General features: G+C 42.5%; 1 protein-coding gene across 2 annotated transcripts; it reads right to left on the reverse strand.

Annotated features, from left to right (window-relative positions):
- Positions 1 to 1928: 1928 nt before the first annotated feature.
- On the reverse strand, positions 1929 to 25912 carry lin7c (lin-7 homolog C (C. elegans)). Of its 2 annotated transcripts, none has more exons than XM_068046477.1 (5): positions 25835 to 25912; positions 19039 to 19157; positions 18416 to 18487; positions 12801 to 13010; positions 1929 to 5456 (listed from the first exon to the last, which is right to left on the reverse strand). In XM_068046477.1, the coding sequence occupies exons 1-5, from the start codon at positions 25869 to 25871 to the stop codon at positions 5295 to 5297; spliced, it is 600 nt and encodes a 199-aa protein (XP_067902578.1). In that variant the 5' UTR covers positions 25872 to 25912; the 3' UTR covers positions 1929 to 5294. The 2 variants fall into 2 exon arrangements, with proteins under 2 accessions (XP_067902578.1, XP_067902579.1); XM_068046478.1 differs by lacking the exon at positions 25835 to 25912 and adding an exon at positions 25713 to 25828.
- Between the last annotated feature and the right edge of the window lie 46177 nt (positions 25913 to 72089).

Consider the following 72089-nt stretch of genomic DNA (forward strand, 5'->3'; position numbering starts at 1 on the left):
ACAGGAAGGGAGTTAATGAACTGGCTAAATGGAAATAGGGAAGTCAAGAGTCTGTTAAACTAGGAAGGAGAACAGGAAAAAAGCTAATCAGCAAAAGATAGAAATATACAAATAAGGAACCTAAGGAGGGAAAAAAGGAATAAAGGGCATCGAGAAGGAAAATCAAAAGGGAAGGCTTGATGCATACGTGAGGGAGAAGGGAATAGAGGAATATGGGGGACAGGTTGGGAAGATATTACAGCAGGAGGCGGCTAATTTGGAGTATGAACACTGGCCGTCTCTATGCAATACAAGACCAGTTATTAGCAAGAAAAAGACAGAGATAAAATGAAGTGCGAGCTTGGACCAAAAAAAAGGTAAAAGTAGATTTGAATACAAACAGAAAAAGACAGTGCATGTATTGAAATGCGGTGTGTGAGAAATAAACTGGGGGAATTAGAAGCAGTTATTTCACAGAATGATATAGATTCAATAGTATTAACAGAAACCTGGCTACAAATTGGGTAAGAGTGCAGATTACTTGGAAGAACCTCCTGACATCAATCCTAAACTGGCCTTTTACTAGTGCTTCCTTGTCCTGGTCTCAATTTAGTTTGAAGTAAATTCCAGATTCATCTTTTTCATACTGTTGCTACAACTAGGTGAGAAGGGGTCTAGGGGTTTCCTCTCAGCCTTTACCTGGTTTAACCGTAACAGGGTTTAATTTGAAAACACTGTTTTAGCTCCCCCTTGGTGAATCCTTGTTTACTGTTCCAGTTGTAAGGCAAAGAAATCAAACAGATTTCCTTAGATTTAAACAAGAAAGGTAGAAGTTTATTAATCTTAAACTCTAATCCGGTTAAGGACTACGAATATGCGATGTAACCACGCTAGCATGCATACGCGATAAACACACATGCAGATAGAGACAGAAAAAATCGAAAATAAAGGGGAAAAGTTTGAGGCAATATCTGGTAGTTACAGTCCTTTACGTTCAATGTGGAGTCTTTGGTTGCTGGTAAGTCTTGCAATTTGTTGGGGCCCAGTTCACGCTTCAACTTGTTCCGATGCAGGAGTCTTTCTCTCTTGAGGTTTACGAGTCTTCCGTGGGTCTGGTGGCTTGGGAGAAAGCGAGAGAGAGCGAGAGAGAGAGAGAGAGAGAGAGAGAGATAGGGAGACTTCTTTGTTCCAGCTTCAGTTGCACACTGCCTTCTGAATTCAAACTGTCCTGTGGCTAGTCCAAAAAACTTGGACAAGCCAGTTAGTCATGTGACCAGCTCATTTAACCAGTCTTGGCTCTGTGGATTGTATCATCTTAGCAGGGCCTGGAATGCGCTTCCTTACACCTTCAATGTCTGGTGATCAAAATCCATTTGGGCTAATTGGAGCAGGGAATAGTTCTTTGTCTCCATAAGCAGCGTCTCTTAGTAAGCAAATGTCTTTCTAGCCCAGTGTCTGGTGATCTTCAAACAAGTCATTTCTTCACTCCAGCAACAGTTTAAAATGAATGTTCATATGACAAAATTAATATGCCTCATTCTTGGCAGGTTTGGGGGGGTGGGGGGGGGGGGGGGGGTTCTGCACGACACTGTTTATATATCTCGATTCTTAAATTCCTCCTTTCACAGCTGAAAAGTCAAAGTTTCTCCAATTTTTCATAACCAAATTCTGACACTAGCGATCAATTCATTATCTTTGCCCACCTTCTTTATGGTTTGGCAGCCAGAACTGAACACAGTACTCAAGCTGTGGTCTTACTCGTAATCCCATCTTTAGCTTGGCTAAAGGTAAATTGTTTTCACTACAAAATATTCCCTGCTCCACATTAAAGAACTCATGCTTTAAGCTAAAATTGGTCCATAAATTGTGCAATGAAAAGTGAGCAAGAGCAAATGATTCAATGGAAAAATGCATTATAAATATTTAAATGAAATTTAGAACAAAGTACATCATTTTATATAATTTTATTTTAAGTACAAATTTCAACATTCAAAAATCAAAGTAGACAAAGATCAGATTAAAATGCAAAATGTATATACTGATTTCTAACTAGTTACAAACTAGACCCCCCAAGTGCATGGTGGATCTACCTTTCAGAAAGTTTATATTATACACATACACACAAACAAAATTAGACATGGTTCACGAATTTGCTTGGGCTCCAACCACTATAAGCTGCTCTTTGCGTATTACAGTATTATTTTATCCACTCAAACATAGGGCATTTTTTTTTCTTCAGTGCTAACAACCAGTTGATTCTAAAAGCAAACAATTTAGAAACTGACATTGCTATTCATGCAATTATCAAAATGCCAAGGTTTGAGACAACATTTTAATAATCATTGCAATAACTTTTCACTACTAGCAGACATCTAATAGCAGATAGGCATTGTTGCAATACAATTCAGGTTCCACAGATTTCATCAGACTCAGGTGACTTGACCAAGTGGTAACAAAGGTTCTTTTGTTTCATATCTGGTTCCTAACATTTGGTGTTACACATTTTGAAAAAGTCCTCAAATGGTCAATAAAATGCAATTAAAATACAGCATCAGTACAAGAAGTCCTTACACTAATTTGGAACCAAGAAACAGACAATTTTGAAGATGGAAAATGCAATGTTCTGTAACAAACAAGTTAACATTTCACCAATATGATTATAATCTAACACAAGTATTGTACCATAAATAGACTGAAGACTTACCAAAAAAACAATTTTTTTTTGGCTTTGAACAAATCTGTGGCTTTTCCTTTGAATGGAGGCAAGAAAAAATGGTTTAAAAGGAATTTCAAATCATTAAAATTCAGTAAAGTTGTCAATGTTGAGATATTTGACATGTTTATTCCCCATCTAACCACATTGACATACAGGTTCCTGAATTTAAAGGATTGTACTGCTCAGCTACAAATGTACTATTTAGTCAAACTAGATGAACATTTGAGCAAAACGAACAATTGTCAACACCAGCGTCCAGTCTGATTTCTATTTAAGCAAGTACAACAATGGCATATTACACAGCACAGCATAAATAGACAAAGCAGCAGGACAAAAATGCATACATTTCTAACAAGCAGAATTTTAAAAAAAATTACAAGGCTCTCTTACAATCAGTTGTATAACTGGCGCACAGTGGCGCAGTGGTTAGCACCGCAGCCTCACAGCTCCAGGGACCCGGGTTCGATTCTGGGTACTGCCTGTGCGGAGTTTGCAAGTTCTCCCTGTGTCTGCGTGGGTTTCCTCCGGGTGCTCCGGTTTCCTCCCACATGCCAAAGACTTGCAGGTTGATAGGTTAATTGGCCATTATAAATTTCCCCTAGTATAGGTAGGTGGTAGGGAAATATATAGGGACAGGTGGGGATGTGACAGGAATATGGGATTAGTGTAGGATTAGTATAAATGGGTGGTTGATGGTCGGCACAGACTCGGTGGGCCGAAGGGCCTGTTTCAGTGCTGTATCTCTAAACTAAACAATACTCTAATTGAAGTAGTCCAGTTATGCAGATAAAATGGAAACTGTACAAAATTTTAATAAGTGAACAAACAAAAGTTTTGGTATTTGTGTAGCACTAGGCAAGTCAAAACAAACCAATAAGTAGTAATGCTATAAAAAGGCTTCTTTTAAATATCTACTTATTTAAACACTCTACAAGCGAAATAAATTGGAGATTTGCTTCAGTTCCTATCACCATGAGCCATTTATGACCAATAGATCATAATATGTTCAAAGATTTTCAAAGGATCAAGTGGTTGCTTTTTTATTCTTAAGTGCATGACTAAAGATTGAAGAAACTAACACACGATTTTTCTGCATTCAATTACAGGGCTACTAAATTGCCTATTTTTAAAATATAAAAGCTGGTACAAAAATTAAGTTGCCCGAATACAAAATCTGTTCTGTAAAAATGATCAGTTTTATAAGTGGTAAAAAAGCTGAAGCAAGAAGTCAATTAACAGAAGCCTCATATAAAACAGTATTCAATTTGAGTCAAACAACATTTATAATCACTCGTTGAGGATCCATCATGGAGAAAAAATGTTGTTGTGGAGGCAGAAACTTAAAGTGAACCCCCAATTAATTTTACACAAATGTGAGCCAAGAGTGAATTTAGAATTCCTCCTTAGATTTGTCCATATAGTCCATGCACTGGACAGCAGTGCAGATAGGTCAAAGTGGCTTGGCTGGGCACACCAGTACTTTTGCGCTCAGAACAGTATAAAGAAAATATAAAAAGGGATGTAAATAAGGCCTGAAGTCAAGTAGATTTGTCTCCCTTTCACTCTTTGTAAGTAGAGCCGAAGTGATAAAATACTGAGCAATTAGTAACAAGCAACATTTAAGATGCTGTCACGTGACAAGTTATTTGGTTCAGAGTAACTCATTTATTTCTGTTGTCAAAATTACAGGAATGGAAACTTGAACAGCAGCAGTTCAGTTACTGAAAGGAATGTGACCTCTTCCGGATAGATAGCACAACAGATCATTCATTTGACAAAGTTCTGTATAAAATGGACAACTCTTGGCTATTTTGAAGGGGAAGTCTCATCATTAGTGTTCCTTTTAAGCAAATATCAAACAATTTGAAAAAATTAGGAACTCTACATCCTTTTATTTTTCTCCTGTTTTGTTGATGGCTTAATTGGCATGCGCTGAACATATTTCGGGGAACCACGAGGACTACTACAGCAAAGTAATACTGGAACAGTTCCAAAAACCCTATTTCTGAATTTCCAAGTTACTGTCTTGCTCTGGTGATAGTAGGCATTTATTGTCTAGACATGGACAAGCTCAGCAATTCCCATTTTCTATGGGTCAGGCTCCAGTAAGTAGCAATTAAGTGGAGGACAATAACTTGGGTGCTGCACTTCCTTTTACTACACCTCTACCATCTATCCACTTTGGAAGATCATTAGAAAGAGTGCTCATTTTACAAGCCTCTAACTTTTGCTGTTGCAGTTGGGCCACAGGCATAGAGTTTGCCTCAATTACACTACAATGCACTATGGATAGAGGGAATGCTCTATTCTTGCCACTAGCAACAACTCAGAAGTGCCTCATGATGTTTTTAGCATTTGCAAGTTAGGAAAAGAAATAATTCTTTGATTTACAAATATGAATACTTGAACATATTTAAACTGACTTCATTGTAAAGTTAACACTGGATTAACAGTAAGCAAAAATGCACTGTGATGTACTGTCAGTGTGACTAACTAATTTGAGTACCACACTACCCGATTGTGTCACCTCAACAGCAAGTACAACACAATAAGAAATCCCAGCTGTCATGTAAAATAACAGTAATGAACATTAAAACAATTAATAGCTGATTTGCTGCCTGCGTTTCGCTGACCTCATTTTCTCAAACCGTGATTCCATTTCTTCCAGCACTTTTGGTGTGTATCTAACGACTAATTTAACAGTTCCATGGGCAGCTTTCAAGAGTTCAACTGCTTTTTCATGGTGTTCTCCTTCAACGCTCTATATATTAAAATAAAACCTTGATTATTACATTGCTTACTCTTTGTAGTATAACAACAACATCTTTCCACAAACACAACTGCCAGGTTGGTTCAGCTGGTAGCATTTGCATCTGAGTCAGAAGAACCTGGGTTCAAGTTTCACTAAAGAACATCTAAACCGAAACTTCAGCACAGTATGGAGGAAGTTCTGCAGGATGGAAGCGTCGTCTTTTGGATGATACATCAAAACAGGGTGCCATTCACCTTTTCAAATAGGCTTGAAGAATCCCATGGTGATATTCGAAGAGGAGCCAACAGGTCGCTCATTGTCCTGGTCCAACTGTGATACCCTACCTACCACCACCAAAAACTTAGCTCATTGCAATTTGAGACACCTTACTGAATACAATTTGGCTGCCACATCAGCCTACATATTACCATTCATATTCAAAATTAATTCATTGGCCATGAAATGCTTTGGGGCATCCTGAGGACATGAAAAGCATAGGAAGAATGCATATTAAAAAAAAAAAAATCAGTAAAGCAGTAATTTTGTCAGGAAGAAGCATTGCTCCGGGACTGTGCTAGAGTAATGCACAGATTCATTCTCTTTATGTTGACTTGCTGTTCCAGCATAAGTTCTCTTCTGCAGTAATCTTGACAATGGATACAAAAAAATGCTGGAAAGAGAGATCAGATCAAAATTTCAGGCAGGACCATTCTTCATATCTGAAAATTAAAGCAAGCATTTTAACAGAATTAGGAAAAGGGTAAGGAGGGAAAATAAGTTCAGTTCGCATTTTCTATTTCAATTTCAGAGTGGTAGCATCTTTTTGCCCTCCTTCCCCTTTTGTAAGGCTATTAAAGTTCTTGCTTATCTTCATTTTTGGTTCTGAAGAATAGCCTTGCCTTACCTTCTACCTTGTCTTTTCTCTCCAAAGATGCAAACTGACTTGTGTATTTACAATTTTTTCTGTTTTTGTTTCCAGCATTTGCAGTTTTGTGCTTTTATGTGGCAGTCAATGGAGATAAAATTCATTGTACTCCGAGCTAATGGCCAAGTCACTATGAATATGATTCATTTCTTAAAGCATTAGAGTTGCTTAGTTTTTCAAATGTATACAATCTATAGTTCAGCTGCAAAAAGCAATATCAATTTCTAGGAACTGTTCTTCCCATAACTCAGTCAATGTATCTAATGAGTAGTTGAACCATAGTAAGGACCATAAACATCCCAGAATCAAGCTTGATGTTGAGTTAGCTAATCTCAGTCTGGATGATTGTACAGAAGCTATTTGTCTCATCAATCTGCATTATGTAGAAATAAAAATAAATATTCAAGGTTTCTGCTTTCAATGGCTATTCCCCAATCCATGCTGTAAGTATGTGTGGGGATGCCAGATATGTGATGCCCACAATCATGTCTGAATAATGAAAACTCAATCAAGATAATCTAGGACAACTGGCACCTATGAAACTATATTCCAGAGGAATTAATGTCTTCAGGAAGAGGGGAGAAAATTGAAGAGAAAAGAATTCTAGTTTAGAATGAGGACAGTGTTAATGCTTTAAGCATCGACTTATATGGCAGGTTGTTCTGTTTTAATTGCTTGGATTTCACAGAGCCACAGAATGAAATTAATTCTTTTTCTCCTCTTCCCCTCTTAGACTACTGGGTTCCAGACATCCATCATTTGCAAAGACTCATAAAAGCAGCAAAAAGCAGGATTTTCAGTTTAATAAAGCTACAAACACACATGTAGATACCAGAGCATATTTAACAACTGGTCAAAATGATACAAGTCAGCAACTATACCACTTCACTGCTCTCTCAATTTGCAGAGATATACCTGGGTTTTGCCTTACCCAACTTCTCCCTCTAGTTCCCCAAGGATGGGAGAAGCCAATGTTTAGCCCTCAGGGCCATTGCCATTATGCTATTCTATAATCTCCCAAACCCATGACCCCTACTGCCTAACTGGACTAGGGCAGTAGGCGCATGGGAGCGCCATCACCTGCAAGTTCTCCTCCAACTCACACATCATCCTGACTTGGAAATATATCACCGTTCCTTCATTATTACTGGGCTAAAATCTTGAAATTACCTACTTAACAGCATTGTGGAGTACATTCACCACACAGACTGCAGAGGTAAAATAAGGCAGATTTACCAGAATAGGTCCAGGGATGGAGAATTTTAGGTACAAAGTTAGGCTGGAAAAACTGGGTTTGTTCTCCTTAGAACAAAGGAGAATGAGGGGCGATTTAATAGGAATGTCCAAGAGTATGACTAACTTAGATAAGTTAGACAAGGAAAACAAGGAAGACAAATGGTACACAGATGGAAAGTTTTGGGCAAAAGATGCAGTGGAATATGAGGAAGCACTTTTTTATGCAGCAGGTGGTAAGGACCTAGAACTCGCTGCCCACAAGGGTGGTGGAAGTGATGATCACTGACTTCAAGAAGAAGTTGGATGGCCACCTGACAGAATTAGACTTGTAGGACTATGGGGATAGAGCTGGGGAGTGGGACTGACGATATGGCTCCACGGAGAGCCGGCATGGACTTAATGGGCCGAATGGCCTCCTTCTGTGATGTAAATAACTCTATGGCAGCTCACCACCTTCTCAAGGGTAATTAAGGAATGACAAAAAATACAGGCCTTGCCAACGATGCACACATCTTATAAACAGATTTAAATAAAAGGTTTTGTGGAGATGCATTCAAGCAGCTCAAGTCACTCCCGATCAAACCTTCCCTGACTCTAAATGAGCACTGCCTTAGAGAGATAGAGTTATACAGCACAGAAACAGGCCCTTAGGCCCATTGTGTCTGCCAGCTGTCATGGTCTTGTACTTTTTTTTCAGAATATGCGGTTTGCCTTTAAGGCTTGCAAGGGATCAGTATTGCTTTAAGAGCAGGCAAGCCTTAGGAGTTATAGGAAGGTGCATTTTCGTTGCCTTACAGCCATTTGGAGACTGCGATTCAAGGGGTGCATTCTCGATACCATGGAAACAGCCACTGGAAGTGAGCCTGGTGCGATACATTTGTTACAATTCAGTTTGAACTGGCAGTTAGTAAGACAGTTTGAACACACAGACAGCTGTGGCGTCAGCAATGAAAAAGAATTCTCAACCATTTAAACTGAAGGAAATGGGATTTTTGTCTGTTTAATTATCTCTTGAAATTCTCAAAAGTCAAGCCAAGACAGAGATCTCTGGTAATTTAAACTGAAGAAAGGGAAGTTCGACTGTGACAGTCTTTTATCCCTCAAAAACTCTAAAGTCAGATTAATTCTGTTGAAAGTGTTTGCAAGTCGTTAACTGTCGTTCGGCGGGGGATGCCGGACAACGTTCGGCGGGGGAATTGTTGGTCCCACCACAATCAGAATCATATATTTTGATTGGGGGCTTTGACAGGAGCGGTCGGTCGTAACACATCAAGCACCTATCTATTCTAATCCCATTTTCCAGCACTTGGCCCATAGCCTTGTATGCTATGGTGTTTCAGATGCTCATCTAAATACTTAAATATTGAGGGTTCCTGCCTCTACCACCCCTACAGGCAGTGTGTTCCAGATTCCAACCACCCCCTCGGTGAAAATTTTTTTCCTCAAATCCCCTCTAAACCTCCTGTCGCTTACCTTAAATCTAAGCCCCCTGGTTATTGATCCATCTGCTAAGGGAAAAAGTTTCTTCCTATCTATGTCCCTCATAATTTTGTATACCTCAATCAGGTCCCCCCCCCACCCCTCAGCCCTCTCTGTTCTAAGGAAAACAACCCTAGCCAGTCTCTCTTCATAGCTGAAATGCTCCAGCCCAGGCAACATCCTGGTGAATCTCCTCTGCACCCTCTCCAGTGCAATCACATCCTTCCTATAGTGTGGTGACCAGAACTCTACACAGTACTCCAACGGTGGCCTAACTAGCATTTTATACAGCTCCATCATAACCTCCCTGCTCTTAAATTCTATGCCTCAGCTAATAAAGGCAAGTATCCCATATGCCTTCCTAACTACCTTATCTACCTGTGCTGTTGCCTTCAGTGATCTCTGGACAAGTACAGCAAGGTCCCTCTGTACTTCCTAGGGTCCTACCATCCATTGTATATTCCCTTGCCTTGTTAGTCCTCCCAAAATGCATCACTTCACACTTAGGATTAAATTCCATTTACCACTGCTCCACCCATCTTACCAGCCCATCTATATTGTCCTGTAATCTAAGGCTTTCCTCTTCACTATTTACTACACCACCAATTTTCATGTCATCTGCGAACTTATTGATCATATCTCCTGTATTCACATCTAAATCATTAATGTACACTACAAACAGCAAGGGTTCCAGCACCGATCCCTGCGGTACACCACTGGTCACAGACTTCCACTCGCAAAAACAACCCTCGACCATCACCCGCTGCCTCCTGCCACTAAGCCAAATTTGGATCCAATTTGCCAAATTGCCCTGGATCCCATGGGCTCTTACCTTCTTTACCAATCTCCCATGCGGGACCATATCAAAAGCCTTATCCTCATCTACACATCTAGTCACCTCCTTGAAAAATTCAATCAAGTTTGATAGACAAAGCTATGCTGACTATCCCTGATTAATCCCTGCCTCTCCAAGTGGAGATTAATCCTGTCCCTCAGAATTTTTTCCAATAGTTTCCCTACCGCTAATGTTAGACTCACTGGCCTGTAATTACCTGGTTTAACCCTGCTACCCTTCTTGAATAATGGTACCACATTCGCTGTCCTCCAGTCTTCCGGTACCTCTCCTGTGGCCAAACAGGATTTCAAAAAATTATGTCACAGCCCCTGCTATCTCTTCCCTTGCCTCACATAAAAGCCTGGGATACAGTGCATCTGGGCCTGGGGATTTATCCACTTTTAAGCCCACTAAAACATCTAATACTTCCTCCTTTCAATGCTAATTTGTTCAAGCATATCACAATCCCCCTCCCTGATCTCTACACCTGCATCGTCCTTCTCCATAGTGAAGGCAGATGAAAAGTAATCATTTAAAACCTCACCTATGTCCTCCGGCTCCACACACAGATTGCCACTTTGGTCCCTAATGGGCCCTATTCTTTCCCTGGTTATCCTCTTGCCCTTAATATATTTATAAAACGCCTTGGGATTTTTCTTTATCTTGCCTGCCAGTGTTTTTTCATGTCCCCTCTTCGCTCACCTAATTACTTTTTTTTAAAAAAAGTACCCCCCTACACTTTCTATACTCCTCTAGGGCCTCCGCTGTTTTCAGCGCTTTGAATCTGCCATAAGCCTCCTTTTCTCTTCCCCCCCTTATCCAATCCTCTATATCCCTTGACATCCAGGGTTCCCTGGACTTGTTGGTCCTACCCTTCACCTTTATGGGTACACGTTGGCCCTGAACTCTCACTATTATTTGTCACTCAGTTGAGATTAACAACTCACCCTGGGGGTACTGCATGCTAAATTGTCTTCCCTTACATGATACATTGTATGGGAACTCATTGCAAGGCATAAACTTCATTAATAAATGGCACTTAATGATTAAAACTCATTAGGTGCTGCTTTGTGACAGGAGTCAGCATATCTGAAATCTTGATTTGTACATGTTCTACCCAAGTCCTATACCTATCTTCCAGGGCAGAGTTATAACTGAGGGGTTAAATCTGAAACATTAACAATTTCTTTTTATAGATGCTAGTTGACTCACTGTGTACTTCTAGGATTTGTATTTTGGTTGAAAGATACAGCAAACTGCAGAATCTTGAACAGTTTTTGACTTGAAGCTAACTAACAATTACCTCTGCGAAAGAAAGGGATGGTTCTGCAACAGTGTGAAACTGCCATTGAAGTTATATATTTTTTCAAAATCACCTTCAAAGATTATGCATTTTTTTTTTGCAAACAGGGTCATCATGCAGAATGTTCATATCAATGTATTTCAAAATATACCCAATGAAATGGCTCTAACTAAGGTCCCCAAGAATACATGCTTACCTATTATTGTACTGTGCAGATTCTAGAGAGGTTCAGTTATAAAAGCGATAACCAAATTATGTGGAATAAATCATTTTAGTTTTTAGAAATTTTACTCTACCATATTTAAAAAATTGTGGGAATGAAGTTCATAAATATCTCTATTTAACAAACTAAAGACATAGAAATCTGACTGGACGGCAGGAAATAGAAAAATGTTCTGATCATTCTTTCAATTACCACCTGTTATTTACTGTTATATTTTTCTAAAAGGCTTTAGCCCTGGACCATACGGAATGCATTAGTCCCACCATCTACAATTTCTCCCATTATTTCTCTCTTTCACTTAAAAATTAGTCTTCCGAGAATTAATAAACTGGAATTATTTGAATTTCCTTGTTAACTGGAAGTCCGAATTCCAGGTGACTCCTCCTCCCCCAGCTGCAGTTCAACTTCAGTATATCTTAATGAGTGAAAGGGCTCTTCCAATTAGTTCAACCTGTCTTGTCCACAGGGTGTCAGTCTGATTGTATAGTGTTACCTTTTCATAGCTGAACAAAGAACAGGATTATGATCACAAGTTACAAGCTGACATTTCACAATGTTAAAGCTGAAAATCCTAAATGGAACTTGGGAGAAAAAGTAAAAGGTGAAGGAGTCAAATGAAGATAATCACCAGTCAAAAATATGTAATATATAAACACTGCACCATAGTTGTGCTGAATACCTTTTCCTAAATAAGTAGCAGGTAAGTAAACCATTGTTGTTTTGAAGGAGTCCTTTGGTACCTCGTGGACAGCTTAAAATGTTGAAGCATAAGCCCCAATAACCCACAAACCTTCTGGTTATTTTGAACAACACTTTTCTTGAGAAATACTGTCACTGCTGCGCGGGCTTAATTTATGAAGTCCATAAAATACAGTTCTTCAGGACTTAGCCGTTTCCTTCAAAAAACTTTCCAAGTTGTTACTTTTCACATGAGAATGGATAGTGAGCGTCAACTAGTTATTCAGTTAACAGACACTCAAATACACATTTTCCTGCAAGAATCACAGGATAGTGATCAGGTCCACCAATTGTGAAAGATTTTTCACTCCCTTTCTCAGAAATGTAAAGGTCAATGGTAGAAGTCTAAATGGTTGCTCAGGTGTGTTCAGCTAATGCTACATTGACTGGGAATCTAACATGGGACCTTCTGTACGGCATAAGTGCAATACCAACAACTCCCTTTACACACTTAAAACATTGGCGTAGCTCTCTATGTGCAGATTTAAATGTATTTTTGTCTGCAGAAGTAACTGCGCTTCAAAGTTTAATTAGCTAGCTGCAAAATATCTTAGTACGCACTGAGGATGTTATATAAATGCAAGTTCCTCCAAGAGAATGCCCAAGGTACCTACCACTCCATTTACAGATAGGAGTTGGTCCCCACGTTTCAGACCTCCATGACGATCAGCAATGCCAGCAGGGATTATGCGGGATATGTATATGGGAGAGTTTTGCTCCTTTCCACCCATGATATTGAATCCTAGTCCTTCATCTGTTTTGGGTAGTTCCACAACTCGTGGATGCGAGTGACCTTCGCTGGCAGCAAATGCTGCCACTGTTGCCTGATGAGACAAATTACTAATTTACAACCACATCAAATTCTGCAAAACGCAAAGTGATACAATACAAATGATATATAATACACTTACTCCAAACATTACAAAGACGACAGACACATAGGGGAGAAATATCCCAATGAGACCCCTCCCAACTAAAAAGGGGGGGGGGGGGGAAAAAGAGAGAGAGAAGGAAGAGAGAAAGTGAGAGAAAAAGAGATACTAAGATCGCAATCTTCCTTTAGCTCTAACCCCTTTCCCCAATCTCTGCACCTTCTTCCCTCCCATCAGCCTCCTTCCTCCTGCCCCTTCTTATTCCAATTCAATTATCCCCACACTAATTTTCCTTCACCTGAAAACTGCATTTGGTCTCTATTCTTGATGTGTAATGCCATGGGACAAGTTTGAAAAAAAGAATCTATGCTGTTGCATTCCTCTCTAAAAGCAACCATTCCAAATATCAAACTTGGTATTCCACCCGGATTTTTTTTTTTGCATTTTTATAAATACTTAAGACTTCTGCACTCAAACAGTGACTGACAGGCAGAGCTTAATGCTGGGTTTTCAGAAAATGTCAGCAGACATCTCATCACCATGCTTGCAGGTTCAAAGATAACCCCACAACAGGTACTTGGTCTGGAACACATAAGACTCCAGTTCCACACTTGCATGGTTGGCTCTTAATGACATCAAGTCATCTAGGGATTGGCAATAAATAATACCATGCCAATGTCCAGATCTGAAGAACAAATGAAAACTAACTCTTGCAGTTCTCTATGCTTTCCAACCTGTCTTCCACTCTTTTTAATGCTCTTTTTCTCTGTATGCCAGTCAGTCCATTCTTTCATTGAAGCGCCCATTTGTTTCAATCTTCTTCTATCATGGAACATTCTCCTTTACTCTGCCACCTCCTAACTGTCTGTATGACTCTTTACCTATTTACTCAATTTCTATGACCATTTTCTTTGAAGTACAGGATAGGTAGTAAGATTGTAGGTAATGCACAGGTTTGGAAGTGAACAATGGGGTCAGGCACAGAAAAACTGCTCAGGAGGTGGTAGAGGACATGCAAGTGAGAGAATGTGGGGTTTTGGAAATTCAGGCATGGAGCAGGGGTTCTAGGGTTAGCAAGCACGGTTCAAAGGAGTCAGAGGGGCAGGGCGGATTATTTGTGGAGGAGAGAAGATGGAGTTTGGCATATTAAGAAAGGTTCAGGAGAAATTATGAACTATTGCCTGAAGCACTGGTGGTGGATCTAAGTCTGGCAGCATCGGAGGCAGGGTGGGTGAGGGAGTGGGATCCTGAGCTCGTTAGTAGTAGAAACTAGAGGAGGTCTGCACTTGACAGCAGTTCAAGATAACATAGAAATGGCAGCAGCACAGATAACAGTTGCAATTGCACTAAGAAATGTACAGGAGTAGTGAAGTCTTGCTTCAATTGTATAGAACCTTGGTTAGACCACACCTGGAGTACTGTGTGAACTTTTGGTCCCCTTACCTTAGGAAGGATATTATTACCATATAGGGAGTGCAACAAAGGTTCACCTGACTTGTTGCCAGGATGGCGGGACTGTCCCATGAAGAGAGATTGGGGAAATTGGGTCTGTATTCTCTAAAGTTTCAGAGAATGAGAGGTGATCTCATTGAAACCTACAAAATACTGAAAGGGATAGACAGGGTAGAAGCAGGTAAGATGTTCCCCCTGGTTGGGGGGGGGGGGGGGGGGTCTAGAACCAGGGGATACGATTTCAAAAAAAGGGGGAAGCCACTTAGGACAGAGATGAGGACAAATTCCTTTACTCAGAGGGTTGTCAATCTTTGTAATTCTCCATCCCAGAGGGCTGTGGAAGCTCAGTCATTGAGTATGTTTAAAGCAGAGATTGACAGATTTCTAAATACCAATGACATAAGGGGATATGGAGATAGTGTGGGGAAAAAGGCATTGAAGTGGATGATCAGTCATGATCATACTGAATGGTGGAGCAAGCTCAATGGGCTGAATGGCCTACTCCTGCTCATATGTTCCTAACAGATCAGCTATGACTGCACCAGGATCAAAATCAGCAGCAACAGCCCGTTTAAATAAGATGCATCAACTGCAAGTCTGAGCACAGACAGTAGGGTTACACATGCAGGAAAAACCAAATGCAAGGCCCAGCTGAACAATGCAAAGTCCATGCCCAATAAAAGTTAGACTCTAGAAGCAAAAATTTATCGGATGGATTCTGAACAGGACCCAAGTAATTTTATGTACACTTTGTTTTTTTTTTTGCAAATTATTTGTTTGCTATATAAACATGGCAACAAAAAGAAATCAGAAAAAAAATGTTGTTCAATGATTTAATAGTTTTTCACACTTCCCAACTGGTGATTGATGTTTTCTTACTTGACCATATTCGAACATATCAGCATAATTAAGTCATTTGACCCAATCAAGTGCAAATGTGATGTACATATCCCTTGCATTACAGACACATGATAGATACAACACATTTAACTATATAGAGCCCATAAAAGTCACATTTGTCTACCTTCCATACAAATATTTATATGCAAAGGAACAGAAAAATTGAAACATACCAAACTATGTGTAATTTAAACTAGCATTCTGAGCAATTGAATCTAAAATGGTTAGAAAACACTCCTAGTCTATTTTACTCTGGGAAATGTTAAGAGTACCCCCAATTAATTACAGAGCAAGAAAAAAAAACTTTGCTTTAACTCAAATTTCCTTTTCAATATTCACTGGTGAATTCACATTTTCAAATCTTCATAAGGTCTCTCCATTCAGTTTCTGTCAAGGAAAAGGTAAACAAAAACTGCAAAGAGCAGCATAAAGTGCATTTTACAAGCATGTTTAAAAGATGTGCATGGCTCATCATAAAACTGATTCCTATTGTCCAAGAGAAGAATTGTTTAATTTTCTGTCAGCACCAAATATTCAACTGATTGGAACTTCAGCTATACTGAAATCTACAGCTGGAACCTTTATATTCAAGAGAAGTATTATGTAGAAAATGGCATAGCCAGCATGGCTATATTTCCCTTTGAATCATGATATCCAGTTGTATCATATGCCAACCCTTCTTAAAAGACAAGGGTGCTATTTTGTTATAACAAGAAATCAACAACAAAGAGCTCCTTGGGTAGTGGGACTGAACAGCAGCACCATAGAGCAGGTACAAATAAAGGCACAAGAACCACTCTATTTAGTTCCTAATAGTGAAATGCCAAGTGGATGATGTAGCAGAGGACACAGAAAATTGGAGAGATTCATACCTAGGTGGTCCCTGTAGGCGAGAGGTAGCTCCAGAACAGCTATTATCTTAGTTGCAAGGTATTTTGCCAGGAACAAAAATTGAGAATAGAAGGTACAATAACTTCCCAGAAAATTATTTTAAGAAAAGAAATCCACCTTGGGGTGTCCTTATCAAACTTTGAATCACATGTATATGTGATGTGATACTGCCAAGAGATAAACAGATTTTTGTCATGTTTCTTGAGGAAAATACTGAAGGCACTGACTCTCCTTTACTGCATTTTCCCACATCATACAACATTGCCAACTTAGAAATCAGGTAAAATAAAAGCAAAATACTGCGGATGCTGGAAATCTGAAACAAAAACAAGAAATGCTGGAGTCACTCAGCAGGTCTGGCAGCATCTGTGGAAAGAGAAGCAGAGTTAACGTTTCGGGTCAGTGACCCTTCTTCGGAACTGACAAATATTAGAAAAGTCACAGATTATAAACAAGTGAGGTGGGGGTGGGGCAAGAGATAACAAAGGAGAAGGTGCAGATTGGACCAGGCCACATAGCTGACCAAAAGGTCACGGAGCAAAGGCAAACAATATGTTAATGGTGTGTTGAAAGACAAAGCATTAGTACAGATTAGGTGTGAATCCACTGAATATTGAACAGCCAAATATTAGAAAAGTCACAGATTATAAACAAGTGAGGTGGGGGTGGGGCTGTTCAATATTCAGTGTATTCACACCTAATCTGTACTAATGCTTTGTCTTTCAACACACCATTAACATTGTTTGCCTTTGCTCCGTGACCTTTTGGTCAGCTATGTGGCCTGGTCCAATCTGCACCTTCTCCTTTGTTATCTCTTGCCCCACCCCCACCTCACTTGTTTATAATCTGTGACTTTTCTAATATTTGTCAGTTCCGAAGAAGGGTCACTGACCCGAAACGTTAACTCTGCTTCTCTTTCCACAGATGCTGCCAGACCTGCTGAGTGACTCCAGCATTTCTTGTTTTTGTTTTAGAAATCAGGTAATTGGGCTTCTCGGTTCTTCCAAACCAGCTATCAGTAGGTGAATGAATGGAACCCCTATTTTTTCCTTGTAGAAAGTGCATGGTTTCCACCTGGCACAGTTGAGATAGAGAAATCAACAAGTGATGGATTGCAAACATGAACCTACATCCAATCTTTCTACCATGCAGCATGTTGGGGCAACAATGTGCCAAGCTTATTTCCTGCAAGGATTTTTATTTTGAAGCAGGGATTTAAAAAAAAAAACAATTCAAACTATTTTTATTGAGCTTGCTCCCTACAAAGACAGAGACAAACAATTAATAAATAAAAACAGAAATGCTAGAAATACTCAACAGTCTGAGAGCATCTGTGAAGAGAGACAGAGAGTTAATGTTTCTGGTCGATGACTCTTCCTCAGAACAGTTTTTATTTCAGATTTCCAGCATCTGCAATATTTTGCTTTTGGACAAACAATTAAGAGTTTGGAATGAGACAAAACAGATCAAGTACAATTTGGACACCAACCTGTCAAATAACATGCTTAATTAATCACCTTCCATATCACAACAGGGTGCAGGCCTAACTCAAGAGGTAGCAAATTATAAACTGCCTAGTTTAAACAAATCATAGTGTCAGCTTTGATCATGAGGAAGACGACAACTCTGAATTATCACTTCAGTAAAAAATTATTTCTGGTAATGATAACAAGGCATAATGAAAGGAAGTATTTGCATACTGAACTTGTCAATCTGGCTACTCACTGGACACCCTCTTAAAAGCAAATGGAAAAGACAACTTAGGTTAAAAAGTAGGAACCCAGTGTAGAACAATACTGCAAGTCTAAGCAGAGTTCTATAGAAGAAAATAATCAGAACATAAGTTTATCTGCTTTAAATATATACAAAATAAAAGTAAGATTTATTGTAGTAGGGGAGTGGAAGGACACAGTGAAGTTCAGACAATAAAATTTAATTCATTGTAAAAGCTGTTGTGCTTTTGCAGCATGAACTTCCCATTTCAGGAAATATTCTTGTTTCAAGTCTCCTTACCATGAAGCAATGTCCAATTAAGTAATTATTCTGAAGAATTTAGGTTACTACACATAGCATGTCTACCCATAGTATAATCTATTCACAATACAGTTTCTTACCTTAGCAGTAGCATTGGCTCTCACCTCTGGACTACTATTAATATCCACAGTCTCATACACATGCTCATAAACCTGTAGGCAACATGGTGGATGTTACTGCTGCGAATTGACTAATTCCCAGGCTTACAGCACTCATTCATAAATAAGTGTTTGATTAACTGAGCAGAACAAAATTGGGTAAAACCAGCTGCAAGTAAACACAAATTTTAAAGCCAAAAATAAAACAAAATATTTGTAATTAAAATATTAGATTTAACTGGGAAATTGAGCAAGTCATTTAACTGGTTTATGGTGGTGAGAATAAACATTTTCATTCATGATATTTTTCCACATGAAGATATTTGCATTTAGGGTATTATTGAATAAACCTCAGAGTAATAACCAGGTTAAAATTAGAAAATACCAAATGTTCTATGATTCTTTTCTATGATTAAGCTTGGAGTGGGATATAGTGTATTAGTTGGACATAACCATTTCACAATTCTGCTTTTGCATTGCACATGATTTTTCTAAAATGCTTGCCTATAATAATGCAAATAGGTGTAATTGAATGCAATAGTAAATAAACAGCTTTCTTACTTTAATATACATGATACAGAGGGGAAAAATGTACCAGCACATACTTCTCGCACAGCAATGCAGAATTCACTCTGAAGTACTCTTTGCAAAGCCTGTAGCTTCTGCGGTGGCACCTCCCCACTCCTTTGCAACTTCTCCAGTAGTTCAATAGCCCGGGAAACATCTGGGAAAGTTAAGTACAGATTCAAGTACAGGTTAAGTACAGAGCCAAAACCAATTCTTTAAAATTAGTTCAGGTAAAGAATAAAAAGTCCTGCTGATTAAGTTGCAGAGTATGCCAGAGTTTACCCCATGTATGACACTGCAAACCAAAAAATATTTTACTTGCTGTCCTCTCTTGACCATTTTTCCTCACCAGTTTCTCAATCTCTGTCATGTTATTATCAGACATGTGCCCCTAGCAAAGATGTTCCAGTACAGCTACAACACTGGCATCTACCCGACAATGTGGAAAATTGCCCAGGTATGTCCTGTCCACAAAAACCTATGACAAATCCAAGCCAGCCAATTACTGCCCCAGCAGTCTACTCTCAATCTTCAGCAAAGTGATGGAAGGTGTCGCTGATAGTGCTATCAAGCAGCAGTTACACAGCAATAACCTGCTCATCGATGCTTAGTTTGGGTTCCGCCAGGACCACCCGACTCCTGATCTCATTACAGCCTTGGTCCAAACGTTAGCAAAAGAACTGAATTCAAGAGGTGAGGTAAAAGTGACTGCCTTTGACCGAGTGTGGCATCAAAGAGCCCGAGCAAAACTGAAGTCAATGGGAATCAGGGGGAAAACTCTCCACTGGTTGGAGTCGTACCTAGCACGAAGGAAGATGGTTGTGGTTGTTGGAGGCCAATCATTTCAGCCCAGGACATTGCTGCAGAGTTCCTCAGGGTAGTGTTCTAGGCCCAACCATCTTCAACTGCTTCATCAATGACCTTCCCTCCATCCTAAGGTCAGAAGTAGGGATATTTGCTGATGATTGCACAATGTTCAGTACCATTCGCAACTCCTCAAATACTAAAGCAGTCCGTGTCCACCTGCAGCATGACTAGACACCATTCAGGCTTGGGCTTATGAGTGGTAAGTAACGTTCGTGCCACACAAGTGTCAGGCAATGACCATCTCCAACAAGAGAGAAGCTAACCTTCTCCCCTTGACGTTCAACGGCATTACCGTCGCTGAATCTCCCATCAATATCCTGGGGGTTCCCATTGATCAGAAACTTAACTGGACCAGCCATATAAACATGGTGGCTACAAAAGCAGGTCAGAGACTGGGAATTCTGTGACAAGTAACTCACCTGCTAACTCCCCAAAGCCTGTCCACTATCTACAAGACACAAGTCAGGAGCGTGATAGAATACTTGACACTTGCCTGGATGAGTGCAGCCTCAACAATAGTCAAGACGCTCAACACCATCCAGCACAAAGCAGCCTGCTTGATCAGCACCCCATCCACCACCTTAAACATTCACTCCCTCCACCACCGATGCACACTGGCAGCTACATGCACCATCTACAAGATGCACTGCAGCAAGCTGCCAAGCCTCCTTTGACAGCACCTTCCAAACCCACGACCTCTACCACCTAGAAAGACAAAGACAGCAGATGCATGCAAACACCACTACCTGCAAGTTCCCTTCCAAGCCACACACCATCCTGACTTGGAACTATATAATCATTCCTTCACTGCTGCTGGGTCAAAAACCTGGAACTCCCTCACTAACTGTGGGTGTACTTACACCAGATGGACTGCAGCGGTTCAAGGCAGCGGCTCACCAACCATGAAAGAATAAAAAAACTATTTCATTTTACAACAGCCTGATTCTTTCCCCATACAGCCTTGAGAAACCACCATGAACCAAAGCTTTGGGCATCTCAACAGAAGATGGTGTTAGAGGCATTTCAAAAATGGAAGTGCTATCATATATTTAAGTTAAACTATTTTCTTGTACACTTTGCAATTGTTTTATATGCTATAAAACCTTAGTCAATATTAAGTTTCCGTTTAGCGAGAGTCCAAGTGACAAAAGGACCTTAAAAAAAATTAATTCCATTAGCTCTTTTTCCCTAATTTGGCACTTTTGCTTGCCGCTCACTGTTGATAGGATGTTTCATACAGCTGTAGTAATTTTTCAAAGGAATTTTTAAACTTATAATTGGTACATGCCCTACCCTGTTAAGTGGCTTGACACTGTTATGAATGTGAAATCTGAGTGAACCAGGTGCAAGTGTAACACAAATTTTGTATATAATTAGATTATTTTTGACAATAAACAAAAATCTCAATTCTATTACTAGAGGTTACTGTAAATTGCTGCATGAACCTTTCTTCTGTTAGCTTCTGCAAATTCTAGCAAATAAAATCTCACTTATTTGGTCATAGCTCAGTTGTTGCAATATCTAAACTCTGCAAAAGCAAAGACTTGAAATATTGATGTAGCTAGCCGTAGCAAAGTAATAAGATTTAATTTTAATCCAATAAAAGGATTAAACAAACTACTGCACCCTAATTTAGACATTTTCAAACTGTAGTGCTGCAGTGAAGATTGATTGAAGATGGCCTAAGTGTGATATTTAAACATTTTTTCAAATCACTGTTTTACATTTAAGCAAGCCATTTTAAAAAAAAGTAAACACTAGAAATAGAAATCACTTTTGCACATTGTTTGTTTCTACTTAATACAAACATCTTATATATTCACTGTATGAATATCTAATATCAATGAAATATATTGTTGCCTGTACATGTTTAAGTAGCAGACACAGAAAAGTAGAAAGCTTATCCCATTATATATTTGGACTGCATAGTGCTGATTAAGTGAAATGTAAGATATTGGCCCTGAAATTGTCATGGGATAGTAGCGCAAACATTTGCCTGAAATTCCTCTCCTTGCTACTTTCAGAGGTGCCATACCCCATTTATTCTTAATGTATTAAACACTTTTGTTAAAACAGAGGAAGTTCAAACAAAAGTGTTTGGTAGCGGTCCACCATATAATTTCAGGCAAGTGATTCCTCAAATCTCTAGATACAGAACAAGTGTGAAAAATATCTACAAAATATTTTCCCTGTCATTATGCAATTTAAAGTGCCATGCTATATCAAACAATTGGTTTAAAAATTCCCATTGTTAGTTCTCTGTCCCAGTTACAAAGTAGCAAAATAAAAGTTACCCAGTCATGAATTGAAAAAGTTTCTTTTGACTTCAAGTTTGACATAAATGTCCATCCTAATGTTATTACCACTGTAACTTCATGTCCAACAACGACAGAACTAGCTTCAAGCAACTGAATTTTGGTTACTGTAGGAAGTTTTTCTTCTGCTGGTATAAGTCCAATTTTTGGGAAAATTACAATGGCAGCGCAGCACTATATCGCTGGGTGACAATTCTAGAAACAGTCCTTTCTACGCAATGTTTTAGATTATATGGTGATGTCTAAACTTCCAGAATGATACAACAATGTTACTGTTGTCAACTCAGTGGGCAGCTGTATTTTTATGGATGCTAGTACAGTATTCCCCCTTTACTGCAGTATCAGTGCTTGGTTCTTATGTCATTATTGTCACACACACCTTCCAAGTTATATTTAGAAAGCCTCTGAAAAATAGTCTGTCTGCTGTATACTATTTTGGAAACTGAAGCATTACACATTTGAAATTGTAGGATTATGCTTTTTGTTTTCTCGGTTATGGCAATCTTTTATTATATAATTTGGAACAAGCTGGCGATCATTCTCTGTTGGGTTTATTTTCAGTTCTTTTGCTAATCCCAACTGAGTTACTGCCTTGACTAAGTCAGTAGTCCACACATTTACCTCATTTTATTGAGTTAGCATAGACAAAACACCAGCAACACTTCTTCACTTGCAGCTGCCAATTGGTTCTAAATAATGAAATGGTATTTTCTGCTTCACAGAAAGAAAGACTTGAATTTATATAGCAGCTTTAACATCCGCCTGCTGTCCCAAAGCATCTCACAGCGAATTAAGTACTTTTTGAAGTATAGTCAAAAAAAACACATCGGACAATTTGTGCACAGCAATGTTCCACAAACAGCAATGACACACAAATGACCAGATATTTGACTTAAGTAATGTTTATTGACAGATAAGTGTTACCCAGGACACACAACTCCCCTGCTCTTCTCTGAATAATATCAAGGGATCTTTTATGTCTACTTGAGGGGCTAGACTCAGCTGGAAGACAGGATAGATGATAGATTTTTGCTGCCCTCTCTTCTCTTGCATGATATAAGGAGCTCATCGACTATTTGATACAAGGCGCTCATGCAGACTATTTCTCTAATCAAAGGGTATATGCTTTGGTTGTTCTTCCTCCCTAGTCTCACTGCCCTTGTCCCTAAACATCCATTGTCAATTCCTCACATTCCAGATTTCAGACTGATTTCATTCCAGACATCAGATTTCATCCACAAAGATCCACCACCTGTTCCTTTGAGGCCTCCTTGCTGACGTCCTTACCACTCAACAGCTCAAAGCATTGCAATCTCCTCAGCTCATCTTCAATAAATTATTACCCTACTTGTAAAAGTCCTATCTTCAACCCTTGCCCTCTTGAAATAATGGCCTAACGTTAACCACAAAGTTATCACCACCACTGAACTCTATGCTCATCTCTTCCAGCATGCCTTGTTTGGCTCCTTTCATCTGGGCTTTGTCTTGAGACAGGTCAATGTAAATGACAACATGCTGTGGGACTACAATGTGATATCCAACCTCCTCAGCCTTGATCTTTCACAGTAACTCTCAATACAGTCAACTACTTCAACCTCAAATGCCTGTGTGGTCCATCTCTATGGTCTTTTACCCTCCTGGGTCCATTTCTGTCTGCCAAACCAAGTCAGGACATGTCCTCTGATGGTTTCCCTTTCTGTGCCAGTGGTATCATCTCCATTGTTCCCAAAGTTCCAACTTTAACCCCCTGTAATTCCTTATCAAAGTGCCGTGGCCTGGCAGCAATATCCACAAGTGTGGGGCCAGCTTCCTAAATACACCAATTATATCCAAACCTATTTCTTGGCAGCAGCCCCAAAGTCAAAACTGTGGGTTTTAGAGACACAAGCAGAGAATGGCTAACACAGGCGCCAGGGCCAGTTGTTAGTACTTCCACACCGTCACACAGCCCAACCAACATTTGCTGACAGTACAGACAGATTCTTGAACAAAACTGGTTAGAAAAGGGATAAGCTCAATTCAACAGTAAAGAACACAACTTTTCAAAATTACAGACGAGAACAGGACCCAGATGCACCTTTACTTTCAGGTTGAAACAGTCATGAAGGTAGAGGTCTGTCAGGTGACAAGTTATAACTATTCAATTCCCGCTCTCCCTGCTGCAACAGAGACTGATTCTGCAGTTAATACATCCTTAATGAGTAGGATTCTCTCCCAAAACCCATTTGCATTACTCAAGTACTCAGACATTGCATAATTGACAAGTTATCATGCTTGCTTTCAGGTCTTTGCATAAACAGTCTTACCAGCTGAGTTTTAGTTTCTACTGGTATTTTTCCAGCAAAAGCCCATTGCTGTCATTTTCCAAGATACCAATCTATAACCATATATCACATATGCCCTTCTCAAACATGCCACTCCTCATAACTAATGTATCAATTACTCTATTCTCCCAGCTGATAACCACATTCTCCTTATGTGACATATTCCAACAGCAGTTACACTTTGTTTCTGTGGCTTTATTAGACCCAGTTCTCAACATATACAAAAGCGCCAACTAGATGCTTGCCTCATAGGCTTTCCTTTTTAAATCCCATGATACAATTGGTTCACATAGTCTGTCAAAAGATAGAGCAAAACACTTCTTTCTCAGATCCCCACTAGAAAGGCATTTAATTTTTTTTTTAGTTAAACATATTCCTGTCTCTGGGTCAGGTGTAAAACTCACACTGGGAACTGATCTCATAAGCTAGGCTGATGCGTGCAAACCTTCCCTCACCCCAAAATAAAGTAAATTAATTATACACCAGCAAGTGCTTTCCTAATTTTATATTAAAATGAACTAGCAATAGTGTACCTTAATTTTACTGGAATAAAGCAACAGTTTTTTTTTAGGAATTGCTACAATGCCAGAGACAGCCCAATTGCCTGTTCCAGTAAAAGTTAAAGATTGCAGTGCATGATTCCAGGAGAGTTTTGTTTTGGCAAAGATTCCTTCCTGAACAGATAACAAACAACAACAGCTTTAACATAGTAAAGTATCCCAAGGCACTTCACAGGAGCATCAAAGAAAATGTGACATTGAGCCACAAAATAACATTCAAAAATATAACACTAAGTAAAGAAACATATAGAGGTTTAGGGAGGGAATTCCAGAGCTCAGGGCCTTGGCAGCTAAAGGCATGACTGCCAATAGCAGAGCACCTAAAATCAGAGATGCTCAAGTGGCCAAATTTGGAGGGGGGAAAATATCTCAGGGGACTGTGGGGCTGGAGGAAATTACAGAGATAGGGAGGGGGGGGGGGGGGGGGAGAGAGGAGATGGAGGGATTTGAAAACAAGGATAGCATTTTAAAACCTACCAGACAGGATTACTTATCACTTTTCCCTTTACTATTTGATGAGATGATGCTGGTTCAGAATGTGCTTGCCCGACAACCTTCAGGGCGCACTCCAGCAGCAATTCTTTGTGTGAAGCACCTTGAGAAGTTACCAAGAAGCAGACATAAGGAGCTAAATACACAGCATTACCTTCCTCAGACATCCCGCCACCTAGCCTGTCTCACTCAGATTTAAACTTATAGTTAATGGAATGTAATTCTGACCCTGGCCACTGCCTTATTAAAGGTGAGCTCAAGAGCGGAAAAGCCCACCTCTGTCCAGCCGAATTGGCTCCATCACCAACTCCATTCCAGACACTGGCAACAGCAACACTGCCCCGGAAGTGACGCCACCTCCTTTCCAATATCCCCCCACCACATCCGCTCGTGTTTGTAACACAAAGCGCGCCGCCCGCGACAGCGTCACCGGCAGGTCCGAGGGCGCATTACACCCACTCGAACAAGTCTCAACACTCCATCGCTTCCAATACCATACAAATAAAAGCAAAAATGCTGCAGATGCTGGAAATCTGGAATAAAAACAAAAAGTGCTGGAAATACGCAGCAGATCTGGCAGCATCTGTGGAGAGAGAAGCAAAGTTAACGTTTCAGATCAGTGACCCTTCATCAGAACTTCCAATACCAATCTGATCACAGGGAGACAGCTTGGCTTTTAAATTCTTATGTTTTCTTTGGTTGTGGCTGATGAAAATTTAACTGCAAGCCTTTGTAAACAGTGTTTCCACACAGAAGTAAGTGTGAAACTCGTTTTAAACTCATGTAACACTGCATAGGAGTCCTTAGGAACAAATGTCTTCAGGTGAATGGTGGTTTAGATGTTGGGGAAATTACTGTAAAAGACTGCATAAACATAATTCAGATCCAATTTTAAAGTTGCACATTCTTCCAACATTTACTATAACAATAGATATTATTATCACAACATATAGAATTATAGAATGGTTGCAGGGCAGAAAGGCCATTCGGCCCATTGTGTCTGTGCTGGCTCTCTGATGGAGAAATTCACTTAGTGATATTCCCCTGTCTTCTCCCCATATCCCTGCACATTCTTCCTTTTCAGATAATAATCCAATTCCCACTTGAATGCCTTGATTGAACCAGCCTCCACCACACTCTCAGGTAGTGCATTCCAGATTCTAACCACTTGCTGCGTGAAAATGTTTTTCCTCATGTTGCCATTGCTTCTTTTGCCAATTACTTTAAGTTGGTGCCCTCTGGTTCTTGATCCTTCCACACCACCGAGGTTAAACTGACTGGCCTGCAGTTGCTGGGCCTATAAATACACCCTTTTTTGAACAAGGGTGTTACATTTGCAATTCTCCAGACCTCTGCCACTATCCCTGAGTCGAAGGAAGATTGGAAAATTATGGCCAGTGCCTCCGCAATTTCCACTCTCACTTCCCTCAGTATCCTTGGATGCACCTCATCTGGTTCTGGTGCCATATCAACTGAAGTACTGACAGCCTATCCAATACCTCCTTCTTAGCAATTTTAAACCCTTCAAGTGTCTGAACTACCTCCTCTTTCACCATGACCTGCGCAGCATCTTCTTCCTCGGTAACGATAGATGCAAAGTATTCATTTAATACCACAGCCATGCCCCCTTCCTCCAAGCTTAAATCCCCTTTTTGTTCCCTAATCAGCCCCACTCCTCCTTTTATCACCCTTTTACTATTTATATGCCGATAGAAGACTTTTGGATTCCCTTTTATGTTAGCTACCAGTCTGTTCTCATGCTCTCGCTTTGCTTCTCTTACTTGCTTTTTCAATTCCCATCTGAGCCTTCTATATTCCGCCTGGCTCTTGGTTGTATTATTCACCTGACTTCTGTCATAAGCACACGTTTTGTTCTTCACCTTAATCTCTATCTCTTTTGTCATCCAGGAAGCTCTGGATTTGTTTGCCCTATCTTTCCCTTCGTGGGAATATACTTTGACTGTGCCCAAACTATGGCCTGAAATTTAGACTTCCGCCGCCAATTTTGGCGATGGGTGAAAACAATGGTAGCCCATGTGGGCCACACGTTGCAGAGCTGCCACGATATTAGGTGCAGCAGCTCATTTAAATTGCTGGGGTGCACCGCCCTGATGATGTGGAGGGGGTGGGCTGTCCATCCCCAGCAACGGCGTCAGCTGCCTGTGGACGGCGTTGACACCATTTTTAAATGGCTACGAGCCCTACTGATCTATTTAAATATTTAAATAACAGGTAATAACAAAATTTAAATACATTTAATTTGCCCCTTGTCCACCCCCCAATAACCAAATAATTAATTACTTGTCCTCTCCCCCCCAAAGGACTTACCTTGTCCTCCTGACCTTCCCCCCAAATATACATAAACTTTAAACTATAACCTTTCCCACCATTCCCTACACCAATGATATGACTTTGACCCCGTTCCCCACTCCCCATGCACTGAGAAACTTACTTCCTCCTCCCCTCCCACCGGACGGGGATCCAAAGATGTGGGTGTGCCGGCCAGCAGCACGAAGATCGCATCGGGACAGAAGGCGGGAGCGTAAGGATAATTAATTCAACGATTTTAATTAATTTAAATATTTAAATGGGGCTCCCATCGCCAACCGGCAGGGGAGTTTGGGGGGCAATATCGGACTGAGCCTTCCTGGCGTTGGGCTGCGTGGCGGCTGTCACACAAAGGCATTTTCCGGCCCCCCCCCCCTGCCATGACCCCTGATGTCGGGGGGATCCATAAAATTCAGCCCTATAAATTCTTGAAAGACAGTCCATTGTTCAGTTGCAGTTTTGCCCGCCAACCCTCGATTCCAATTTATCTGGGTCAGATCCATTCTTACCTCAATGAAGTTGGCTTTCCCCCAGTTAGTTATTCTTAATCTGGATTGTTCCTTGTCCTTTGCCATAGCCAATCTAAACCTTATGATATTTTGAAAAAACTTGTCAGCATGGTCTTGTAAACTCATTATAAATTCCCATGTCCATATTAATAATGATAATTGCCTTTGTGAACTTTTCAGACTATAATTCCACACTCCAGCCAGTTGTGCTTTAAATATATTACTCATTGATCTCCCATGGCATTGTACATGGAGAGTCAACACCCAATATAGTCTTCAAGGAAAGGAGGATCAAGGAGTGTGGCATAATTGTAGATGTAATTTTAAAGTCATACATTCTGTTCTTATTTCTGTAGTTCAATAGTAAATTTGTAAGTACTCTTAAAATGGAAACTGCCTATGTAAAATTTTCATGTTGTAATTAGTCCCTCCTGCTATTAATAATGCTACAGCATCTCCCTGGGGAAAGCTGCAGTTGCAGGCTGACAAGTTTTATATGGGAAGTTTTCATTATAAATGTAGACTTCAATACCCCTCACTTAGGAAAATGCTTCGGACTGATGTCAACCTACAAAGTGAGGAAAAGCTGACAAGCAGCCTTGAAAAAGTTGACACAACCCCAAAAAAATGTCAACTCTAAAAAATAATGTGCAACTGGAAGATATTCCTAAATAAGACTAAAAACTAAAGCCAGCTCTTCAAGGTGGACTAAATAATTTAAATATCCTTTTATTAGGCATATGTTTGTCAAATACGAACATATAAAAATGACAGACATAAAAGGATTCATGGGTCATGTTCCATATAGTGTGATGCATGGTGCATCACAATACACACACTCTCCACCCACCCCAACCTCATGTAATCTTCTAATAAAGGCGAAAAGCCCAGGCCAATCAAAGAAAACAAAATCTAGAAAATTCTTCTCTGGTTCATTTAGACAATTAAAACTAGTCCAGAAGATCACTGTGACCCTGATTTATTTAACAGGGTACCTAACTCTTGTAGAAAGTGATCTCCTCCCCAGCTAGAAACAGGTCTGCTTTTTGTGTGGATGTCAACATTTCCAGCCCCTGGTTATGCTGCTCGCTTTATAACGGCGTAATTATGTTACAGCTATAGAATCATAGGAGGTTACAGCTCTGAAGCAAGCCAAATGCTATCTGAAAGCTGGATAGGAGAGTATTCAATCATATATTCAGGGTTTAGGGCCTATGATCGGGCCAGAGAGAGGGTAACAAATGATGCTGAAGCTCCATTTTTCAAACTGGTCAAAATATGGTGAGCCACCGATGCACAGTGGCCTTAAAGTCAAAATGGGTCCAAGTTGATACTTCTGGTGGTGGAAATTTAGAACCAAGTTAACTCTCTGTGTCAAACTGAATTATAACTTTTTTTTAGGGATGTAGGTGTCGCTGGCTAGGCCAGCATTTGTTGCCCATCCCTGAGAAGGTGGTGGTGAGCTGCCTTCTTGAACCACTGCAGTCCATGTGGTGCAGGTACACCCACAGTGCTGTTAGGGAAGGAGTTCCAGGATTTTGATCTAGCGACAATGAAGGAGTGGTGATGTATTTTCAGTTCAGGATGGTGTGTGACTGGCAGGTGGTGGTGTTCCCATGTGTCTGCTGTCCTTGTCCTTCTAGGTGGTAGAGGTCGTGGGTTTGGAAGGTGCTGTTGAAGGAGGTATGGTGAGTTGCTGCAGTGCATCTTGTATATGGTACACACTGCTGCCACTGCATCTGTGGTGAAGGGAGTGAATTTTTAAGGTGGTGGATGGGCTGCCGATCAAGTGGGCTGCTTTGTCCTGGATGGTGCTGAGCTTCCTGAGATGTAGAGAGTATTCAATCACACTCCTGACTTGTGCCTTGCAAATGGTGGACAGGTTTTGGAGAGTCAGGAGGTGGATTACTTGCCCCAGGATTCCCAGTCTCTGACCTGCTGTGCATCGGTGGTGGAGGGAGTGACTCCCAGGGCAACTCCCTCTCGACTGTATACCGACTATGTCAGGTCTCCCAGTTTTAACACAAGCCCCAGATGTTAGTAAGGAGGAATTTGCAGAGTCGACAGGGCTGGGTTTGCCATTGTCTCTTCTGGTGCCTAGGTCAATGCCAGGTGTTTGGTCCAGTTTTATTTCTTTTCAAATTTTATGCGCAGTTTTGTACGACAAAATGGCTTGCTAGGCCATTTTAGAGGGCAGTTAAGAGTCAACCATAGTGGTTGGACTAGTCTGCATTCCTCCCAAGACACTGTTGATTAACCAGCCAGCCTGTCTTATTAATTGGACTTGGCACTGGATCCTAGGTCCTATTCAGCTCCAGATAACCATGCAAATACATTGCCCAACAGGTAGATCAGTTTTTGCAGGATAAGCGGAAGGAAGATCATCAAGGTTTTGTACTAGTGTCCTATACTGTTTATCTGTTTAAGCTTCAGCAGTACCTCTGGGTGTACCTGCGGGTGGGGGTGGGGGGGGGGGGGGGGCGTTGGTGGGTGGGTGGTGGTGGGGTTGGGGGAGTCCCTATGTTTTGGGTGTTGCCAACCTGCATTCAAACTTATTTACTTAGGGAATTGGGTCAGTCCTATAGGGAATAAACTTGCATTCCATATCAAGCAATCAGAAGCTCTATCTGTGTGGATTTCTCAGTTGCTTGGTTTGGATACTCTTAAGCATTACAATAGGTTTTTGTTTCTGTCAGAGGTCTGACTAGGGTTGGACATATTATTGGATGTTTCATTGCATGACTTTCCACCACCAATCAAACAGCCTATTTCCCTTTCCAATATCTTTATAACTAATAAACAAAAGAACACACTTTTTTTTAATGCCCCTATGATTTTTCTCCAGATTTGCTCCCAGTAGTGTCAAAGAGATTAATCTTTAATTCCTGGAGATGCCAGGACAATCCTGAAATTTTGGCAAATTTATGCCCCAAAAAATTCAAATAATCTCTGTCTTTTATGTTCTGTTTTCTACCTCTTTTCTTTCTAATGAACTCTTCCTTTAATACTGTTTTATTTAAGTTAATGACAGGGGAGAGTTAGTGGAATTTACTGCAGTAAATGTTCCACATAAAAATAATACATGGCATACACTGTAGAACTGGTATGCACCCTCATTAAGGTACTTGAGGTGAAAATTACATTTGAAGAAAAGCCTTAACTCAGGACCAGAATCTGAAATGGAAAATTCACTGTACCTACAACAAACAGCCTGAAAATTGCCCCATTAATAGAGAAACATAAAACACATACTTGGTAACATATTGCTCACATAACACTTTTTATAGCTTTCAATTGTAGTCTAATAGAAAGAGGTCAATATAGTTTGTGTTTGTTCGTACCTCTACATTTTAAAACAACATTGGCCTAGATTTTGTCCTAGCCAGGGGCTGCAAGAAATACAGAGTCTGTTACAAACTGTTGAACAGTTCATGAACTAAAGTAACCGGTGCTCAGACACTGTTGGATTGTTTCTGAACTACAGTAACCTGTGCTCAGACACAGGCCTGTGCTGGTAAAAACCAGTTTGAACTAATTAATTTATGTGACAAGACAAAGGAGGGATCACGGGAAAAGAGCCTTATTTGGACACGGTGTGATACTGGGGTCTTTGGGCCTGGGCCAATTAGGAGAAGATATGAAAGAGGTGAGCAGGCTTAAACCAACTGGAAAGAGACAGCTCAGTTTTGAAGAGATAAGAAAGAGAATAAGTATAAAAGATTCTCGGGCATAGAGCCAGCGAGAAACTCTGGAGACCAACCATCACGGAAGTGGAAGACCCTGCGTGAGCAACGCGGCGACGATGTAAAAGAGAGCACAGTGGCGCAGTGGTTAGCACCGCAGCCTCACAGCTCCAGGGACCCGGGTTCGATTCCGGGTACTGCCTGTGTGGAGTTTGCAAGTTCTCCCTGTGTCTGCGTGGGTTTTCTCCGGGTGCTCCGGTTTCCTCCCACAAGCCAAAAGACTTGCAGGTTGATAGGTAAATTGGCCATTATAAATTGTCACTAGTATAGGTAGGTGGTAGGGAAATATAGAGACAGGTGGGGATGTTTGGTAGGAATATGGGATTAGTGTAGGATTAGTATAAATGGGTGGTTGATGTTCGGCACAGACTCGGTGGGCCGAAGGGCCTGTTTCAGTGCTGTATCTCTAATCTAATCTAGAACGCCTGGCCAGCGTCAGCTCTCCCCTTTTTTGGGTATTATCCTTTGTTTTCTGTGACTAGGTTAGGGAAAGGTCAGAGGAACCTAGTGGGTGTGTTTATCAATTCTCGTTAGCTTTGTTATTAACTGTATAACCCAGTTTGAGTTGCATGCTTTTGTTTAACCAAGCGTATAAGCCTTATTCTTACATTGTACAACAACGTGAATAAAGTAAATTGATAGTTAAAGAAAGGACTGAGTTTCCTCCTCTTTGTACTAAGCCATTAACTGTAGCCGATGGATTAGGTGGAGGGTGGCTCTCCTGTAACCCGATATCCCAAACACACAACCTGAGCCTGAATTAAGAGGACTTAGTCCCACGTGACGGCCAGGATCAAGTGGGTGAAGGGAATAAAGGGGCCAAGGGGAAGTTGACTCTGCGCCACTGTTTACAGGGGGGTGTCGATCATGGCAAAGCACCGGTCAGAGCCCTGCATCGCCTCCTCTGCGAAAGGCCTACCAATTCAAATGATATTAGGCACTTAAGTGGACAGTGGTGAGCCTTCCCCATAATCAGGGACCCCAGTGCCTGCTGAGAGCTGTCGGCCAAACAAAGGCCGACAGCTCTTTAACTGAGCAGCGCCACTGCGGAGGTGATGGCTGCTGCTAGTACTGGACTCACTTGAAGCCCTGGAACCAGGCCACAGGTAAGTCACAGCTGGAGGGGTTTCGCAGGGGGGGGTTGCGGGGGAGGACGGTGTAGGGGCGTCGGCAGCAAGGGCGGGGGGTGGCTCTCAGCGGCACCCCCCCCCCTTCCTGATGCCAGGTCCCTCTTTCAGGCACTAAGTGCCTTTTAATCAGGGACCCGCCGCCCCCCCCCACACGAAGCTGGCAAGCGACCCACATGGGTTTGCTTTGCACGTTCCCCATGTGACAACAGGCCCATCTGCCGCTGAGCTAGTTCTGGTGGTGGCGGGATGAGGCCCTTAATTGGGCATTAGTTGCCCACTTAAGGGCCTCAATTGGTGGTGGGGTGGGATGGCTGTTCACAGGCTTTACCGCCCTGGACTTAATTTGGGCGGAGGCAGGAAGGTGGCGGGGTCTGCCCTGCCACCATCCTGCCCAATTATATGCTCTCCCCAACTTCAACCCCACGTGGGGGGAGAGCATAAAATTCCCCCCCATTGTGTTTGAAAACACATGGGTGTACTTTTAGCAATCTATTTTCTATTATTTTTCATATTTTGTTAGTAAAGAAGAGGATTATATGATTATGTGATTACTCTGAGTTGGATTACGTGTCCCTTATGTCACAAACATTTTGAGTTCAGAAATCCATTAGCGAATGAGTTTGAAAAATATGCACTCACTTCTATTCAGTCACTAACTCTGTGCTTGCAATTTAGTTATTTAGCTTTCATTATGAAAGGTATTTTGCTTTGGAAGAAGATAGCATCCTATACTCAGCACAAAGGAGGAATGTAGAAAATGAGTAAAATGCAGAAAGGCTGAACTTCTCTAACAGCATTCTTTGAAGATTAACTGGCTCTGGTCATTCTTAGAAATGCTTTTACCATTTTCAGTTCATTGTTCTGAGACTATTTATAAAAGACTTCTTTGTTTTAGTATCCACAGAGATTTTTTATTTTGAGCACCAGTTTGTATTTGCACTGATTTTCATCACACAATGATACAAAGAATTGAACAGACACTATGGTAAGTGGGAAATGATCTGTGTCATGATACAAACTCAGAATATGACATGGACAATAAATGACAACATTTAGTGGTATTTGGTGTGATGTAAAATAATGGAAGAATGTGTCTTCTCCACATTCACTACAAAATTCCTATGGGATTGTGATAGACTTCAAATCCAACATTTATAAAGAAACAAATGAATTGCATCCAAACAGATGTACAAATGTGCTAATGTGTCTTATAGGAGTCAGACTTGCTGCATAAAGAACACTTGTTATAACATATGGAATTCGAACTAACCTAAGCCAAAACAAACTCAAATTGACACTAATACTTGGAAGAAATTTAGTTTCTCATTTCATTGGTTTACAAGATGGCAACTACATGCACTACTTTTTTTTAGTTGCTTCAGTACATGTGTAGGCTTTTTCATTTGTAATGAAAAGGCAACTAAACTTAAAATAATGTCACACTGTTCCAATGAAGCTCTTGAACAACACCTTATCTTTCAATTGGGCACTTTACAGCATTCTGAAATCTTGAGTCCAACAACTCCAGATCATAACCTCTTGCCCCATTTTTTTGTACAGCAGCTGTTGGTGATGATTCTGCTATTCCTAGTAACACCTCCTCTAGACCCATCTTTAGTTTCTTTACTTTCCCATTATCGCCTTCTTTTGCCTTGCACCATAATCCTTATTGTCATTTAATTAATCCTCCCTTTCACCCTATCACAGACATTCCCTTTTGTTCTTTCCTCCCCTCCAGCTTTACCTGCTAAAACCCATTACATCACGAACCCTTTGTCGGTTCTGACAAATGGTCAATGACCTGAAATGTTAACTCTGTTTCTCTCTTCAACTTCCTGACATGCTGAGTAATCCAGTGTTTTCTGTTTTTATTAAAGTCATATCAGTCTACTGAGTTCATTCTCAAGTTCATGGACTTGTCCATCCCTATCTCTGTAATCTCCTCCAGAACCACAGAATGTCCACAATGCCTGGTCTGCCCTCAAAGCTACCATAATCAGCACTTGTGAAGATACTCTTGGCTTCTCGGCCTGGAAACATCAAGACTGGCTTGACGAGAACAACCATGAGATTCAGGAGCTACTAAATCGCAAGACGTTCCTGAACTGGAAGCATCACCAGAATTTGAGGGAAGAAAAGCAGGTATACAGTCAATTGAAGGCCGAGGTTCAGCAAAAACTCATGACCTAAAGAACAGCTGGTGGGCTGAAAGAGTGCAGGAAGTACAGCAACTCGCTGACGGCATGACATGCGTGGATTCTTCAGCGCAGTCAAGACCATTTACGGCCCAAATACCCAAGGACCTACCCCACTGAGAGCAAAGAATGGAGCGACGCTGATCATGGACAGAGAGGTAGTCAGCTTTCATTGAAAGGAGCACTTCGAAGATCTCCTCATTCGTGACTCAGTCCTTGATGTGAATGCCTTTGATCACATTCCACAGAATGCTACCCGCCATGACCACAGCACAACCCCAACCCGACATGAGATCGAAAAGGCCATTCGACAGCTAAAAAACAATAAGGCCGCTGGCGTGGACTGAATTCCCGCAAAATTCTAAAATACGGCGGAGAGGCACTCAACACAAATACATGATCTCATCTACCTCATCTGGAAGGAGGAGAGCATGCCCGGGGATATCCGAATCGCAGTAATTGTGACCACCTTCAACAAAAAAGGGTACAAGACTGATTGCGGTAACTATAGAGGGCATCCCTGCTGTCCACCACAGGGAAGGTCATCACAAGAGTCCTTCTCAACCGCCTCCTCCCCGTGGCTGAAGAGCTCCTACCAGAATCACAATGTGGATTCCATCCATCAAGAGGCGCAGTGGACATGATCTTCACAGCAAGGCAACTCCAAGAAAAATGTAGGGAGCTGCAGCAACCTTTATACATGGCCTTCTTTGACCTCACAAAGGCTTTGGATCTATCAACTGGGAGGGATTATGGAACATCCTCCTCAGATTTGGCTGCCTGGAGAAATTCATCATCATCCACCGCCTGCTGCAAGACGACATGCAAGCTGTAATCCTTGCTAACAGCTCTGACCCAATCCAAGGGCAAACTGGGGTCAAGCAAGGCTGTGTCATCGCACCAACGCTCTTTTACATCTCCATGAAGCTCCCTGCCGAGGTAGATCGACTCTACAGGACGAGCAGCAAACTATTTAACCTACGTCGCCTCCAGTCCAGAACCTAGGCCACTCCAACCTCTGTCATCGAGCTGCAGCATGCTGATGACGCTTGCATATGCTCACACTCAGAGGCCGAGCTTCAAACCCTCGTCGATGCATTCACGGAGAATAGGCCTTAAAGCTAAACATCCAGAAGACAAAGACAAAAACAACAAAAACAAGAAATGCTGGAATCACTCAGCAGGTCTGGCAGCATCTGTGGAAAGAGAAGCAGAGTTAACGTTTCAGGTCAGTGACCCTTCTTCGGAACTGACAAATATTAGAAAAGTCACAGATTATAAGCAAGTGAGGTGGGGGTTGGGCAAGAGATAACAAAGGAGAAGTTGCAGATTGGACCAGGCCACATAGCTGACCAAAAGGTCACGGAGCAAAGGCAAACAATATGTTAATGGTGTGTTGAAAGACAAAGCATTAGTACAGATTAGGTGTGAATACACTGAATATTGAACAGCAGCAAGTGCAAACCTGAAAAAAACCCTGAAAAAACACAGTGGGTAGGCAAACTGAACAAACTAGGATGAAATGAAATAAATGCAAAAAAAGATTGCAAAAAATGTAAAAAAGAATGTAAAAAAAAGGAAGAAAAAATAACTAAAAATGAAAGTAAAATGGGGGGCTGTCATGCTCTGAAATTATTGAACTCAATGTTCCTCGAGATGCTGTTCCTCGAGCTTGCGTTGATGTTTACTGGAACACTGCAGCAATCCCAGGACAGAGATGTGAGCATGAGAGCAGGGGGGGGGGTGTTGAAATGGCAAGCAACCGGAAGCTCAGGGTCCTGCTTGCGGACTGAGCGGAGATGTTCCGCAAAGCGGTCACCCAGTCTGTGCTTGGTCTCCCCAATGTAGAGGAGACCACACTGTGAGCAGATTGTTTCAGATTTCCAGCATCCGCAGTATTTTGCTTTTATTTTAAGGTCCTCTACCAGCCTGCTTCCGCAGCACAACACTGCCCCTCGACTATCAAGATCCACAGCGAACCACTGGACAATGTGGATCACTTCTCATAACTTGGGTGCCTTCTCTCAGCAAAGGCAGACATCGACCTCCAGTGTGCCAGCGCAGCCTTCAGCCATGTGAGGAAAAGAGTGTTTGACGACAAAGACCTTAAACCTGGCACCAAGCTCATGTCTACAGGGCAGCAGTGTTACCTGCCTTCCTGTTTACATCGGAAACATGGACACTGTACAGCAGACATCTCAAAGCCCTGGAGAGATCAGCGGTGCCTCCGCAATATCCTGCAAATTCAGTGGCAGGACAGGTGCTCCAATATCAGTGTCCTCTCTCAGGCCAACATTCCCAGGATCAAAATACTGTTCATGGCTAGTCAGTTATGTTAGGTCGGCCACATCGTCTGCATGCCTGACACAAGACTTTCAAAACAAGATTTCTACTCCAAGCTCTGTCATGGCAAGAGGTTACCAGGAGGGCAGAGGATTTCCTTGAAGCCTCCCTGAAAAATGTGACATCTCCACTGATTCATGGGAATCTCTTGCCTGAGACCACCCAAAACAGAGAAGAAGCATCTGCAAAGGAGCCAACCAGTTTGAACAACTGCGACATGCCCACGCAGCGACCAAGAGCAAAGAGTGGAAGGAGCATTCAGAAACTCAAGCATTCCATTCACTCGCCTCAGCAAGCACCACCTGCCCCATCTGGCAGAGTGTGCAGATCCAGAATTGGACTATTCAGTCACCTAAGGAGCCACAACCCTGGAGTGGAAGAAAGTCATCCTCGTTCCCGAGGGACTGCCTCAGAAGAAGAAGAGAATCTGCTCCAGACCTAAAACCTTGAGAACTCTGCATTCTTCCAACTCGGCCCTCTTTCATTTCTCCCCAATCCCTTTGTCGTGCCATTGGCACCCGTGGTTTCAGCTGTCTAGATCCTAAACTGTCGATTTCCCTCCCTAAATCTTTCTGTCTCTCTTCCTCAAAGACTCTCTTTAAAACCTGCTCAGTGGCCAAGGTTCTAGTCACCTCTCTTAATGTCTCTTTCTTTGACTCAGTGTCAATTTTTGTCTGATTACAGTAGTTACCAAGCCCAAACATTTGCCTTCAAGATTCATAAGGGAATTAGTTTGTAATCTGCTTGAGGATGCCCTTACAATATATATTTTCAGCTATTGAACTGAGTACTGAAAAGTGACCAGTTTATCCTAATAATACATACAGTCATAAAGACATTAACCCTGGTTCATGTCCAGGGAAGAAACAGTTAGTGAATCATAAATAGGCCACAAACCTCTTATCTGTGTGTGTCCCTCTGTTAAAAGTAAGGCTGTAAGGTAAGAGGGATGTAAAACTATAGCTGACTTGTCTGTAGATCAATGCTTCAGTAATGACTTATTCAGGATTTGGGGTGTATGGTGTGTCTGGGATGGGTATTACCTCTGAAAAAGGAGAACTTGTCTCACTCTTCGATGTGGTTCACCTTTTGTTGGTCCTCACTGGCACCCAGCTGTCATCTCTAACTCCAAGTAGTTGCTTGCATACGGCAACCTGGCAAATCATCTTGAGAGGCGGGCAGAACCAGGTGAGGGTAGCCGATGTGTCTCCCCATCAGTGAGTTAGGATTTGTCCCATTATACCCTCATTTACTTTGCACCATCATTCCTTTTGTCATTTAATCAATCCTCCCTTTCTCCCTATCACAGACCTTCCCTTTTGTTCTTTCCTCCTTTTCCGCTTTACTTCCTTAAAACCCATTATATCTTTAACTGTTTGCCAGTTCTGACAAAAGGTCAATGACCTGAAACATTAACTCTGCTTCTCTCTCCACAGATGCTGCCAGACCTGCTGGGTATTTCCAGCGTTTCTTGTTTTTATTTCAGATTTCCAGCATCTGCAGTATTTTGCTTTTATTTTAGTGTTTGATTCACTGCCACTTCTCTTCCAGGAATGCCTATCTTGAAAAAGTTCTGCTCTTGTCTCCGAGTTCTGAAGAGAAACAAACAGCCCCGGTTGGGAGAAAACTTGCCAGGTTCAACGTCCACATAACAGCATTAAGTGAGACTCATCATGCTGATGAAGGGCAAATTACAGAAGATGGAGCTGAATACACATTCTTTTGGAGTGGTCACATTAGCGCAGAGCATCGTGATGCAGGAGTAGGTTTGCTATCAAGTCAAACCTAATCCCCAAACTTGCCAGCCTCCCAAAGGGCACAAACAACCAGCTCATGACATTGTGACTTTCCCTCACAGGGAAAAGTCACGCCACCATTGTCAGTGCTAAGATGACAAATCCTGACGAGGTGAAAGATATATTTTATGAAGAGCTAGAATCCTTGATTGCGGCAGTGCTAAGATCAGAAAAACTCTTCATCCTTGGTGATTTCAATGCCAGGGTTGGCGCAGACCATCAGACCTGGGAGGGAGTTATAGGAAGAAATGGAGTTGGTAACAGCAACAGCAATGGCCTTCTTCTGATGAAGATAGGTGCAAAGCATAACCTCCTCATTACCAACACTGTATTCCATCTGCCAAACTGAAACAAAACATCCTGGATGCACCCTTGTTCTAAGCACTGGTATCTAATTGACTATGTTATTGTCAGAAGAAAGGACAGGCAGGATGTCAGAATGACCAAAGCCATGTGTCGAGCAGATTGGTGGAATGACCACAGACTCATTAGGCGGAATTTTGTGAGGCCAGCAGGAGCGGGAATGGAAGCATGGGGGGCCGAAAAATAGGGACAGACGCTCTTGCCTGGAAACCAATGTTAATTCCGGATTTTGCCAGTGGCAGGAAAGCTCCAAGGTGGCATCGCTGCCCTGACACAGTGGGACTGCAATTTAAATTGCTGAACAGGTTGTTTCAATACATTTCTATTGAAGTGATCGCAATTCAATGAGGGGTATGGAATTTGGTCAACTTTGGGCGGGATCACATACCTTCTGATCCTCAGCCGTTGAAAAGTGACGAGACTGAGGTGAGTCCTCAGTGCCGCCGTGGGAAGGCTGCCATAAGGGGAGCAGTGGATAGGGGAAGAGGTGGGGAGAAGAGGCGGTGAGAAGAGGCCCTTGTCAGCCTGCAGTGCTGGGTGGGCACTCTGCATATTCTCGGGTGACAGGGCCAGGTGGGCTCATTCTTGGGTGATAGGGCCAGGTGGACTCATTCTTGGGTGATAGGTCCGGTGGGCACATTCTCAGAAGACAGGGCTGGGTGGCCATGGTAAAAGGTGATAGGGCCAGGTGGGCGCAGTCTCGGGTGCGTTACTGAGGGGCATCAGCACATATTCCGAGGGGTGCAGCAAAGGGAAAGGTTCCAAGGCAAGTTCGTCTCTGCAAGACAGCGCTCTGGAGGGCTAATGATCAGCTGTCTTTATGAACCCCCGTGGCGTGCAGCAGTGGCTCAGACGGAGGTTGGGCCAGGAGATGCAGCTTTGCCTGCCTGTGAAATTCCAAGAGAAGAGCGGCAGCAGCCAGCCATGCCAAGAAGGGCCCACCTGTGTTAGAGGGTGTACTGGACTCACTTCAGCTACCTCCAAATGTCCGAGCAGCAGTATCAGCGAAGCCTGCAGCTCTCCAGGGAGGCTGTCACCGACTTATCCGCAATGATGCAGGACGTGTTGCGAGCTACGGGCTTTGGTGGACACCTGAGAGTCAACATGGCACTCAACTTTTATGCATCCAGTTCTTTCCAGGGATCCAGTGGGGAGATGTGTGGGGTCTCCTGGGCAGTAGCCATTGCTGCATCAAGGAGGTGACCAATGCCCTGATCAAGAGGGCCTGCGACTATGTGCACTATCAGACTGACCATGACACTTAGGCGGAGAGGCCATCTGGTTTGGGACCATCGCAGATTCCCAGGTGCAATGTGTCATCGACCGCATGTATGTGGCCATCAAGGCTCCCAATGAACAACCAGCGGCCTTCATCAATAGGAATGGATTCCATTCCATCAACATTCAACCAGTCTATGACCACTGAAAACATTTCCTGCAGCTGTGTGCTCGCTCCCCGGGAAGCAGCCACAATGCCTATATACTTCGACAGTCCCAGATGCCACAGCTTTTCAATCCCCCTGCTCACCTTCAGGGATGGATTCTTGGGGACAAGGGATACCCATTGAAGACAATGGCTACTGACGCCTGTGAGGAAGCCTCACACTGCAGCGGAGGAGAGGGTCAACAATTTCCATGGCTCCACCTGACTGACCAGCAAGCAGGCAATTGGGCTGCTGAAGTTAAGATTCTGGTGCAAAAGCAAAATACTGTGAATGCTGGAAATCTGACACAAAAACAGAAAATGCTGGAAATGCTCAGCAGGTCAGGCAGCATCTGTGGAGAGAAAAACAGAGTTAACGTTGCAGGTCGATGATCTGATGACCTACTGAGTATTTGCAGTATTTTCTGTTTTTGTATGAGTTTCAGGTGCCTGGATCAAACTGGTGGAGCCGTACACGTTTGTCTTTTCACACTACTATTAGCGCTCCCTTTGCCTTTGTTCCGTGACATCTTTGTTATTTAATGTCTCCTGCCCTCTGCCCTATCACAACCTTCCCTTTTGTCCTTCTTTCCCCCTCCCCTTCTCTCTTGCTCAAAGCCAATTACATTTCCAACCTTTGCCAGTTCCGATGAAAGGTCACAGACCTGAAACATTAACTCTGTTTCTCTCTCCACAGGTGCTGCCACACCTGCTGAGTATTTCCAGCACTTTCTGTTTTTATCACAGATTTCAAGCATCTGCAGTATTTTGTTTTTACCTTTAAGGAAAGAGTATCAGAGGCTAAAAGCTCAATTGTGGCAACACCCACCCATTACAGGCAAAGCTAAGGGCTGGATTTTGTGTAGGAGGCGGGGCTCCTGGCACCGGGCCGAAAAGGCAGGGGGATCCCTGTTTCTGCCTTTTCCTGCCATCCCCCCCCCCCCCCCACCCACCGAGTGATCCTCCTGTCTTTTTCCATGAAAGTTTCAAGAGCAGGGATCCCCGCCCCTTTAAAGACGGGATACCACCACCATGAACTGCTGGCCAATCATAGGGCTGGCAGCTCATCAGAATCAGCAGCACCATTGGGAGTGGTGGCCCATGCTGGTACAGTAGAGGCCTTGGAACCAGGACCAGCGCTGGAACCCCTGACCAGAAGTAGGTGAGGCGGGATTGCTGGGGCTAGCCTAGAAGGCCCCGGTGAGGGTGGGGTGTGCAACGGGTCGGTCATGCAGTCCGGGGGAGGGGGGTCCTGCTGGCGGGGTTGGGGGGGGGGGTTGTCAGGTGAAGTGGTTCCTGGTAGGAGTCTTCCATGGGCCACAAATTGCTCACAGAGGAGGGCCCACCACTACAAGCCTGCAGGAAGGTCGCCTCTTGTTACAAGGCGGCCTTCCCATGTGGCAGAGGCCCCCCTCCCCCCCCCCACCCCGCTGCTGGTAAGATCCCAGTGGTGGCAGGAGGAGGCCCTGAATTAGCCATTACTAGGCCACATAAGGGCCTCAAATGGTCACTGGGTTGGAAGGCCATTGTTGGCCTATCCCACACCCAGGAAGATCGCTTGGTGATGGGGAGGCAACAGACCCTCCACCCCTGCCACCTGTCGTGATTCTCCATGCCCCCAACTCCCACCTCTGGCCCCACCTCAGGGGAGCCCATAAAATTCAGCCCTAAGAGTGTTACTTAATTAAGAGCAATCTGAGGTTGAGAAAGGCATGAGGGAAACCAGGTTATATATTGTTACCCGTCTGTAAGGTAGGTTCAGTCAGATCTAAGTGAAACAGTTAACCCTGTGTGACCGAGATGGGAGGAGTGCACTGTCTTTTCTAGTTCCACTTCTCCACAGGTCACAACATCTATTTAAATGTTTACCCTGTTACTGATATGGTCAATCATATACTCTACTCTTTATCCCCGAATAAAATACAGGTTTCCTCATAAGCAAGAAAACTATCAGTTTGTTATTAAACAAGACTTATCCAGTAACAAAGCAAAGCATCAACACACAGATTGAAGCATGAAAATTCCCTTTTTAAATATCACCACCCCCCCTCCCCCACCCTGGTACACACACACACACACACACACACACACACACACACACACACACACACACACACACACACACACACACACACACAGGTTAACTGAAAAATAGAGATTTTCTCTGCAGAGCTCTTTTACAAAACAAAACAAGATGAAAGGAATCTTTTGGCCAAATACTTGTTACTTCTTGAATAAAAAAGAGAAGATATGGAGGATGTAGTTGTCCCTTTTGTTCTGGTGTCTGGGTATATGGAAACAGATTACTGGGATCTTTTCTGGAGCACTTTGTTCTGGAGATGTCGAGAAGTAGTCTGGTAGGCTTCAGGAGAAATGTGGCATCAGGGGTTTCAGTTATCCCACTCTGGATTCACAGGTTTTTCAACAAGGTAGAGAAAGAGTAGCTGACACACTGGATTTCTCCGGGTCTCTTAGGGAGGTGCAGGAAAGATGAGCTGGGTGTTTTTCCCTTGGAAGGTTGATCTCCAACTGTTTTTCAACACAGTCCACACCCCAACCAGAAAGTCAAAACAATATCTCAGAAGTGAAACCAACTCCTCCCCCATAAATTTTGACATGTCACGTCTCTGTAAACAAGTCACCAAGGTTTCTGTTGTTTACTGAGCTTAAGGCATGTGATAGCCAGTCAAGGTTTGTTTTCAAACAAGACGTCTCAGTGACCCTTGTCAAAAAACACATCCATGGAGTCTTTTCAGTTTTCCCAAATAAACCAAATGTCTATGATACTAAAATACAAATCCTCAAAAAAAAGCACTTTCACAATACCTGCCACAAATAGGCTAATCAAATCAGCATTCCAATGTCTGTGTCTTAAGAAAGGAAGAAGATCCACTCAACTACACTGCTCGTAAGGCTAAGATCCTATAAGCTCTGAATATGCTTAATTACACACATAAATTTAGGCTATTTGATAGACTGACATTCAAAGCTGTTAACATCAACTAGCTAAAAAATTACTCTTAAAAAAATCTCACCAATTGATAATCTCAGACTCTGGTCACTGTTGTGGTTAATATCTATTAGCACTGACACTAATATTTTTAATTTCATAATCAAATTTCACTTCCAGGTTTTGATGCAATCTAAACAAAAATACTTTAGATGCTGGAAATCTGAAACAAAAACAGAAAATGCTGGAAATTAGAGCATAGATACCCGACCCGAACCCGACCAGACCCGATGACATGTGTCGGGTTTGGGTCGGGTCAGGTCTGTCTTCTGGGTCCGGCATTCTTTGAGGAAGTGACAAAGTTGATTGATGAGGGAAGGGCTGTCGATGTCATATACATGGACTTCAGTAAGGCGTTTGATAAGGTTCCCCATGGCAGGCTGATGGAGAAAGTGAAGTCGCATGGGGTCCAGGGTGTACTAGCTAGATGGATAAAGAACTGGCTGGGCAACAGGAGACAGAGAGTAGCAGTAGAAGGGAGTTTCTCAAAATGGAGACGTGTGACCAGTGGTGTTCCACAGGGATCCGTGCTGGGACCACTGTTGTTTGTGATATACATTAATGATTTGGAGGAAAGTATAGGTGGACTGATTAGCAAGTTTGCAGACGACACTAAGATTGGTGGAGTAGCAGATAGTGAAGGGGACTGTCAGAGAATACAGCAGAATATAGATAGATTGGAGATTTGGGCAGAGAAATGGCAGATGGAGTTCAATCAGGGAAAATGTGAGGTGATGCATTTTGGAAGATCCAATTCAAGAGTGAACTATACAGTAAATGGAAAAATCCTGGGGAAAATTGATGTACAGAGAGATTTGGGTGTTCAGGTCCACTGTTCCCTGAAGGTGGCAACGCAGGTCAATAGAGTGGTCAAGAAGGCATACGGCATGCTTTCCTTCATCGGACGGGGTATTGAGTACAAGAGTTGGCAGGTCATGTTACAGTTGTATAGGACTTTGGTTCGGCCACATTTGGAATACTGCGTGCAGTTCTGGTCGCCACATTACCAAAAGGATGTGGATGCTTTGGAGAGGGTGCAGAGGAGGTTCACCAGGATGTTGCCTGGTATGGAGGACGCTAGCTATGAAGAGAGGTTGAGTAGATTAGGATTATTTTCATTAGAAAGACGGAGGTTGAGGGGGGACCTGATTGAGGTGTACAAAATCATGAGAGGTATAGACAGGGTGGATAGCAAGAGGCTTTTTCCCAGAGTGGGGGATTCAATTACTAGAGGACACGAGTTCAAAGTGAAAGGGGAAAAGTTTAGGGGGGATATGCGTGGAAAGTTCTTTACGCAGAGGGTGGTGGGTGCCTGGAACGTGTTGCCAGCGGAGGTGGTAGATGCGGGCACGATGGCGTCTTTTAAGATGTATCTAGACAGATACATGAATGGGCAGTAAGAAAAGAGGTACAGACCCTTAGAAAATAGGCAACATGTTTAGATAGAGGATCTGGATCGGCGCAGGCTTGGAGGGCCGAAGGGCCTGTTCCTGTGCTGTAATTTTCTTTGTTCTCCTTTGTTCTTTGGGTCAGGTTGGACACAGTGCTGCCTTTTGGTCAAGGATGGGAAAGCTTCAAAATTTGAACAGGCAGGACGTCAAGGCGGGAAACGTGCATCCGGACTCCGCACTAGTCTGCAGTGAGCAATACCATCCAAGGTAGAGCACAACCTCTTTGATACAATCAACTTCATTCTGGTAGTTGGGTCGGGTCGGGCTGGGTTGGGCGCAGGAAAAAAAATCAAAGGACTCGGGCGGGTCGGGTTCGTGTTGGATGTGGTTCTGACAGGCTCGGGTCAGGTTTCAATTGCATACCTGAGCAGGCCTTTACTGGAAAAAGATCAGTTGGCATCTGTGGAAGGAACAGACGCTTCTTCAGACCTTTGCCAACTTAACTTTATACGTTTTCTTTCCTTATCTTGAGATTTTAATTTGAGAATATGCTTTTAATCTGAAGGTCTTGGCTTATTGCATTCATTTTTCAGTCTTAAACTCTACTCCCCTCAGTAGTATTGCATGGTACAATATAAGATGGCACTTAGTTGAGATCAGTTAAAGATACATAGCTGCAATGTTATAGTAGAGGTATGTATTTATTGTTATCTGTTATAATTAGATTTGTGCATATTGTGTTGCTAAACTGAAAATAGACTCAAACATTGACAGACAGGATTTTTGGCATCATTTCTTCAGCTTCCGAATCTTTGCTCAACTCAGTGAAACAGCGTACTCATGTGCATCCATTTTCACTAACTTTGTTTTGTGTCTGATTATCTCTTAGCTATTTGCTGAAAAGAAGCATAACACTGTCCTATTTACCAAATGTCCACCTCTTCAATACTTTTCAATCAGTCATTTTTTAAATTCAGATAGACTGACATTTATATAATTCTTCTATCTGAAACATTGCAAAGCCCTTCACATGGCAACTTACTTTGAAACACATTGACTGTTATGCAAAATAAAGACAAATAAACACAATTATGTTGTTAAGTATTGCAGCATAAATTCCATTTACGTCATGCACAAAATCTGGATTTCACTTACAGAACAATGATGCCATCCAGTGGCAATTGACAGTTTCCTGGGCATTGTTCAGATAACTATTATTTTATGCAGGATGTATCTTTAAGTTTTAGAAACAAGTATCATTCATTGTGATTAAAGGCATAATAATATTTATTAATTATGTTGTGTGCTGTTTGAGTTTAGTATCATGAAATCGTGTGACATTGATCACAAGTCGTGGGAGTCAGTTGCCAGCATTCGCCGGAGCTGGCGGGCAGCCATAAAGACAGGGCTAAATTGTGGCGAGTCGAAGAGACTTGGTAGTTGGCAGGAAAAAAGACAGAGGCGCAAGGGGAGAGCCAACTGTGCAACAGCCCCGACAAACAAATTTCTCTGCAGCACCTGTGGAAGAGCCTGTCACTCCAGAATTGGCCTTTATAGCCACTCCAGGCGCTGCTTCACAAACCACTGACCACCTCCAGGCACGTATCCATTGTCTCTCGAGATAAGGAGGCCCAAAAGAAGTATCATCATACTTTTTTTGATTTTGTCCAGTAGGACTTTTTAAGTCATGTTGGAAGATCAATTTTTAGAGGGAAAAATTTAATAAGGCCACATAACTAGTGGACACACGTTGGGGTAGATTTTGACAATGGACAGGTTTTAGGCGACTGACAGGTGGAGCCCAGTTGCAGGCAGCCTGATAGTCTGGAGAGGAAGGCTGGTCCATTTTGAGGGTCAATCCCTAATAGCAGCGGGCTACTGCCAGAGAATAAGTGTCCTGGTGCAGTCCATTAGCTCTGGGCTGCTTCAATGTCAGGCATTCTGTCCAGCCCTTTCAGGAAGGGATGGACCTGGTGTGACAATGGCCCACGTTGATCTTGTGGAGCCTGGAGGAGCACTCCTGCTCTGATTAACACTGTCTTTAAATGGCAATTGGGTCCTATGTAAGTCCTAGCACCTCGATTCACATATTAAAAGGGTGTAGCAACTAACTCAGGTGGCCTAAAGACCTTCCTCATGAATTTGTAAGCCGAGAGATCTGTCCATCTTGATATCATGCCCACTATCCTGCTGTGCATAAATGCTACTTCATTAAACAGTAATTGCTTTCAGCTGTAATGCTGGTCCTCTTACTTCTACAAATTCAAATGCACATTAAAAGATTCCTGGCTTTCTACAATGCTTATTATAAATCTGCAGACACTTCTTGTTAAACTTATATGGGTTTGGGGAAACTATGCAGTGAATTTGTAAGTTTAATTAAGTACATTTTCAGAAATATGAAATTATCATTAAAAAGCACGATCGGACAAATAAAAAAAATAGTCATCACTAGCAGTGGCTGGATATTTACATCCAAGGATCTTGAGGGAAGCTAGGTAACAAATGATGGGAATGCTGGCTGTAATTTTCTAAAATAATCTGAAAGGATAATTGTACCGGAAGACTGGTGGGGGGGGGGGGGGGGGGGTTGGCAAATGTGAAATTTCTTTGTTCTGAGTTTTGAGTTTTAACTGTAGATATTATCAGTTTCAGCATCTCAGACTGCTTATGGAATTAACCCTCAAAAGTCCGTAATAAGGGAGGAAATAACTAAACACTCAAGAGAAAAATGAGTTAATCAGGGTAATTCAGCAAGGATTTCGAAAAGTAGTTCATTCTTGACCAGCTTATAGAATTCTTCTTTAAAAATGAGAAAGGATAGACAGACTCAGTTAGGCTACAGATGGAGTACTGTATACAATATTGGGCACCCCTTTGTAGGAAGGAATGGAAACAGGGCAGTGTAGATTCAGTAGGATATTAGCAGGAATGAAGGGCTACAGTTATAAAGAGACTTGAGAAGTTAAGGCTTTTTCATTGGAGTTGGGAAAGTATGGTAGTGATCGAATAGAGATTTTTCAAGATTGGAAAAGATTATGATAAGGTAAAAAGTAGATTGTTTCCACTAGATGATATCAGAGGGGCTCAAACCATTAAGAAAATCTCAAAAAGAATTAAAGGAAAGGGCAGGAAAACATGATTTAGGCAGAGGGTGGTTAAATGTGGCATTCTCTGCCACCAAGATTTCTGAAGCAGAGTCTGTAAATTATTTTAAGTAGAAATTAAGTAATTTCTTGAAAAAGAGAAAGATTAAAGTGGAACGGCGAGAGCGAGATTGGAATGGATTGTTCATGCGAGGAACTGTTGGGCTCAATGGCCTATTTCTGTCACGTTCAATGCGAGCTTCCATGATTTTTATCATGTCAGTTGGAGTTTATGCTGTTGTGGGTGGGGATGGGGGCAAGGGCAGGGGTGATGAACAGGGGAGAGGAGTGAAAGAAAGGATTTGGAAAGATGTTGGTGAGCTCCCCAGAGATAGTAAAGTGGTACTTGATTGATTCTTGGATAATTTTTCTTATCTACTTTATGTAGATAAATAAATAGGTTTGTTTTCTTATGCATATCACACTTACACAAGTAAATAAATCTGTGCATGCAAAATGGAAAATTGGTTCTTTATTTTTACAGTCCATTCTGCTTAGGGTGCTTGCTTTTATGTCAAAGGCCAAAAATATATAAAACTTAAAATTAAAGTGAAACTAATTTGCATCTTTTTTGTTAAAGAATGCTACAAGAGTATGTGGTGTTCCCAAAACTTTCTGTGAATAAACATTTAATTACAAGACTTTAATTCAGAACCCCGTTCAAACCTAAATGATGCTGCAGTGATTCAAGAAGTTACTAGAAAGAAAGAAATTGCATTTATGCTGTGCCTTTCCTGACCTCAGAACATCCTAAAGAACTTTAGAGCAAATTAAGTACTTATGAAGTGTAGTCACAGTTGTAACGTAGGAAAAGCAGCAGTCAATTGCACACAGCAATCCCACAAACAGCAATCTGATAATGTCCTGACAATTTATTTGTTGGTATTGCTTGAGGGGAAATATTGATTTGGATGCTCCCTTGCTCTCCACCTCATCCAAAAGATGGCACCTCCAACAGTACAGGTCTCTCTCAGTACTGCACTGGAGTATTATAGTCTTGATTTTATGCTCATGCCTTTGGAGCAGGTTATGAAACCATAGCCTCTGACTCAGTGCAAAAAAATGGTTTCCACTGAGCCACAACTGACAGGTAAGGTTATGCTGAGGGAAAATAAGAGGGGAAGATTGGCTTGAGGGAGATTTGATGCTGAGATGGATAATTGATTCTGATTCGACAACATTAGAGTAGATAATAGAGAACAATTACTTTGATAATTATGTGCAGCACAGCAGCTGGGCATTTAGAAGGAGAAGGTAAACAAGTGATTATTGTAGACAATATCAGGAATAAGAGGAGAAACTAGAGATTTTTTTTATTAAACCAGAGAAGGTTTATAGGATACGCAGTGGTTAACACCGCAGCCTCACAGCTCCAGGGACCCGGGTTCGATTCTGGGTACCGCCTGTGCGGAGTTTGCAAGTTCTCCCTGTGACCGCGTGGGTTTCCTCCGGGTGCTCCGGTTTCCTCCCACAGCCAAAGACTTGCAGGTTGATAGGTAAATTGGCCATTGTAAGTTGCCCCTAGTGTAGGTAGGGAATATAGGATTATTGTAGGGTTAGTACAAATGGGTGGTTGTTGGTCGGCACAGACTCGGTGGGCCGAAGGGCCTGTTTCAGTGCTGTATCTCTAAATAAAAATAAATAAATAGATACCTGTTACATATGTTCAAAATTATGAAGGTGTTTGATAAAGTAAATAATGGAAAACTATTTCTAATGGTTGGTGAGTCAGTAAGAAGTGGGCTTAAATTTAGGATAATTTTTAAAAGAACAATGGGAGAAGTTATGGGAATGTTTTATGCAGTCAGTTGTTATGAATGTGCTAATAGAAACAATGGTGAAAGCAGATTCCATTATAGCTCTTAAAAGGGAAATGGATAAATAGTTGCGTAAGAATAAAAAATTAAAGAGAATGGGTAATGACAGGGGATTGGTAATAAATGCATGGCTCTTTAAGAGAGCAGACCAAATTTTATCATTATAGAAAGAGTGAGATCAGGAGATAGACTTGTGATGTGTGTGGCTTGCACAATGTGGGATCTCCTGGATCGAGAGGAGTACCTCTGCATCAAGTATTAGAAAACTATTGCTTGAGCAGAGGAATGCTGAACTCGAGGACCAGCTGGCTGCACTCTGTAACATACATGGGAAGGAACAGTTTCTGAAAGTTAAGTTGAGGCAGGTTTTGAATCAGGTAGAAGCTGTTCCGACAGCACTGGATTGATATGATTGTCTTTGCAGAAAGGGTAAATAGAGAAGCGGGGAAATATTCAAATTCTTAAGGTGGGAGTGTGGACAGCAGTACAGATCAAAAAGGAAGGAAATTAATGATATAATTCATAGAACGATTGTTCTGAATGCTGGACTTTGTAGTATGATTATGTTCTTTTAAAAAACAGTGATTTTTAAAAATGTAGTTTAAGATGGAGTCAGAGAAGTCATGTGACCTCACATCAACTCTCCTTAAAGAGAAGACGGGTATCTTGGTTACCAGGACAACAGAGGGACATAGATAGGCTGCAGAGCTGGGCTGAGAGATGGCAAATGGAGTTTAATGCGGAGAAGTGTGAGGTGATTCACTTTGGAAGGAGTAACAGCAATGCAGAGTACTGGGCTAATGGGAAGATTCTTGGTAGTGTAGATGAGCAGAGAGATCTTGGTATCCAGGTACATAAATCCCTGAAAGTTGCTACCCAGGTTAATAGGGCTGTTAAGAAGGCATATGGTGTGTTAGCCTTTATTAGTAGGGGGATCGAGTTTCAGAGCCACGGGGTCATGATGCAGCTGTACAAAACTCTGGTGAGGCCGCACCTGGAGTATTGCGTGCAGTTCTGGTCACCGCATTATAGGAAGGATGTCGAAGCTTTGGAAAGGGTGCAGAGGAGATTTACTAGGATGTTGCCTGGTATGGAGGGAAGGTCTTATGAGGAAAGGCTGAGGGACTTGGGGTTGTTTTCGTTAGAGAGAAGGAGGAGGAGAGGTGACTTAATAGAGACATACAAGATAATCAGAGGGTTAGATAGGGTGGATAGTGAGAGTCTTTTTCCTCGGATGAGGATGGCAAACACGAGGGGACATAGCTTTAAGTTGAGGGGTGAAAGATATAGGACAGATGTCAGAGGTAGTTTCTTTACGCAGAGAGTAGTAGGGGCGTGGAACGCCCTGCCTGCAACAGTAGTAGACTCGCCAACTTTAAGGGCATTTAAGTGGTCATTGGATAGACATATGGATGTAAATGGAATAGTGTAGGTCAGATGATCGGCGCAACATCGAGGGCCGAAGGGCCTGTACTGCGCTGTAATATTCTAAAATTCTAAAAAACAAAGAACCCAGATCAAAGACCTGTTTTGAAAAGCAGAGACTGCAGGGGTATAACACCTGCAGAACAACGGGCTTCACCCTCCCAGACTTTCAGATCATAAACAAGGACTCAGTGACTGAGAATATAAATGTGCATGGCAGCTGCTAACACCTGGAAACGATGGAAAGCCCGGGTGGCTTTGCTGAAGCCAGACTTGTGGACTTTGCATACTGGAAAAGACTTTGGATTCAAGATAAATTCAACAGATTTTCAGAAAGCAGGCAAGCTGTAAAGAAGACCAGCGGTAGCAGCCTCAGAGAGGAGAAAGAGAGGGAACATCTGATCTCAGAAGACTGATACAGCGAAAGGTTGCGAAGACGTGAACCTGTTTTGAAAGTTGAGATTTGCAGAGAAGTAAAAGACCAACAGGATCGCCAAAATCACCATATTCACGGATATCCAGGTTGAAAGTGCTCGGAAGAAGTGATCAAAGAGGACATTGGCTGAAATTGTACGCCTCCCATGGGAGCGGGTTGGAGGTGGGGGGGGTGGGCGTGAAATTGTGTAAGGTATTGGGGGTGGGGCGCGTTTCTGTCGTCTTCCCTCCCCCGCTGCAATTTTATGAATGGCGGGGGAGGTGACAAACGACATGCCTGCCCCAGGCCAATTGAGGCCCTTAAGTGGCCATTTAATTGCCACATAAAGGCCTTCTACCGCTGCCCCTAGTATTTTACCAGCGATGGCCAAGAACTTCAGCACCTGTGGAGCCTCCTTGTGGGCCTGGTGGGGGGGCATCCTGATCGGGCACCCCCAGCAGCACAAGCTGCCCCTGCTGGAGGACCTCCCCCACCCTCCTGAACGAACCCAGCCCCTCACCAAGGCCCAGCTGATTGTCCCCGGTAAGGCCCGAAATCCCACTTACCCTAATGGAGGCTGAGGTCCACAGTCCTCTTCTGGCTGGGTGCAGTCCCAACAGTGGCCACTGCTTTCAGTGGCACTGCTGAGACTGAGGAGCTGCTGGCCCACTGACTGGCCGGCAGTTCTTGGAGCCCCACAGAGGGGCGGAAGTCCCACCCGGGGCCAAATAAGGGCCTGGGCCACGTACAATTACAGGGTGGCTTCCAGGTACAGCGGAGGCAGGCTCGCCCCTGACTTTTTGGCCGGTGGGTGGGGCCTTCATCCCTACATTAAATTCTAGCATTGACTTTGAGAAACGTATTGCAACTGGGAGGAGTTCAGACTTTTAACCACAAAGATTTTGCCACCAAGGAGGACTGCGTAACGTACAAGTTTGGTGTGAGGTTTTCAAGTGTTTTAATAATTGAAAAAATACCTTTTTCTGCCATTTGAGGTATCAGCTACTTACAAAGTGCTTTTTGGTTAATGGAGATATTTTTACTTTAGTTTTTTATTCATTTATTGATACAGCACTGAAAGTTGTTATAATAAAAGTCTTAAAACATGAAATCTTGTCATGTAATTTGTTAAATTGGTCTGGGGAGTTCATATCTCATGTTTTAAAATTGGATTAATGTAGTAAGATGTCTATATGTAAATGCTAGAATCATTTGCAACAAGATGACTGAACTCAAGGCTCTGCTCCAGAATGTGCCGCACCCCGAGCCAAGCTGTTCCAGTACAGCTACAACACTGGCATCTACCCGGCAATGTGGAAAATTGCCCAGGTATGTCCTGCACACAAAAAGCAGGACATGTCCTACCCAGCCAATTATCGCCTCATCAGTTTACTCTCGATCATCACTGAAGTGATGGAAGGTATCGTCAACAGTGCTATCAAGCAGCACTTGCTTAGCAATAACCTGCTTAGTGACGCTCAGTTTGGGTTCCGCCAGGGCCACTCAGTTCCTGACCTTATTACAGCCTTGGTTCAAACATGGACAAAAGAGCTGAACTCAAGAGACTGCCCTTGACATCAAGGCAGCATTTGACTGAGCATGGTATCAAGGAGCCCCAGTAAAACTGGGGGAATTGGGCGAAAACTCTCCGCTGGTTGGACTCGTACCTAGCACAAAGGAAGATGGTTGTGGTTGTTGGAGGTCAATCATCTGAGCTCCAGGACATCACTGCAGGTGTTCATCAGGGTCGTGTCCTAGGCCCAACCATCTTTAGCTGCTTCATCAATGACCTTCCTTCAATCATAAGGTCAGAAGTGGGGATATTCGCTGATGATTGCACAATGTTCATTACCATTTGTGCCTCCTCAGATACTGAAGCAGTCTGTGTAGAAATGCAGCAAGACCTGGACAATATCCAGGATTGGGCTGATAAGTGACAAATAACATTCACATGACACAAGTGCCAGGCAATAACCATCTCCAACAAGAGAGAATCTAACCATCTCCCCTTGACATTCAATGGCATGACGATCGCTGAATCCCTCATTATCAACATCCTGGCGGTTACCATTGACCAGAAACTAAACTGGAGTAGCCATATAAATAAAGTGGCTACAAGGGCAGGTCAGAGGCTAGGAATCCTGCAGCAAGTAACTCACCTCCTGACTCCCCAAAGCCTGTCCACTGTCTACAAGGCACAAGTCAGGAGTGTGATGGAATACTCTCCACTTGCCTAGATGGGTGTAGCTCCAACAACACTCAAGAATCTCGACACCAGCCAGGACAAAGCAGCCCGCTTGATTGGCACCCCATCTACAAACATTCACTCCCTATAGTTCCAAGTCACGATGGTATGTGGCTTGGAGGGGAATTTGCAGGTGGTGGTTTTCCCATGCATCTGCTGCTCTTGTCCTTCTAGTTGGTACAGGTTGCGAATTTGGAAGGTGCTGTCAAAGAAGCCTTGGTATATTGCTGCAGTGCATCTTGTAGATGGTACACACTGCTGCCACTGTGGCAGATGCATGGGAAAACCACCACCTGCAAATTCCCCTCCAAGCCACATACCATCCTGACTTGGAACTATATCTCCGTTCCTTCACTGTCACAGGGTCAAAATCCCAGATCTCCCTTCATGACAGCGCTGTGGGTGTACCTACCCCACCTGGACTGCAGCGGTTCAAGAAGGCAGCTCACCACCACCTTCTCAAGGGCAATTAGGGATGGGCAATAATTGCTGGCCTAGCCAGTGATGCCCACATCCCATGGATGAATAAAAAATAAAGCTGTGGTGGCAGATTGAACTATGATGTAACGGGAGACTCAGAAACATAGCTAAGCTGCATTGATGCAACAAATTCAACATTCACTGGTTTTAATTGCTTAAACTGGGAAGAAAGAACTAAAAAGTAGGTGGAGGAGCTCAGTATGTCAAGGACACCTTGGCAAAAAGGGAAATATGCCCATTATTACAGGATAAGCTTTCCAATGAGCTAATCTGGTTGGAGGTATAACATACAAATAGAGAAAAGATATCTATAGGCCTTTTCTTTAGACCACTAAGCTAAAATGCAAAAGAAAGCATGTTATACCATGAAGAGATAAAGAATGGCTGTGTGAACAGAAAGGTTAAATTAATGGGGAACTTTAATTGGGAATGCCTAAGTGGTCTGCATGGCTATTTTCTGACTCAGTGCATTATGGATTCTGTGAGAGACAACATATGTCTTGATTTGGTAACAGCCAATGAACCAAATAATACACTAGTGATGGAAGATGTGGCACCTCATGTGACAGCAACCAAAACAGAATTAAATTTAACATGATCTGGGATAAGTCAATGCCGCAACCCAATACTCAGGTTTACAACTTTATAAGGACCAACTTCAAGAGAACGTTGAAAGAGCTTAAGCAAATTGAATGGGGGTGGGATTGTACTCAAGAAAACCATAATTTAGGACAACTGGAATAACTGAGCAAAGGGAACATACTAGTAAGTGCAGACTAAACAATAATGGCCTAAATAGATTAATGAGGCAGCACAAAAATAAGTAAGTATAGAAAAAATACTGAAAAGCATGAGGGAGAATGGTAAGGAAACACTAGGATGCAGAAATTTCTAAAAATGTAAAGAAAAATGATGGTGAAAAGAGTAAAAATGTACTATGAATGTTCACTGCTATAAAAGCCAAATATAAGCAGTTCTTCCAGTATTAGAACAGCAAGAATATCATCAAAGAAAAATCAAAGATGCAAATAGGATTGCAACTGAGGATGAACAAAAACAGTTAGTATACTAAATAATTACTTATAAGAAGCACTTACTGGAAAAGACAGTTACGCATAGTACCCCTTATAGGAGATAAAAACAAGAAATGCTGGAAATACTCAGCAGGTCTGGCAGCATCTGTGGAGAGAGAAGCAGAGTTCCTTATAGGAGGTTTTGCAAGTACACTTTATAACTTTGATATGAACTGCAATCATGTCCTAGATATGAACAAAGAAAAGAACAAAGAACAAAGAAAATTACAGCACAGGAACAGGCCCTTCGGCCCTCCAAGCCTACGCCGATTCAAATCCTCTATCTAAACCTGTCGCCTATTTTCTAAGGGTCTGTATCTCTTTACTTCCTGCCCATTCATGTATCTGTCTAGATACATCTTAAAAGACGCTATCGTGCCCGCGTCTACCACCTCCGCTGGCAATGCGTTCCAGGCACCCACCACCCTCTGCGTAAAGAACTTTCCACACATATCCCCCCCAAACTTTTCCCCTTTCACTTTGAACTCGTGTCCCCTTGTAATTGAATCCCCCACTCTGGGAAAAAGCTTCTTGCTATCCAACCTGTCTATACCTCTCATGATTTTGTACACCTCAATCAGGTCCCCCCTCAACCTCCGTCTTTCTAATGAAAATAATCCTAATCTACTCAATCTCTCTTCATAGCTAGCGCCCTCCATACCAGGCAACATCCTGGTGAACCTCCTCTGCACCCTCTCCAAAGCATCTACATCCTTTTGGTAATGTGGCGACCAGAACTGCACGCAGTATTCCAAATGTGGCCGAACCAAAGTCCTATACAACTGTAACATGACCTGCCAACTCTTGTACTCAATACCCCATCCGATGAAGGAAAGCATGCTGTATGCCTTCTTGACCACTCTATTGACCTGCATTGCCACCTTCAGGGAACAATGGACCTGAACACCCAAATCTCTCTGTACATCAATTTTCCCCAGGATTTTTCCATTTACTGTATAGTTCACTCTTGAATTGGATCTTCCAAAATGCATCACCTCGCATTTGCCCTGATTGAACTCCATCTGCCATTTCTCTGCCCAACTCTCCAGTCTATCTATATTCTGCTGTATTCTCTGACAGTCCCCTTCACTATCTGCTACTCCACCAATCTTAGTGTCGTCTGCAAACTTGCTAATCAGACCACCTATACTTTCCTCCAAATCATTTATGTATATCACAAACAACAGTGGTCCCAGCACGGATCCCTGTGGAACACCACTGGTCACACGTCTCCATTTTGAGAAACTCCCTTCCACTGCTACTCTCTGTCTCCTGTTGCCCAGCCAGTTCTTTATCCATCTAGCTAGTACACCTTGGACCCCATGCGCCTTCACTTTCTCCATCAGCCTACCATGGGGAACCTTATCAAACGCCTTACTGAAGTCCATGTATACGACATCTACAGCCTTTCCCTCATCAATCAACTTTGTCACTTCCTCAAAGAATTCTATTAAGTTTGTAAGACATGACCTTCCCTGCACAAAACCATGTTGCCTATCACTGATAAACCCATTTTCTTCCAAATGGGAATAGATCCTATCCCTCAGTATCTTCTCCAGCAGCTTCCCTACCACTGACGTCAGGCTCACCGGTCTATAATTACCTGGATTATCCCTTCTACCCTTCTTAAACAAGGGGACAACATTAGGAATTCTCCAGTCCTCCGGGACCTCACCCGTGTTTAAGGATGTTGCAAAGATATCTGTTAAGGCCCCAGCTATTTCCTTTCTTGCTTCCCACAGTAACCTGGGATAGATCCCATCCGGATGTGTCCACCTTAATGCCTTTTAGAATACCCAACACTTCCTCCCTCCTTATGCCGACTTGACCGAGAGTAATCAGACATCTGTCCCTAACCTCAACATCCGTCATGTCCCTCTCCTCGGTGAATACCGATGCAAAGTACTCGTTTAGAATCTCACCCATTTTCTCTGACTCCACGCATAACTTTCCTCCTTTGTCCTTGAGTGGGCCAATCCTTTCTCTAGTTACCCTCTTGCTCCTTATATATGAATAAAAGGCTTTGGGATTTTCCTTAACCCTGTTTGCTAAAGATATTTCATGACTCCTTTTAGCCCTCTTAATTCCTCGTTTCAGATTGCGCCTACAATCCCGATATTCTTTCAAATATGCTCAATGAACTGGCTGAGAGTGTGATGGAGGCAGGTTCAAAATGAAGCATTCAAAAGGGGATTAGACAGTTATATGAAAAGGAAGACTGTGCAAGGTTATGGGGAGAAGGCAGAGGAGTGGCGCTAGGTGAAATGCTCATTAGGAGAGTCAGTGCAGACACGATGGGCCAAATGGCCTCCTTCTGCGCTGCAACAAGTCTGTGATTCTGTGAACTCAATACCAATAAATCATCAGAGAAAGTAATGGCATCGAGGATGCTATATGAGATGAGGAACAGTCATGATAAGGAAGTCGCCGGGATGAATTTTTTCATTGAAGATGAAGTCCCGCTGTCGGGACCAAAAGCAGGAGCTGACCCAACTTGGCTGGTGGTGGGAGCCTGCAGTGGTATATTGCCAGTGGTGGCCAATTTAGAGGCTGCTGCCTGGGCTGCCATCCAACTAAGGATGGTTACCCACCTCAAAATTCTCTTGATTCAGGAACTGGTCCTTTAGACTGGAAAATTGCACATGCCGCTTTACTATGTAAGAAAGGTGAGAGAGGGAAACCAGTGAGTTACTAGAGTCTCTAGTTAAGGATAGGGTGACTGATCACCTTGAAGTTTTCAGCTGATCAGAGAAAACCATCATGGATCTGTAAAGGGTAGGTCACGCCTGATAAACCTGACTGAATTTTTTGAAGAGATGAATAAAGTAGTGGACAGGGGAATGTCTATGGATGTTATTTATATGGACTTGCAGGAGCATTTGATAAAGTCTTTCATCAGACACTGTCAGCTACAGTTGATGCTCATGGAATTGAAGGCCAATTATTGACCTAGCTAGGAAATTGGCTGAGCGGCAGGAGACAGAGAGTAGGGATAATGGGCAGGTTCTCTAACTGGCAGGATGTGACTAGTGGTGTCCGCCAGGAACTGTGTTAGGGCCTCAACTATTCATGGTATTTATTAACAGCTTAGATGATAAGATAGAAAACCACATATCCAAATTTGTCAATGAAACAAAGATAGGCGGCATTGTGTTACGATCAAGGCGGGAGTAATGCACTGTTAATTCAGTCCCACTACTCCACAGGTCACAGCATATTAGTAAAGATTCCCACCTACTGGAAAAATAGCCAAATTGAACACTTTATTTATCCCCCAGAATAAAGCACACCAAACCAAGTTTCTTTAAACAACATCAAAATTAACTATTTATTAATAAACCAAGTTTTAAATGATAATGAGATAAATCTATATGTATGAAAAGATTTTATAACTTCTTATTCTTCCTAACCCTCATGCACGCACACATACATTCAAATTAACCGATTTTAAAAGGATGTTTTGAGTTGCAACAGTTTCTTAGGAATAATAAAAAAAAATTAGTTGTCACAGTCTGGTAGGATATTTTCGGATTGGCGAGGTGTCCCAGAGTCAAATAGTTAGATGCCACTCTAAGTCTGTCCAGGCGAGTTTGATGAACAGTCTGTGATGAGTAGGCATGCAAGGCAATTTATCTGCAGCAGGCATCACACAGATCTTTTTGCAAAGGGTATAGCAACAGCTCTACTTAAATTTTAAAGTAGCAGTTTAACAGTAGAAACTTTCTTGAGATTTCAGGATCTCCCAAAAACACAAAAGGCAACAGGAATCACTCTTGAGGCAGGGCTGCTTGAGGCTGGAGTCAGTAGAAATTCATTACCTTTAAAATGCAAGGGCTTTCTCTCTGCAAAGCAGTGTTCCTCCACAGAGTGTAGCAATTCCTCTTTTCCTGGGTTTTTCTCTCTCTTCAGGCAGGTCAAAACCACACCTTAAATGTAGAATTTCTTTCTAAGAGATGCTTATTTTTCAGAGAGAGTAGGTCTTTTCTCCAGTCTATCAGCAAATCACAGGTCCCGGCCAGCTCACTGTCATCTGCTCCCAGCTCCCTGGTCTGTTTCACACTGCAAAACTGAGACTAAAAAACTTTTCAACAACCAAGTCACAAGGTAGTCATAAATCTTCCTGGTTGCCTAGAAACCTGTGCCCTTCAGTCTGCACACTTCAAACACCAAGTGTCAGCATTCGCTGTTCACAGAAAGTCCTGCTTCTTAGTCTTTTAGAACACAGAACTCTCAGCTTTCAATTAAAAAAAAAACTCTTGTGCCAATTGTAAACAGTGGAGATGGAAGCATAAAATTACAAAGAGATGTTGATAGCATAAGCGAATGAGAAAAATGTGGCAAATGGATTTCAAGATCGGCAAATTTGGACAGAAAAAGGATAGAGCAGAATACTTCCTAAATGGTGAAAATCTAGAAACAGTGGAGCTCCAAAGAGACTTGGAGGTCCATATTATAGAGTTATAGAATCATTTACAGCACAGAAGGAGGCTATTCGGCCCATCGAGTCCATTCCGGCTCTCTGCTGAGCAGTCCAGTCAGTTCCATTCCCCCCCACAATCCCCGTGGCCCTGCAAGTTTATTTCCTTTAAGTTGCCATCCAATTTCCTTTTGAAACAATTGATTGTCTCTGCTTTCACCACTCTTGTGGGCAGTGAGTTCCTGATCATTATCACTCAATGCATAAAAAAAGTTCTTCAGCACAATCCCCCTGTATCGCTTGCCCAAAACCTTCAATCTGTGTCCCTTAGTCCTTGTACGATCAGTTAATGGGAACAGTCTTTCCTTGTCCAACTTATCTAAGCCTGCCATAATCTTGTGCAACTATCAAATTTCCCCTCAAACTCCTTTGCTCCCAGAACAACCCCAGCTTTTCCAACCTAGTCTTGTAACTAAAATACCCCATCCCTGGAACCATTCTGCTAAAAATCCTCTGCACCCTTTCAATGATCCTCACGTCCTTCCTAAAATGTGGTGACCAGAACTGGATGCAATACTCTAGGTGGGGCCTAACCAGAGCAGTGTATTCTCTCCTTGTAATTTAACCTTTGGAGTCCAGGTATCATTCTCGTAAATCTACACAGCAGTCACCATAAGGCTAATTATATCCTTCCGAAGGTGTGTTGCCCAGAACTGCTCACAGTACTCCAGGTGTGGTATAACCAGGACTTTGTATAACTGTAGCACAACTTCTACCCCCTTGTATTCTAACACTCTAGATAGAAAGGCCAGCATTCCATTAACCTTTTTGATTATTTTCTGAATCTGTTCATGACATTTTAATGATCTATGTATGTAAGACAGTCCTAGCAACAAACAGACCAGTTAGTTTAACATCAGTGGTGGGTAAGGTGTTAGAAAGAATAATCAGGGAAAAAATCAACAGGCAATTGGAGAGGTTTGGGTTAATTGAGGATAGCCAGCATGGATTTGTAAAAGGCAGATCATGCTGGGGTTGTGTTCCCTGGAATTTAGAAGTTAAGGGGTGATTGATTGAATTTTTCAAGATATTAGGGGGAACTGATTGGGTAGATAGACAGAAACTATTTTCGCTGGTTGGAGAGTCTAGGACTAGGCGGCATGGTCTAACAACTAGAACCAGACCTTTCAGGAGTGAAATTAAGAAACACTTCTACAGACTATGGGTGGTAGATGTTTGGAAGCCTCTTCCACAAATGGCAATTGATGCTAGGTCAATTCTTAAAGTTAAATCTGAGATTGATAGATTTTTGTTAACCACAGTTATTAAGGGGTATGGGGTGGCCCCACATGGAGTTAGGTCGGAGATAAGGCATGATCTCATGAATGGCAGAATAGGCTCAAGGGGCTAAGTAGCCTACTCCTCTTCCTATGTTCCTATACCTACATCAACAGTGGTACTGATTGCATGTGGTCAAATCCATGACCTAGATCTCATTTTTCTGTTACCTGAAAGTGTACGAAATGGAGGCTGCAAGCCAGAAAAGGTGGGATGAATTATCATGCAGGTTTTTGAGGTCATGGAAACATTATCAGAACATATTGGTAGACTAAGTGCTGCAACACTACTTCAAAGCTAAATACAATGGCTGGAAAGTTCTTTGGAGCTGCTCCTGTTCTGCTGAAGTTATTTTGTCAGAAGTATGGTGGAACTCTGGTTCCACCATAAATGGCATAAAAGACATAAAAGGGGCTTTCCACCACACTTCCGGCGAGGAATTTTCCAGACAATAAGTTACCAGTTCAAATGTGAAATTGCTAAAATTCTACAATAGAAATATTTTTATATTATACGTTTATCTTTAACAAATGTAACTTTCTTTTTCTTTATTCACTGCATAGATATGCAAAGACAATAGCCATTCTTCTTCTTATGGTTCTGACTTCCTTGATGGAAACAAAATGTGATTATAATTAGGAGATTAATTTGGCTGTCTGTGGAAGGGAAGGTTAGAGGCTAAAATAGCAAGCTGAATAAATTAGTCTAACAAACCAGAAGGATTGACAGGTGTAATGGAATTAAGGTAAAGTTATAGAACACTATAATTCACTAGTAAATGCAGTATGTCCAAGAATATTGCATTCAGTTCCTATTTAGAAGCTGTTTAATCTAAGAGATGCACTAAATAAGTTACCAAGGACAGGATAGTACAAATTACATTGAAGTCAGCTTACCAATTTCAAAAATATTATCGATTATAATAGACTCTCCTCAACTTTAAGTATTTTCTGATTATTATACTGTTTTCTTATTTTAAACAAATTCTGATGGACAAGTATGAGACTTGGATATATTTACTATGAGTAGAGAAATGGAAGTATGTACCAGGAAATACTCATGATTAAAATGGCAATATCCCTTTGTTTGGATGTGCCTGAGAGCCTGTCAGTATGCAGAACAACAGCTGTGATATTTCACCATCATGGATAAGATTGATAGTGTTAAGTCTGAATTTCAGAAGAACACAGAATGCAACCGAAGACTGTTTATTATAGGTTTATAGCAATGTGAGGACACCATAACAAGAAACATGTATTTGAGATCATTAATCTAGTTTGAGCTTTAATAATCAAAATACAGCTGTTCTGTCTGGAATTTCTCTCAGTAGCTGAGACAAACTTCATGTAAACTGTTAGGAAATGGGACAGGAATGGAGCTGAGGTACAGATTGGCCATCATCTAATAGAATTGCTGAACTCAGGGGACTTAATGGCTTACTCCTGCTCCTATGTTCCTATGAGCACCTGGCTAAGTTCGACCACACCAATTCTAGGCTCTTTTGTTAATAAGAATCTGGAAAAATTATCTGATATGATTACATTTTTCATTTTTTTTAAATATTGAACTTTCAGGTTAGGAACCCATATGAAGGTAAAGACGTTTTTGTTATGAGATATGATTTTCAGTCTTATCCTACAGTATTCCAATATTTCTGGGCCATGATTTGAAGAAAGACATTACTGAACCTTCTCCTGGAGCACTTACTAAATTCAAAATAGTGTTGCATAGTGCTATTTAGTTCAACAATGGCATTTTGGCTCTTGCTTATGACTTCCCACTTCGTCAAATTTCCAGTTTTAGTTGTATAGAGAGGGTCCTGGACTACAGGTCAGACACATCGGGCTGGATTTTACCTTAGGCGGAGGGGAATTCGCCACCGATGTAAAAGTCGATGGTGAACCTGCTTTTGCCTAGCCCGGGGATCTGTCCCGCATTTTACAGGTCCCCGGGCTTTAATTGTCCTGAAGCAGGACTTCTACCCGCTTGAGGGAGGAGGTCCCGCCTCATTGAGCTGCCGGCCAATCAGCGGGCTGGCAGCTCTTAGTCCCAGCAGCGCCACCGGGAGCAGTGGCCACTGCTGGGACTACAGCCCAGGTGAGCAGATGGAGCCAGAGGACAAGGTAAGTTGGGCATGCCTCACCAGGGACATCGATCCTTCCCTTGTGAGGCTGGAGTGGTTGTTTGGGGGGTGGGGGGGGTGTCTTGGGTCCTGGGGGTGGGTTGGGAGGTGGGGGCAGCTCTTAATTGGACACCCTGTGCCCGATTGCTATGGTCCGCCCCCGGCGCACGGAAAGGCCAGCAACTATCGCTGGGTGGCCTTTCACGGCCCAGCATGCCCGCTTGCCACGGGTAAAATATCCATGGAGGTGGGTGAGGGCCCTTAAGTGGCCACTTAAGGGCCACTTAAGGGCCTTGATTGGCCTCGGGTGGGCGGGCCTTCTCCCCCGCCCAACTGCTGTAAAGTTGACCGGAGGCGGGAGTGGGGCAGGTAGGCCTCCCGGAGCCTCCAGCTGAATTTTACGCTGCCCCCACGCCACCATCCGACCCGCTGGGGCGGCGTAAAATTCAGCCCATCCTCACATGGTGGGAAGTCAGTGGGACATTCACCATGTGCTACTTTTGTCCATTTTCCCAGTGAGCATTTCAAAAGTGTCTGTGAGATCCTGGGAGTTGGTCACCTGTCTACTATCAGTCAGTGAAGGTGGATCTGCTAGGGTCACCTTGATAGAAGGATTGGAGATAAAAAAAATTAAAAGCTTGTGAAGGACAAAAAAAAATTGGTTCAAAGAGCACTTGACCTTCAGCATTCTCCGAATAAACACACAAAAAAGATTTAATCTAGTTCCATTTTCTACTTTGGTATATAAGCAAATGTTTTGGTGGTTGATGATAGGATTTCCAAAAGAAAATAATCTTCAGAATTTAAGAAGTTCCTATGCTGTACTGGTCAGTGTACTGTTACTATTAAATGAAGATAGTAGACTTTGGGTCAAAGTAACAGGGGTTTATTTATAGGAGTCTTATCTCTAAGGCATCTACTTTAACACTGAGCAACACCAGGTTCGGCCTCATGACATCACATCCTGTGATGATGCTTAAGGTCTATATACATAATCTACCCAGCAACAGCTTATGTACATTATACTACATCTCCCCCCAAGTCTGTGACTTCATTCATCATGTCTGTAACGCTGTGGGGTTCTCACGACTCTGCCACAGTGTGTTCTTCTTTCACTTGTTTGGGGTATTGGATCTTTTGGTTCTTCTTCCTCACTTTCCTGTGGGTGAGTGGAACTACTGGATAACTCAGGTTCTCTGCTTTCACTGTCATCTGGGTGATCTGTTGTTGGTTGTATCATCGGTTCATCAGCTCTCTCTGGTAGCTGATTCTGTTGATTTTTTCCCTATTTGTTTTTTCTTGATGTCAGTCCTAATGATCTTCTATTTCTCCTTATCCATCCCTGGTCTGTTTGGACTATGTAGGATCGAGGATATGGAGATTTCTCCATCACTTCTCCTTATTGGCGCTGATCTTTAATTCAAACCAAATCTTCAGGTCCTAGGTCTGTTTGATTTTTTTGCCCTGTGGCATCTATCATGATTCTCTGTTTGGATTGACCTCTCTTTCTCTTCTCTCACCCTTACTCTTTCCAGGTCTTCTGCACTGATCTGTGGCTGAAGGGTTCTTGGGAGTGTGGATAGTTATGCCCTTAACCTCCTACCGATTAGCAACTCATATGGGGCCAACGCATTCTGGAGTGTCATTGATCGATAGTTTAATAGTGCCAGCTGAAAATCCTCATTCTTCTTCATTAGCATTTTCATGATTCGAACACCTCTCTCTGCTTTTCCGTTGCCCTGGGGGTACCTCGGTGAACTTGTATATTGGCAAACCCATACATTTCTGCAAAATCTGTGACGGTTTCATTTGCGGATTGTGGACCATTATCAGAGATCACCAGGACTCGAATGCCATGTATGGTGAAAATTTCTTTTAATGATTTGATTACGGCTTCAGAACTCTGGCCATGAAATGGGTTGACTTCAACCCATCTGGGGTAACAGTCAACGACAATAAGGAAAACCTTCCATTGATGTTCAAACAGGTCCATTCCCAGGTACTCCGATGGCCTGGACTGAAACGAAGACGACATTAGTGCCTCTCCAGAGTCTTGTCTGGTAGTAGTGCACGTGATACACCAGGAAATCATCTCTTCGATCTCCTTGGAAAAACTTGGCCACTATACTGGTGATTCCTAAGTGCCCTTGGTGTAGTTTCTCTAGGATGTATAAACTTAAAGCCCCAGTCTTTCATCATAGACTAGTAAGTCGTCCACAATAGTAAGATGGCTTCTTTGCTCATGATATTTTCTTAAAACCAGCTTATTAGGCATCTATTCTGGCCAACCTTCTTGGTAAAACTGTCTTACTTTTTTGCAGACTTCATCCTCTTTCTGTATGTTTCTAATTTCGCGTAAGCTTTGAGCAGTTGCTAGCAAATGTTCTGTTATAGCTAAAGCAAAGACTTTCATTTCCTCCAGGAATGAGACATCTCACACTTCAGGTATAGCACATGATGCTCTTGATAACATGTCAGCTGTTACTTGCTGTTTACCTGGGAAATATTCAGTTGTTGTGCCATATCTCTCATTAGTCGAAATCTCTGTAACCTTGGGGATAATTTTGCTAGGTTCTTTGAATTAAGCAACGTCACTAGTGGCTTGAGGCTCAGTCCAAAAATTTCTTGCATGCCCATGTTGCTGCCAGTGCCTCCTCCTCATTTACTGCATACCATTCTGTCTCTGTCAATGAATGAGAGGCAAAGTACAAAGGCCTGTGTCACCCATCTTTTTGAATCTGAAACAAGACTGCACCTAATTCGGTTGCCGATGCATCCGCTGCAATAATCGTCATTAGCTTTGGACTATATTGTGCTAATACTTTTGATGAAATTAACATTTCCTTGATCTTCTTGAAAGAATTATACTGGCAGCTTCCCCAGCACCAGGCATTGCTGCTCTGTAGCAATTGTCTTAAAGGCTTGTTAATAGTGGCTAAATCTGGCAGGCATTTCCCTACCTGGTTTACCATAACCATGAATTGCTGTTCTTTAGCTCTGGGAAATCCTTAATTACTTTCGTCTTATGTGGATCTATCTTGATGCCAGATCCATCAATTATGTGGCCAAGAGACCTCACTGTCGTCTGTGAAAATACACACTTCTCATTTAATGTGAGACCAGCCTCTTGTAATCTGTGTAATACAGATCTTACCCCTGTGTCATGTTCTTCTTGGTTTGCTCCATGAATCAGAACATCATGTGTCAGATTCCCTCCAAGCCTTCAAGGATTCTTGATGCCGTCCATTGGAATATCTCTAATGCTAATGCAATACCAAATGGCAATCTGTTGAAACAGTATCTTCTGAAGGGTGCAATAAAGGTAGTTAACAATTTAGACTCTTCGTCTAAAGGCAACTGCCAAAATCCGCTATTTGTGTTGTCCAGCAGACCCCCACCTGCCAAGAATGAGGCATATTAATTTTGTCATATGAACATTGATTTTAAACTGTTGCTGGAGTGAAGAAATGACTTGTTTGAAGATCACTAGACTGGAAGGACATTTGCATACTAAGAGACACTGCTTGTGGAGACAAAGAGCTATTCCCTGCTCCAATTAACCCAAATGGATTTTGATCACCAGACATTGAAAGTGTAAGGAAGCACATTCCAGGCCCTGCTAAGATGATACAATCAACAGAGCCAGGACTGGTTAAACCAGCTGGTCACATGACTAACTGGCTGGTCCAGGTTTTTTGAACTAGCCACAGGACAGTTTGAATTCGGAAGGCAGTGTGCAACTGAAGTTGGAACAAGGAAGCCTCTCTCTCGCTCTCTCTCATTTTCTCCCAAGCCACCGAACCCACAGAAGACACGTAAACCTCAAGAGAGGAAAGACTCCTACATCAGAACAAGTTGAAACGTGAACTGCGCCCCAACAATTTGCAAGACTTAGATTAGATTAGATTAGAGATACAGCACTGAAACAGGCCCTTCGGCCCACCGAGTCTGTGCCGAACATCAACCACCCATTTATACTAATCCTACACTAATCCCATATTCCTACCAAACATCCCCACCTGTCTCTATATTTCCCTACCGCCTACCTATACTAGTGACAATTTATAATGGCCAATTTACCTATCAACCTGCAAGTCTTTTGGCTTGTGGGAGGAAACCGGAGCACCCGGAGAAAACCCACACAGACACAGGGAGAACTTGCAAACTCCACACAGGCAGTACCCGGAATCGAACCCGGGTCCCTGGAGCTGTGAGGCTGCGGTGCTAACCACTGCGCCACTGTGCCGCCCCTTACAGGAAACCAAAGACTCAACATTGAGCTTAAAGGACTCTAACTACCAAATATTTTCCCCTTTATTCTTTTCTACTTTTTCTGTCCCTATTTGCGTGTGTGTTTATCGCACATGCATGCTAGCGTGGTCATGTTACATATTCGTAGTCGTTAACCGGATTAGAGTTTAAGATTAATAAACTTCTACCTTTCTTGTTTAAACCGAAGTAAACCTGTTTGATTTCTTTGTCTTACAATTAGAGCAGTGAACAAGGATTCACGAAGGGGGAGCTAAAAACACAGTGGGCTGAATTTTATTCGGGCGCCGTGCTGCGCGGTGGCGCCCTTTAACCGCAGCGCGGAGTCCACATTCAGCGCCCGCCATGGAACCCTCGTGATATTACATGTGGGGGTTCATTTAAATAGTGGGGGCGGAGCAGCTGCCCCCCCCGATGACATAGAGGGGGCAGCCGCTGTGTCCCCGGCAACGGTATCCGGCACCACCGCGCAGGCGCTGGTGCAATTTTTGAAGGGCTGTAAACCCTCAGGAGAAATTTACTTTTTTAAAGGTAAATTATGAAGATTTATTGCATAAAAATTACCGACATAATGGAGGCCCTTTCGTATCCCTCCCAATTTTTTTTAAGGGACATTGGCACAAAATGGAACTTTATTACCAACCCACACTTCCCCCCCCCAACCACTTTACATTTGCCCTTCAACCCCTTCCCACCATCCCCATCTCCACCTAAAATTGATTTCCCCGCTCCTCCATCCCTCTCACCCTGAAAATTTTATTGCTCTTCCCTCCCCACCAGATTCTCGGCCGGAACTCTGTATGGAGTTCCGAAGGCACGCGGAGCACGAACGGTGGCCGTAATATTGGAGTGGGATGGCTGCTGCCTGCAGGTAAGTATATTGAATATTTTCAATGTTCATTTGCATATTTAGATGAAGGGCCTGCCGCCGTGTGGCAGGGGTGTAGGGGGGCCGCACCGAGGTCCTGCCGCCACCGGTAATATGCAGCGAGCCCTTCTCGACGTTGCAGGTTGAGGCGGGCCTCTCCCCGCAGCATTTTATTGGCCCAAGTGCCGCGACCTGCAATGTCGAGGGGCCAGTAAAATTCAGCCCAATGTTTTCAAATTAAACCCTGTTATGATTAAACCAGGTAAAGGCTGAGAGTGAACCCCCTAGACCCCTTCTCACCTGGTCATAACAGTGTCTAATTTACTGAATATGGAGCTTTTTCCCAATATGGCAAGGCTGTCATCGACTGATACCATGGGGTGAATTTCTTTCTGTACAGCTTTATTGAGCTGGGTAAGGTCCTCACAAATCCTAATAGACTCATTTAGTTTCATTACTGGAACCATTCCAGAGTACCACCTAGTGAGTTTAGTTACTGCAGAAATACCTTTTCCAGCAGTAGGTGTGGGACCTTTCTCGATGTGAACAAAAATACCGGTTCTGCCTTTTTGTTGAGACCATTGTGATACTCTGTTTTTAATTTTCCCAACCCTTCAAATAATTTGGGGAATTCAGCTCTAAAATCGCTGAGCTGTTTCTCTTATTCCTTGATCTCTTCCACCCTGCATAACAGCTGTAAGACTAAACAAGCTTTCATATTGAGTAGTGAACAGGCTTTGTTCTTTATAACATACAGGGATTTTGGAATGGTGCTATTCCCGTGTGTTAAGGTTGTTTGCATTTCTCCTACAACCTTTAATTGAATTCCTCCCGGCCCGTATAATTTCTTGTTGGTTTTCCTAAGCTTTTCCTTCCTCAGCCATGGTGTTTTGTCAGATAGGACAGAAACTGCTGCTCCTGTATCTAACTTGAAGTTGGTTTTATTTTCCCCACTAAGATTTCTGCTTCCCCACAATCTTCGTTTTTCTCTTGCACTTCCCCAGGGAAGGGAGTATTGATCACTTGTTTCTCTTTTATTTCATCTTTTTTTTCTAGTCTGCAGCTTTTGTTTCTCGCTGTGACAGACCTGCTGAAAGTGCCACCATTTATTGCAGCAGAAGCATTCAGCTTCCTTGGCAATTTTCCCGCCAGTGCCTCACCTACTGCAAGTCAGTGCTGCTCTCTGTAGATGTCTTTCCCACCTCTTGGGCTTTCTGGCTCCATATTGTTTGTCTTCTCCACAAACTCAACTGTTTCTAGAATTTTCGCGGTTGGACTTCCCTGATCTCCCCAAACTAGTATTCGTTTAAATTTTCAGACCTCTGCCTGCCTAATCAACAGAATGGCCTTTTGCAAAGTCAAATCCTCTTTCAACTGAAGCTGGTCTGACAGCAACAGTCCGCAAGCAGGACCCCGAGCTTCTGGTTGCTTGCCATTTCAACACTCCCCCCTGCTCTCATGCTCACATCTCTATCCTGGGCTTGCTGCAGTGTTCCAATGAACATCAACGCAAGCTCGAGGAACAGCATCTCATTTACCGATTAGGCACACTACAGCCTGCCGGACTGAACACTGAGTTCAATAATTTCAGAGCATGACGGGCTCCCCTTTTTACTTTTATTTTTAGTTATTTTTTCTTTTTTACATTTTTTACATTTTTTTTGTATGTTTATTTAATTTCATCTTAGTTTGTTCAGTTTGCTGACCTACGTTTTTTCATGTTTGTACTTGCTGCTGTTCAATCTTCAGTCCGTTAATACCCTATCTGTACTAATGCTTTGTCTTTCAACACACCATTAACATATTGTTTGCCTTTGCTCCATGACCTTTTGGTCAGCTATTCTGTGGCCTTGTCCAATCTACATCTTCTCCTTTGTTATCTCTTGCCCCACCCCCGCTTTACTTGCTTATAACCTTTGACATTTCTAATATTTGCCAGTTCCGAAGAAGGATCACTGACCCGAAACGTTAACTCTGCTTCTCTCTCCACAGATGCTGCCAAACCTGCTGAGTATTTCCAGCATTTCTTGTTTTTATTTCAGATTTCCAGCATCCGCAGTATTTTGCTTTTATTATATAAGAAGGAAGGTCTCCCTCTCTCTGTCTCTCTCTCTAGCAAAGTCCCAGGGATCCATGCTTGCAGCTTAAGCCTCAAGACAGAGCACCTCTTCAGCCTTCTGGTACCAGAGAAGCAAGCTTGAAATTGTGCACTGGGCCCCAGCTAGAATTCCAAGACCTCAACTTCAACCAAGGACTTTATATCAAAGATAAAAGACTGTAACTGTATTCCATTTGTTACCAACTGTACTTCAACCCTGCCTCCCCAATTCTTTCTCTCCCTCTATCTATTTTTGTGTGTTTCTCTCGTATGTATGCTAGCGTGGCTGCATTGCGTATTTTAGTAGTTTTAATCGAGTTAGAGTGATAAGGCGAATAAAGTTACATCTTTCTTGTTTACACCTAAGAAAACCTGTCTGATTGGTTCATTTGCAATTACAATTAGAGAGCAGTCAGCGAAGACTCACTAAGGTGGTAAGCTAAAATCACTGTGTTTTAAAAGATAAACCCTGCTACGGCCAAACCAGGAAAGGGGCAAGAGGGGAGCTTGAGACCCCTCCCTCACCCAGTTGGAACACTATGGTTCCTATTTTGATTTTTTTCCAAAAGTCCAAGTAGATCGAAGAA

This window comes from Heterodontus francisci, chromosome 14 (genome assembly GCF_036365525.1).
Source record: "Heterodontus francisci isolate sHetFra1 chromosome 14, sHetFra1.hap1, whole genome shotgun sequence".
NCBI classification, from domain to species: domain Eukaryota; kingdom Metazoa; phylum Chordata; class Chondrichthyes; order Heterodontiformes; family Heterodontidae; genus Heterodontus; species Heterodontus francisci.

What these genes read in the sequence shown, in the direction of transcription:
- lin7c (XM_068046477.1), bottom strand. Translation starts at nt 25,871, where the DNA reads ATGGAGTTGGTGATGGAGCCAATTCGGCTGGACAGAG. An exon ending in GAGCCAATGCTACTGCTAAG is followed by an intron (nt 13,011 to 18,415) that starts GTAAGAAACTGT and finishes TTGTCTCATCAG; the next exon opens with GCAACAGTGGCAGCATTTGC. An exon ending in TCCTATCTGTAAATGGAGTG is followed by an intron (nt 5,457 to 12,800) that starts GTAGGTACCTTG and finishes TTTAATATATAG; the next exon opens with AGCGTTGAAGGAGAACACCA.